Genomic DNA, 72089 nt, shown 5'->3' on the forward strand with positions numbered 1-72089 from the left:
GAAAATCAATTAAAGAAATAATTCCAGCCAAAGGTCATCTCTGTGCTAGATCAATATGTTGATTATGGATGCGATTACAAACTTACTAATCAAATCAATAAATTTGTTACAGTTGTCAAAAATGCTTTTGACAATTTTATCTTTTCGTAAAATTTGATTAAAGAACACAACATGTTATGAATAATCCTTTACTTACAAATAACCCTTGACATGCGTCTAGGATTTAATTTATTGAAAGCATTAGGAATGATAAAAACCGATTCTAACCAATAAACCACAGGTGTAGTTTTTTCAAATTAGATTATTTACCTCCTTAATATAACTTAAAAATATGTTTCTTGTCAAGTTATATCAATTGCTATAAATGTTAACTTCAAACAAACAATTACGGGTTTGATCTAATTAACTAGTCTTTTATTATTTTAATTAACTGAATAACTGGCCATGTTTTCTAGTTAAACAGTATAATAAACATCCACCAAAAGAAATCAATGAGTATAAAAGGTAAATCAATATTGAAGAATTAAAATGAATAAGAAGAAGAATAACAAGGTCTCACAACATTATTGTAGAACTAAGTGTTGGATTTAATTTTCTATTGTGGGCTTAATATGTAAAATTAAATATGTACAGCAGTCTAATTGTAAAGTCAATTTCAAATGTGGTCTTGATTGTGAATAATTGACTATTGAGGTATCAACTAATTATAGATATTAAGTGTAGAGACCATTATATAATTCCTATTTCGTTAAAGGACCGAAATAGGAATTGTACTAACCCTACAGGTATATAAAGGTCGTGGTCCCCAGAGGAGTTGAATACGATTCAGTTTTACGTTCCTTTCGTATTGCTTCCGCTAAATCGATTCTTCAATTCTCTAGAAGGCTGCAAACCTAATTCTATACATCAAGATCGACGAACAACGATGTCAGGTACGCAACCTTTTCTTATTCAATCTATTTTGTTGAATCTAGTGGTTTGCACGATCTAGGTCATTATTGAATCATTTTGAGATTAATTCTTAACAAGTGGTATCAGAGCCTTGTGCATAATTGCTAGATTTTAGATTGATTTTCGTAATGTTTTTTTTTTTTTTTCCCTACTGTTTACGGATAGAGGGTTTTGTTTAATAAAAAAAAAAAAAAAAACAGTATAGGTTTGTGAATTTTGATCGAAATTTTGGCTTGAGTATAATGAAATCTCCATTGTTGAACAAAGATTTGTTTTGGCCTATTTTTCTGGTTTCTTTGGAGAGAGTCGGCGGCTGTGTTTTTTTTTTCCGTCTCTGATAGTTTTGGTTTTAAGGTTAGGGATGGAAAATTACGGTTAGGTCCCTGGAAAATTTCATATTAGTCCTTTAATTTTCTGTAATTTCATATTGGTCCCTTAATTTTCTGTAACTTCATATTAGGTCCCTAAATTTTCTGTAACTTCAGATTAGGTCCCTAAATTTCCTATAACTTCAGATTAGGCCCCTAATCTTCTGTTTTTCGTATTAGGCCCTTAAATTTCTGTTTTCTTTCGTTTAGACCCCAAACTTTATTTATTCAAATTTATTTAGTCCAATTTTATAACTTAGTCTCTAATTTAGTGACTTAAAGACTAGATTATAATTTTTTTTTTTGGACTAAATAATTTTAGATTATTAAATATTTAGACAATCAATTCATTTAATTGCAATTGTTTTGTTTTAATTACAATTAAATGATTTAATTTGTCGACTTGAGATTAAATTTTGGAGTGATTAAGTCCCTATTGTGTTTGATATTTGTTAAAATAAATTGATTTGATCAATAAGTCACCAAAGTGACCTCTATTGCTTGAATTGATTTATTTTAGAATATTAGACAGGTGTATTAGAATTCGTTGCGGATAGTTAATCGGCCCAAAGGAAGGTTGCTATCTGGCTGAGTTTTGAATACATGTTTGGCAATAAATATGTGATAATTGTTTGATTATTTTCCATGACAATGATATATCGGCCCAAAGGAAGATTTATTATTTGTCAGGACTATGTTATCAATATTTGATTGCTGCATTGAGATACTAATTACAAGTTAATGTTTTACATCCAAAGATGAGAATATTAATGTTGTGTCTGTATCTTATTTCCATTTTTTGATCTCTACTTATGTGAATTGTTTCATTTGTGGATTGTGAGCTTATACTTATCTATTTGTTTATTTTCTCTGATGTCAGCTAACATGTCATTTAATCCTGATTGTGTCCCTAAACTTGAGGGATCAAATTTTGAGTCTTGGAAATCAGATATTATGATCTTTCTGGGCTGTATGGATTTGGATCTTGCATTCAGGATGGACGAACCTGCTCCTCTTACTGATACGAGCACTGATGTTCAAAGGGTTCAGTATGAGAAGTGGGAGCGTTCTAATCGCTTAGGTCTAATGATCATGCAGAAAGGAGTCCCAGAACATGTTCGAGACTCTATCTCAGCTGAAAAGAACAATGCTCAAAACTATCTTGCTGAGCTGGAGAGGGCTTATGTCAAGAATGACAAAGCCGAAGTGGGAACACTTTTAGGAAAATTAACCTCCATGAAGTTTGCTGGCAATGGTGGTGTTCGGGAGCATATTCTTAGCATGTCTCAGATTGCAAAGAGACTGAAGGCGCTGGGTATGGCTTTACCAGATGACCTTTTAGTCCATTTGGTTATGAATTCTCTTCCTTCTCAGTATGGACAAATTAGGACTTCCTATAATTGTCAGCCGAATAAATGGACTCTTAACGAGCTCATTTCTCATTGTGTTGATGAGGAGGAAAAGATGAATTCTAACAAAAGAGAGAGTGCACATTTTGTTTCTTCAGCTGGGAAGGGTAAGAACAAGAAAAGAAAGAGGCCTTCTGCAAAGCCTGTTGAAAAGGCTATTGAGAAACCTGCTGCTGCTACTGCTGTAGATCCAGTACAAAAGAAGCCTTATGTGCCAAAATGCTTCTTTTGTGGAAAGACGGATCACTTGAGAAAGGACTGTCCTAAATTTGCTATTTGGCTTGCAAAGAGGGGTAAGTACCTTGTTTTAGTCTGTTGTGAAGTTAATTTAACTTCAGCTCCTAAAAACACTTATTGGATGGATTCTGGTGCTACCGCTCATATAAGTGTTTCATTGCAGGGCTGCCTCAACTACAGAAAGCCAACTGACGGTGAAAGATACGTCTATGTGGGAAATGGCGATCTGGTTGAAGTAGAGGCAATTGGACATTTTAGATTATGTTTAAGTACTGGCTATTTTTTGGATCTTATAGATACTTTTGTTATTCCCTCTTTTAGAAGGAATTTGATTTCTGTTTCCTTTTTGGACAAATCTGGTTTTCATTGTTCTTTTGGAGACAGTGTATTCACTTTATCTATGAATTCAAAAGTTTTGGGTACTGGTTGCTTGAATGAATGTGATAATCTATATATGTTAGACATTGATACTAGTTATCATGAATCCCTGCATGTTACTACAAGAGGTACCAAAAGAAAGTTGAATATTGATAACTCAGCTGTACTTTGGCATAGACGTTTGGGTCATTTATCCAAATCGAGAATTGAGCGTCTTGTTTCTGATGGTATCTTAGATACACTTGATTACACAGGTTTGGATTCTTGTATTGAGTGTATTAAAGGAAAACAGACTAAACAAAAGAGACTAGGTGCCATTCGGTCATCCAATGTTTTAGAACTGATTCATACAGATATTTGCGGTCCATTCCATATTGCAACTAGAAATGGCCAAAGATATTTTATATCATTCATTGATGACTATTCTCGTTATGGTTACTTATATCTCATTCATGAAAAATCTGAGTCTTTGGACGTGTTTAAATCTTATAAAGCCGAAGTTGAAAATCAACTAGGAAAGAAGATTAAATCTGTTCGATCTGACCGTGGTGGTGAATATTATGGTAAATATGACGGTTCAGGCGAACAACGTCCAGGACCTTTTGCGCTTTTCCTACAGGAATGTGGAATTGTCCCTCAATATACAATGCCTGGTACTCCCAGCATGAATGGTGTATCTGAGAGACGTAATAGGACTCTTATGGATATGGTAAGGAGTATGATTAGTCATTCTACTTTACCAGAGTCTCTTGGGGGTGAAGCGTTAAAGACAGCAGCTTATCTTCTCAATAGGATTCCATCTAAAGCAGTTGCTAAAACACCTTATGAACTTTGGACTGGACGTAAGCCTAGTCTAAAGCATCTTCATGTTTGGGGATGTCCAACTGAAGCAAGGCCTTACAAGCCGAATGAAACAAAACTGGACTCCAAAACTATCAGCAGCTACTTTGTTGGATATTCTGAGCGGTCTAGGGGTTACAAGTTTTATAATCCTACTTCCAGAACTTTTTTTGAAACGAGAATTGCAACATTTTTTGAGGATGTTGATTTTGGAGGGAGAAATAAAGAAAGAAACATTGTCTTTGAAGAGGAACCAAGTAAGGATGATTCGGTTCTCATTCCTTTTGTTGTTTCTGATAGCGTACAGACTCCAGTTGCTCCTGTCACTATTCAAGATCCAATTCAAGACAATGCTATTCTTCCTCAAGAACAAATTCAACAACCTCAAGAATTAGAGTCTGTTCAAATGCCTTTGAGGAGATCTACTAGGGAGAGAAGAAGTGCTATTCCAGATGATTATATAGTGTTTCTTCAGGAACATGAGGATACTGTAGACATGATAGATGATGATCCAGTTAGTTTCTATCATGCCATGCAGAGTTCTGACTCTCATAAGTGGATTGAGGCAATGAACGAAGAGTATAAGTCTATGCAAGACAATCAAGTTTGGGATCTTGTTCAATTACCTGAAGGAAAGAAACCCATTGGTTGCAAATGGATATTTAAAACCAAAAGGGATTCTCAAGGTAATGTGGAAAGATATAAAGCACGTCTTGTAGCAAAAGGCTTTACTCAAAAGGAAGGGATTGACTATAAAGAAACCTTCTCTCCAGTTTCTTCGAAGGATTCTTTTAGGACAATCATGGCCTTAGTTGCAAATCTTGATCTTGAGCTTCATCAAATGGATGTTAAGACTGCGTTTCTCAATGGCGACATTGATGAAACAATATATATGGTGCAACCAGAAAGTTTTATAATTGGAGATCCAAAACATCTGGTATGCAAATTAAAGAAATCCATTTATGGACTCAAGCAAGCTTCTCGTCAATGGTACTTTAAATTCAACCAAGTAATTGTCTCGTTTGGCTTTGAGGCAAATACTGTTGAAAATTGTGTGTACCATAAGTTCAGTGGGAGTAGGTTTATCTTTTTGGTCTTATATGTGGATGACATACTTCTTGCTACTAATTGTAAAGTCTTGTTGCATGAAACCAAAGTTTTTCTTTCAAAGCATTTTGAGATGAAAGATTTAGGTGAAGCTTCTTTTGTTTTAGGGATTCAGATACATCGAGACCGTTCTCGAGGTATTCTTGGATTATCACAAAAGAGCTATATTGATAAAGTGCTCAAGAGATTTGGTATGCAGAATTCTAGACCATTGGATACCCCTATTGCAAAAGGTGATAAATTTAGTAATCAACAATGTCCAAAGAGTGAACTTGAAATTCAGGAAATGCAAAAGGTTCCTTATGCGTCAGCTGTAGGAAGTCTTATGTATGTTCAAGTTTGTACTCGTCCAGACATTTCTTTTATAGTTGGCATGTTAGGTAGATATCTCAGCAATCCAGGAATGGATCATTGGAAAGCAGCCAAAAGAGTCATGAGATATCTTCAGAGGACTAAGGGACATATGCTCACATATAGGAGATCAGATCAGCTTGAGATCATTGGGTATACTGATTCTGATTTCGCTGGATGCCAAGACAGTAGAAAATCCACATCTGGCTACGTTTTTCTATTGGCTGGCGGTGCTATTTCTTGGAAGAGTGTGAAACAAACTCTAGTAGCAACCTCCACCATGGAAGCTGAATTTGTAGCATCTTATGAGGCATCCAATCAAGCTATTTGGCTGAGAAACCTTGTCACTGGGCTGCGTGTAGTAGGTGGAATAGAAAGACCACTGAAGTTGTATTGTGACAGCAGGTCAGCCGTTTTATTCTCCAACAACAACAGGAGCTCTTCTCGATCAAAACACATTGAGATTAAGTTCTTGGCTGTGAAGGAGAGGGTACAGAGTGGACAGATATCCTTAGAGCATATTGGAACAAACTCTATGATTGCAGATCCGCTTACAAAGACAGTGATACCGAAAGTTTTCCATGAGCACACCGCTCATATGGGTATCGTTTTGTTTGAGACTGTCTAGTTTTAGTGGGAGTTTGCTCTTTATGTATACATTATGTTTTTGAATGCTCTATTTTGTTTTGGATATGTTTTATTATGAAATTTTGTTGAGTACTCATTTTGGTTGATGGTTACACTCTGTATTACTATTATTGTTTTGCTTGATCTCACTTTTGTTGGTGACCAGTTGGAAACAGACATGATGATCACATTGCATGTAGTTTTCATGCTACACTTCTATAATGAATCTATGTCATTTAGGGATATTGGTAATGTAGTTGATGATGAACTTAGTCATGAGATCTATGGCGGATGTTTCTTCAGCTCTTTATCAATATAACTAATGGACGAGATTGTTTTTGGATACCTTGTATGACTGCGTTTGTTGAGCTCATTTTGGTGTATGTATTTTATTTAACATATGTTCGCCCAAGTGGGAGATTGTTGGATTTAATTTTCTATTGTGGGCTTAATATGTAAAATTAAATATGTACAGCAGTCTAATTGTAAAGTCAATTTCAAATGTGGTCTTGATTGTGAATAATTGACTATTGAGGTATCAACTAATTATAGATATTAAGTGTAGAGACCATTATATAATTCCTATTTCGTTAAAGGACCGAAATAGGAATTGTACTAACCCTACAGGTATATAAAGGTCGTGGTCCCCAGAGGAGTTGAATACGATTCAGTTTTACGTTCCTTTCGTATTGCTTCCGCTAAATCGATTCTTCAATTCTCTGGAAGGCTGCAAACCTAATTCTATACATCAAGATCGACGAACAACGATGTCAGGTACGCAACCTTTTCTTATTCAATCTATTTTGTTGAATCTAGTGGTTTGCACGATCTAGGTCATTATTGAATCATTTTGAGATTAATTCTTAACACTAAGCACTTCGATAAAATCTTAAACTGGAATCAAAAATGAGTTTTTTAGCCATTCATGATTGCTTTTTTAAAATTTTTTACAGGAATTCCAGGAAAATAAAACAATACTGAATAAAACTGAAAAAAACTGCAACTTGCAAAAACTACTTCTTGCTTTCAAGAACTCTATATTGCTTTTAACCTCCCTTTCAAACGAGCCAAAAACATCCCAATAATACAACAAACCTTCCTTAACTGTCAAATTATAAAAACGAAATAAATCTCATAAAAAATCAGATTATCTTGCAAAGTGAATATAATTTCCAACAAATATTTGAAAATATAATGACTTAGCATTGCTCCATAATGAAACTCACCCTTTAATGAATCAAAATTATAGACAACATACATTGCTAATAACAATCAAATCAAGATTAAGAGTAATTAATGTATATCTATTAATGAGCTAGAGAATTTATTATATTAGTTAGTATAAAAATAATTATACTCTACTTGGTCAATGTTCAATACATACAATATGCACCTTAGATTGTGAAAAAACCTTATATCTAATATGAACAAAATGATTTAATCTTCTGTGTATAGAATAAACTCTATACATCAAATCATCCATCGGTATAAGATAAAAGACAACAATTATAAATATATCATAAATGATTTATTAAATGTAAATCTCAGTTTCAACAATGAGAAATAATCGTTATACTATTACAAAGGCATATTTAATAGTATAAACTCTATTAGTTCAAAATATGTTTTAGAAAAATCATTACATCATTTACTTCGACCAAGAGCTAGACATCAGACTAATAAAAAAACTAAATTAAAATCAATCTGGTAGTATTGATTAGAAATTAGAATGATTGCTAATCTACAACTCAGTTTTAATTTTTGTCCTCTTATTGTTGAGATTGGAACCAATTGAAACTATCCAGTTTCAATTTTTTTAAAAGACTCGATTTTAATTTTTGTCCTCTTACTATTGAGATTGGAACCAATCAAAATTATCCAATTTTAATTTTTTTTTAAAGAAAAATGATTTGTCGAGATTTGACCCAAGCGAAAGTAGTGATGAAATTGGAAGTTTGAGTTCGCCTGGGGCTATCAAGTGCTAACTCTAATCACCGTATTACAAAGAAAGGGTAGAGGTGAATTGGGTAAGAGGTTAGAATCCATGAAGTGAAAATATAGATGTAGGCTTACTTGGGCTTGGGCCAACCAATTCTAAAAGGTCAGTATTCACCAATTAGTGATCTAGCTCGCCACCCTTATATGCCTTTTGTATATTGGATATTTAGTTGATGTGGGATTCTTAACACTCCCCCTCAAGTGTTACCGGAACTGGACTTCTAATTTACACTTGACACTTAAAATCCTTCCCAGAAATTGAACGGGCCTCGCTGGAACTAAAACATCCAAATGAGAGCCCAAATTGAAACGCAGAGGCAATACTAGTGAATTGAAGAATAACTAAACCGGGTCGGACCTACTCTAATACTATATTACAAATGAAAGGGTAGAGGTGAATTGGGTAAGAAGTTAGAACCCATGAGAATGTAGATGTGGGCTTACGTGGGCTTGGCAACTGATGCTGAAAGGTTAGTACTAACCAATTAGTTAGCTAGCTTGCCATCCTTATATGTCCTTTGTGTATTGGGTATTTAATCGATTTGAGATTCTTAACACACTGGGTTAAAAAGAAAGACTCAATACATAAATTCATCTCCGTACTTTTCACATAAACTCTGTGACACCATTAATTTTCACTTTGACCTATTGAACACTTCAATTGATAAAATAATACTTACTAAATACTTTAATCGATCTGTGAACACCTCAACTTATAGAATTAGATCAATTAAATACTTATTGGATAGTTAAAAAAAATGAAATTAATGTTTCAAAAGTTGTACAAATACATATCAAATCAATATTTTACATATAAAAATCAATAACCTTAAAAAATATTATAATAATCAACTCAAAAGGTATGAAGATAAGACCAAACATCATGAGAAACTTTTCCCTAGCGTAGATATAATATTCAAAACCCATATCTTTTTTTTTAAAAAGCAAAATAAGACTTTTGCATTATGAATTATTAAATGGTAATAAACAGTGCTCCAATTTCATCATATCTTGTTGTGCTCCAATTTTACCATTAAATGTCCAAGTTTAAGTCTCTTAATACGTATTTAGTTACCAAAAATAAAATTTGCCAGTATTACCCTTAATTTCACTTGCAAAATAAGAATGAAATGTTTAGATATATACATAATAGGATAATGAAATAAAAATGGAAAAAAGTGTATTAAAAAGAAAATTGTATATTTAAATCTCTAAATTTATCGAGTTTTTCTCATTATAAATTGATAGACACCTACTTTACCAGACTCTAGTGAAATATAAGGCAACTGAAGGACTCATAGCAAATTGGAGATACGGGCATGATATTACCTGATATCTCTCCCTATATCACTCCAATAACCAACCCTAACCAATGTCTTATATATATTTCAATACCTGACTGAATACATCATTTGATTGCGTAAAAAAGTCTTGTGGCCCCTTATACTTTAGAAATGACCTTGTGGCCTATTAAATTTGTGTTTTTGTGACAATTGCATGCTTGACTAGAGTGATAAAAAAGTTGTGCGCAACACCCGCGGGTGATGTAGAAAATTAGCATTCAAGTGGCAAATAATTTTTCCACGTTGTATCTTATGCTGGAAAAAAAGAAGACTTCTTTTTTTTCTTTTCATTTGTAGTTTCTTTAAATTTTTTTCATTTGCAGATATTTCATGTGTACCAAAAGAATCCCTTCACCATTCAACTTCTGCAAGCCCCAGCTCCTCCACTTTTCCTACCACCTCCTCCATTTCTCCTGTGATCACTGTGTTTCGAATGAATTATAATCTGATTCGATCACTGCTATCACCTCTTTCTTGTTTCAATCGGTGACCACGAGGAGAGGAGCTCAAATACATCAGTTAGCTTCACTTTCTTCTTTTTCTTATCAACATGTCAATTTTTTTTCTCAATTCTAAGCCACAAAAGATTGTCTATCACACCCATTAAAAGATTTTAGTTTTTGAGAGATTTTATATGATTTTAGTTTCTAGATATTGCAATGGAGTTCAATTTTAGAAGTTCTAATTAATTATTTTGGAAAGTTTTTTTTTTTTTTTTACACTTTGAATTTAAGGAATTGAGGTAATTTTGGCTTTCATGCGTTGCATCAACTAAAATTTTTTGTTCATTTCATCTTCATTTTGTGATGTATGGGTTTATCTTCTAGATTTGAATAAATTTTGATGTATTGGTTTGTTATTTTCCAGTCTGCAAATTCTTGTTTTTTGTTTTTGTTTCTTTTATATATAGTTTTCTTCTATGTGTTAATTCAATATTTTTTATTTTTAGTTTTTTGATTTGTTATATATATTGTTCATGTTTGATTTTTTTTTTACCAAGATCTCCACATTTGGTTATTCATGTTGTTTAATATTCCAAACCTGCAAATACAATGTTTCTGCATTTGAAACCAATTGTTTAGGTAAGAGAGATGGTTTGGTAATAAGATGAAAGGAGAGATGAGTTTGGCTTCGTTTGGAAATATCCAGATCCAATATGAATTTGTGGGAAAGGAAATAGAATGAGAGAGAAAAATTAAGTTTTAATTGTGTGTGAATTAATTTAGCAATATAAATACTTTTTAATGTTTTAAAATGCCAATTAGGAATTTTTTTATAGATTCACGCACAGAGAGAAACTTCAAATTCACACGCATTGCTGACTGGATTGATGAGGGTGTACTGTTAGCAATTTTGAAGGTGCCACAATACCTGGATTGATGAGGTATTGTACAGTTTAAGGTGCCACAATGTTACTTTTGAAAATAGAGGGAGCCATAAGACTTTTTGGTGAAAGTTCAAGGGCCAGTATATGTATTCGACCGTCAATACCTCCTTCATGAAAAAGGTTAATGTCTATTCTGAATATTAGTACAATCTCATCATTCTTATTTTCCTAAAGTTGTCATATTTTGAGACCATCAAACTAGCGCGGTGAGCATGGACTGAATAAAAATACAAGATATTCAGATCACTCGCTCGCCTTTCCCACATTGTCCAATAACTCGATATCCCTTACGACGCCATGGAAAAAGCACCCGCTGCAGGACTCGGGGAAACTGATAGGCAGGGAGCTTGTTTGAGAAATTAGTCCACACACCCCCAGATGTGTTAGCATTGGATCCATAGGCAGCGACATTACTCACTCAAGCCTACAACAACTTCGCCACTTAATTACTGATATAATTTACTATAACCAATTTATAAAATGTATGCATATAGAAGATGTCTTTCTTTTTAAACCTATTTTTAGTATAAATACTTTATAATTGGCGCCGTTGCCGGGGACTGAAAGATTATTATATTTTGTGTTTTTATTTTGTTAAAATAGTGTTCTTACCTTTGTGTAGTGTTGTGGTTTCAGGTTTGTGGTAAAATTTGTAGAATTGAAGGAGAATTGAAGTCATTTGGTTTATGATAAGAAGTTCTCAATCTGGTGAAATTCTTTTTGATCCTGAAGTAGAAAAAACAGCTAAACGTTTTGAGGAAATTAGCTAAACAAGCTAATTTGAGTCAAGCCTCATCTGAACGGACGATTACTAATAGTTCAAACAATTCTCCGAGGGAATCAATTTCATATTCAGATTCTGGAATTGATACCATGGCTGCCAGAACCTTGAAAGAATTGGCTACACTAACCTAAATCAGCAACCTTTGTGTATTGAATTTTCTACTTTAGATGTTGCTTTTAAACTATGGACTAATCCATTTGTTGCCTAAGTTCCATGGTCTTTTAGGTGAAGATCCACATAAGCATTTAAAAGAGTTTCACGTGGTGTGTTCCAGCATGAAACCTCAGGGAGTTTTAGAGGAGCAAATTAAGCTTCAAGCTTTTCCTTTCTCATTGGCAGACAAAGCTAAAGATTGGTTGTATTACCTTCCTTCCGAATCTATCAACTCATGGAATGAGATGAAGCGAATGTTTCTAGAGAAGTATTTTCTTACTTCAAAGGCTGCCAACATAAGAAAAGAAATTTGTGGCATTCGACAATAAATTGAAGAGAGTTTGTATGAGTATTGGGAATGGTTCAAAAAGCTTTGTGCAAGTTGCCCTCATCGTCAAATTAGTGAGCAACTTTTGATCCAATATTTCTATGAAGGACTTCTACCAATGGACCGTAGCATGATAAATGCTACTAATGGAGGGGCTTTAGTTGACAAAGCACCGAAAGATGCAAGGAGGCTGATTGCTAACATGGCAGCAAATTCTCAAGAGTTTGGAATGAGAATGGATCACACACCTAAAAAGGTTAATGAGGTAAGTACATCTAATTTTGAGAGACAAATTTCTGATTTAACTTCTTTAGTGAGACAATTGGCTGTAGGGAATATTCAAACTGTTAAGGCATATAGAATTTGTTCTGCTTCGGGTCATGCTACTGATATGTGTCCTACACTCCAAGAGGATGAATTAGTGCAGCATGCCAATGCAGTAGGTAATTTAGGACAACAACAACACAGGTATGACCCCCTATTCTAACTCTTATAATCCAGGATGGCGAGACCATCCAAATTTGAGCTATGGGAATCAACCGGTACAAAATCGATACCAGCAGCAAAGACCACAAGTAACTCAATTGCCTTCCTCTTCCCAAAATCAAGGTATGTCACTTGATGAAATTGTTAAGGCTTTAGCTAATAATACATAACAATTTCAACAAGAGACTAGGAATAGCATTCAGAACATAGAGAAGCAAATTGGTCAATTAGCTTCATCTGTGGGTAAACTTGAAGCTCAAGGTTTCGGTAAGCTTCCATCACAAACAGTGATAAACCCCAGAGAAAATGCAAGTGCTATACTTTTATGAAGTGGGAAAGAAGTTGATAATCAAGTTGTACACGAGTCAAGGAAAAAGAAGCAGCAGGGTGCAAAGGATTGTGGGGTTCCTGAAGTTGAGGTAAATTCTAAACTTAAAGTTAATGATGCTAATAATTATGTTCCTCCATTTCCTAGTAGGTTGGCCAAGACAAAGAAAGAAGAACAAGAACAAGAGATTTTGGAGACTTTCAGAAAAGTAGAGGTTAATATACTTTTACTTGAGGCGATCAAACAAATCCCTAAGTATGCAAAATTCCTTAAAGAATTGTGTACTACAAGGCGCAAGTTGAGGAATAATGAAAAAGTTAGTGTCGGGGAAAATGTGTCAGCATTTTTTCAATGGAAATTACCCTCTAAGTGTAAGGATCTAGGCACGTTTTTCTTCCCACATAGTTCACCATCTAATTTGAGATTTTGTTTCGTATTCTTTGTTTTAGTGATTGAAAGCCATGAATATGAGTAACTAATTTCTCAGTTCAGTTCAAGGCATTCAATTTCCATATGTATAATTGTGAGACCTATTTTTAATTTAAATAATTGTTCTTTGAATATCTGTTGTTTCTTGCAATTAAGGTGTTAATTCTATTAGGTGATTTGCTAAAAAGGCCTATTAGTTAATTATTTGGTAGGATTAAGTGTTATTTCATCTTCATAATCTGTAATTGTTATGAAAGATTGAGTGTTAGTAGCAATTAGGTTTTACTGATTATGTTCCAAGTTTTCAGTAATAATCTAAAGAAACAATAGGGTGGGTTGAATTAAATAATTTATGCTTTTTAAATTATTGTTCAAATTTAACTGCTTCCTGTCCTTAATGCTTTTATTAGATTGAAAAGGATTGCTTAATACCTGCTCATTTAATAATTAGAGTTAATAAGTGTGCTAGGCTCAAATTAACTGTAATAGGGAAGTCAGGGAATTTATCATGCTTGTTGGTAAGATTTAGTTAAGTATTCAAAGAGTAATTCATTCAAAATTTGTCTGTGATCATTTATACATTAGATTATAAATTGCCTTGAATTGAATGTTTATTAGATTGAGTTCCAATTTAAGTTTAATAGTCAGTTTTATTTTGATTTCTTTAAGTGAATTTTCAAAAGCCAACCCACCTTTTTCTCTTTACAAAATATCACAAAATTTAAGATTTCAGTCTCTAGGGTTCGACCTTTTTCTCTTTACAAAATATCACAACATTTTTCCTTTGGCCAGAGAGGAATACTTTTATTAAAACAGTAAAGGCTCAACAACAATCATAGATGAAATCTAATTTGGAGGGGAATTCCAAACCTGAAGACCCACACTCAAAATAAGTCATTCTTATAACACCATGGACAGCCCTATTTGCTTGTCCGTGAATTCAAATACAGTCGGCATTTAGCCAAAATTTATATAGTCTTTTGGAAGTTAATGTGTAAAAGTTTATTTCCTGCATAGCATATTGAAAATTTAGTGTTACATGATCTTAACATGGTAGATTTACTTTTTTTTTTTTTTTTTTTTTCAATAAGGATTCAACATTTAGAATCAGATTATAAATAAGAATTTCGTTTTATTTATGCTTTTTCTAATCAAATATGAATCAATTGCCTTTCACTGTGGTAATGGGTTTAATATTGTGTATCAAAGCTTACTCGTAATACTACCTAATCTTTAATTTAAATAGAAATAGAAATAGAAAAAGAAAATAAATTAAATGCTACGTGTAATTTTTGAAATTTAAAATATGAGATCTTATTTGCTATTCAAGTGAATTTCATTTGCTTTAGACCCGTTCAAACTTCAACTTTCATAGGTGAGTTTCAAGGTTTGGAAACAATTGGATAAAAGGAAAAACTCGGTGTATGAATTTATTCATATATTTAAATAATTATTAGTCTTTTTATGTGTGCATTGCATGTTGACTATACTTGATACATACTCATTCAATCTTTTATGTCATTACTTACTTTTATTTATTATTTATACTCATTTTTATTTTTAATATTAAATATTGATTATAATTTTTATCTTGTATTATTTAGATTTTTATAATTTTAAAATAAAATTTCATATGAAATTAATATAAATATAGTGATTAATTAATAAAACAGCAATAAGTATATGCACACACTTTAATTCAATATACATCATCATTTATCCAAAATTCATATATGTACAATTTTACAATACCACTTAAAAAATACATTTCAATATATATAGATATAAAAATAAAATATTATATATAATTTAAAATTAAACTGTTTGTCATCCTACACAAACATATTCATTTATTTAAAAATAAATAAAATTTAAAAAGTAAACATTTAAAAATTTTGAAAAGATTAATTATGTATTATTTTATTTGAAAATTTATATTCATTTATTTAAAAATAAATAAAATTTAAAAAGTAAACATTTAAAAATTTTGAAAAGATTAATTATGTATTATTTTATTTGAAAATTTATTTTATTAAGAGACTATCAAAAATCTCATTATTGTCCCTCTATTTCATATTTATATATAATATAAAAAATGATTTTTTGATTAAATGGAAATATTTTTAACAATTCAATAAAAAAAATGGTAATAATCATTTAAAAACCTTTATAGATTGGATTGGTGTTTGAGTATACCCATGACCGAATATAAACAAGTCTTGTCTTAAATAAAATTGAGAAAAACATTTCCAAGCACTCAGTGTGGATAAACATGTGTCAAGCTTATCTAATAAAGACATGCGATGCGATAAATAAGGGACTGACGTCATTTAACTAAAATAATTGAACATCTAATAATAGATGATGACAAAATTTTGAAGTGACAATTAATTATTGACTTGGTAATTGATAGGTACATATACGAGGTGTTGACAAGTAATATACCTAAACCACCATGACTTGAACTTATTTATGTGGTTATAGGTTCAAGTTTCCAGAACAATATTTCTAATACTTAAATGGGTAGATGCAAGCAGGATACCTGTGTGCATCCATGGCTAAATTCATTTAATGTAGTACATAATGGATAACGATATTTAAAAACTCAAACTTATATAAAATTAGTCGACAAACCACGTTTCGCACGTGGATATTTAAATATTTATTTTAATATTTGTTGTAGTTTATTATATTATTATTTTTGAAAAATTATTATAAATTATCAAATTATTAAGAAAAACAATGAAAACTCTATTTAAAATAATTTAATAATGGGTAATATCAAAATAATTTGTGTTAAAGAAAATTATGGCATTTTCTGTAATAGCATGACATAACCAAAGCGATTGTGTCTTTAAACATAACCAAAGCGAAAATTCAAAAAAAAAGTATTTTTTTTTAAATGCAGGAAAATAGGCTAAACCTGAAAATAATCAAATAAATAATATACAGCAATTGTTGAGGGATGAACACAGCCAAAGCTTCTCCAATATCATTCCTCATAGTCATAAAAAAAAGATGCAAAATCTTGATAAAAGAGATGAAGAAAGCAAAGGAAAATTATGATGAGAAAGAAAAACAAAGCAAACCGTGAAGGATAACACATTACCTAAATATCAGATATAGCTAGATTTTAGGTTTATTCAAAAGTTAAGATAGCTGATTATATTGGATAATTAGATTAGATTAGCTTTCATTAATATATATTAAATATTATATTGAAATAAATTAATTAAGTTTGCCAATCAAAATACGGGAAAATAAGAAAAAACTTAAAATTTAAAAAAAAATAGAATGTTGAATGGAGAGAACGCCTTCAAAATTCTTTTTGATTTAACTTTCGTGTGTGTATATATATATATATATATATATATATTTGAACCTGTCATGGATAATTTTACAAACCATAATCATCCCAACCCTATTTCTAATTATTTGAATCGGGAATAAACAAATCAAGTACCGCAAAATACCATTGGAGTTCCTTATTCAAATGCAAATTAAGTATTTTTAATTAAAATATAAAAAATAATAAATCCATTAAGACCACTAACTTCTCAACTTGTTGATGATAGAAAAATCATACAAGGGAAACCACAAAAAACGCATATGCATAATATACAGGTAAAACCATAGAGGTACAAAAGTATAAATCAAAGTTATGGAATCATAAATAACTCTTAAGCAAACGAAATCAACACTTATTTTGATTTTACTTCCACGCAATATTTTCTACACCAACAGCACCTGCTTTATCGAAAACACACTATTTTTCTCTACAATCTTCTATTGTGTGACCTAAACTATTTCTTTAGAACTGTCTGTATGAATAAACGGCTATTAAGAGGGAAAACGAAAATAATAATAAGAGGGAAAACTAAAATAATAAAAAGACTAATGTTTAGGTTTAGTCTAAACGTCTCTTATATATTTTTTCAATTAAAGTTAATATTAATAAAAATAATTTATAAATAAATAAATAAATAAATATATATATATAGTCACGTATTTCAATATTAACATTGCATTTAATTAACCTCTTAATTAGTTTTAAATAATACAGACACAATAAGGATCCACAATCATAAAATTAATAAGGCTACCTCATAATAATAATGTATTTATACAACTAGTAAAGTATTATTATAATAAATTATGAATTATTCCACTAAAAATTCATAATTGAACTCCTTATTAATTTCAAATCTCCTAACATTAAAATATGGGAAAAATTATTATTTCGACCCTATATATTTGAAAATATAACTAATCCATCCCTTTATTTCAAAAAATGCATTTTGTAGTCCCTTAGTTTTGTGTCGGTTAAATTATTCCGTCCTTCCGTCCTAATTTAACCCTTTTCACCGTTTATTCAATAAGAAAAGACCTAAATAACCTTATAGTAAAAGAACAAAGCGAAGACAAAAAAAGGAGAAAACAAAGCCGTTTATTCCTCCCTCCCTCTCTCTCTCTCTCTCTCTCTCTCTTTCAACTGTGTCAAACGAAGATGTTGAAGCCGAACTGATCGAGTCGTAGAAAGGCGTCACAGGAACTCGTTCGTGTCGTCGAGCCAATGGATTGGCGGAGTGGATGTCCGATAGCACGTGACACAGAGGACTGTAGCGTCAGCCTCGCAATCTCCATCTCCATCTTTTTCTTTACTTCTATCGCAGCAATTTTCCAACTCATAATCTGAGTCTATTTCCACTACCGGGCACCTCACGTGTTATATGTACACACTGTCTCTCATTCTTGTTAGCTATTTTTTCATTTCGTTTTGCATATTGATCCTCTACTTCACGTTAATTTTTCAAAAAAAAAAAAAAAAATCTCATATTTTTCAGGTTTGCTTCATATCTGCCAGATCTTTCTTTCAACTATTAAATGAGCTTTCTTCTACTCTAACATATTCACTTTCTTCAAACTTATTCTTCAAATCAAAACCCAAACCTAAAATTGATTCTCTCTCCTCAAACTTGATTCTTCAAATCAAAATCCAAAATTAATTCTTGATTTGTTGAATTGTTATTTACCCAGTAAAAGAGTTGCTCAATTGTTACCCAACAATTTTTTTTTTTTTTTTACTTGAAATCTCAAAAGTGGCATTATCATGAGGGCTCTTGAGCAAAGTGGATGGAGCTTCAATTGAATTTTATCACGGAACAAGATTATCGGTTCCTCTTTACATCGTCAGTATTTGTTGCTTTTTGTGTGTTAGGGGTACTTTTGTCTTTATCTTCTGTTCTCTTTCTTCAGATTGATATTTTCTTATGGAATAAACCGAAAAATGGGCTTAATTAAGATTGAAGGACGGAATAATTTCACGGAAAGAAAATCAAGGACTACAAAATGCATTTCTTGAACAAAAGGATGGATAAGTTGTATTTTAAATCATACAGGGAAGAAATAGTAATTTTTCCTAAAATGTATAAATTTTTCCTGTCAAAATTACAAATACTTGTCAATTAAATTAAATTACCGACTATTTAATTTAATTGAAAATTTAATTCTTCAAAAATTTCACTTAACTTATTTAATACGTCGGATACAAAACTAATAAATTTCTCAAGAGGTATCATCAATTTTTATACCGAGACGCGGACTATTAATAAATTGATATTTCATAATGTAAATTATGATTGACTAATTCAATGAGTTTATTACTTAGGTGTTGAAGCCACCAAATAAATCTCGTACAAAGTTAAAAATTAACTGTAGAAAATGGCGAGCAAGGTCAAATCCACAAAGACTAGACATTGATAATATTCTTTTAAAAACCAAAAAAAATTAATAAAAACAATATAAGGGAGGGGTTTTTAATTGCAAAAGCTGAATTTAAAGTAAATGAAACAAAAAAAAAAAAAAAAGAGAAAATCAATTAAAGAAATAATTCTAGCCAAATGTCATCTCTATGCTAGTTCAATAGTATTAATCATGGATGCGGTTATTAACTCACTAATCAAATCAATAAATCGGTTACAATTATCAAAAATGCTTTTTGAGTAAACAACACAAGTTATGAATAATCCTTTACTAATAAATAACCCTTGGCACGCATCTAGGATTCAATTTATTGAAAGCATTAGAAATGAACAAGACCCAATTCTAACTAATAAATCACAAACATAGTTTATTCAAATTAGATTATTCACCTCCTTAATATAACTTAAAAATCTAGTTCTTGTCAAGTTATATCATTTGCTACAAATGTTAACTTCAAGCAATCAATTACGGGTTTGATCTAATCAACTAGCTTTTTATTTTTCTAATTAACCAGCTTTTTATTTTTCTAATTAACCGAATAACTGGCTATGTTATCTAGTTAAACAGTATAATAAACATCCACCAACAGAAACCAATGAGTAAAGGAAGTAAATCAATATTGAAGAATTAAAATGAACAAGAAAAAGAATAACAAGATCTCACAACACTATTGTAGAACTAAGCACTTGGATGAAATCTTAAACTGGAATCAAAAATGAGTTTTTTATCTGTTCATGGCTGCTTTTTTTTAGTTTTTTTACAGAAATTCCAGGAAAATAAAACAAATACTGAATCAAACTAAAAAAAGACTACAACTCCCAAAAACTACTCTCCGCTTTCAGGAACTCTATATTGCTTTTAACCTCCCTTTCAAATGAGCCAAAAGCGACCCAATAATACAGCAAACCTTCCTTAACTGTCAAATTATAAAAAGGAAATAAATCTCATAAAAAAATCAGATTACCTTGCAAAGTGAACATAATTTCCAACAAATATATGACAATATAATGACTTAACAAATTCTTCCACACTTATCACTTGCTTGTCCTGAAGCATTAGCTCAACACTCAATTCATTAATCAGTTCAAAAGGAAAATCACCCAACTTTTCACAACCTTTAAAACTATTCTTGGAAAAACAAACTTTAATACAAAGCAAAGATAACACAATTAGCATATCTGAAATCCACAAACAATAAAAGAGTTGAATTTAAATTCTTTTAAACAAAAAGAACAAGGCTTGAGCATTCTCATAAAATACATGCAATCAAAGTTTCATATGAATTAAGCCACTGCTTGAAGAATAATTTATCAACTTGCCAAGTCACAAAGCCTTACACAAAAGCATACAATAAACAAGAATAGAGGTGCTAGAATTTTATTATTTTTAGAGCACTTTTTGGCTTGCTTGAAAGTCAATAGCCTTTTGGGGCGAGGGCCAATATTTGTGATACCCACACCCTGCTACTTGGATTCACAAACTCAGTGGCTACTAGCTCTACTCTTATCCATTACCAGACAGTGGAGTAAAAATGTAATTGGCTTGTGCTCTTTATTCAGATAAGAATAGACTGATTCCTTTTTTTTAGCAACCTCAAATTTAGCAGTCAAACACATAATGCCCTTTTTTTTTTTTTTTTTCCTAACAGATTACATAAATATTCTAAGTGCAATGGTTATGTATTTTATCAAGAAAATTTAAGCATTTATCTTCTTTTGATTCAAGCCTCCAAAATTTATGTCAAAAGGAATAACTAAATTCAACAATTTATTCAATGTGGACAAGAGACAACAGCTAACCAAGTTAAATTCACTAAACTAATCAAGAATGTCCGTCAAGATAATTAAAAGATCATTCTAAGTCAAGATAAAAATTCCTAAAAACTGATTCAATTTTTAAACAAGAATTAAAATATGGAATTCATCAAAATCTATCACCAAGCATCAACTCAAGGCAAATATAGACAATACCCAATAAATTTTTAACCAAACAACCAGCAATAATTAGGCAAATCCCAAAATAATTAGAATAAAACATTCAAGTTCTAAATCATTTAAGCTATAAATCCTTTTCCCCCACGCTTAATCTCACATTGTCCCAGTGTGAAATCAAAACAAGCATTTCAATGCAAGGAGAGAAGGAAAAAAAAAAAAAGAAATAAAATAAAAAAAAATTAAGGGCAAGAAAACGTCCCTAAATCATTGGATTTCTTGCGATCTGGAGTTGGATCACAGTTGGATCGGGGCAAGGCATGACTGTCGTTTGGTACAGATTTATTGGACGTCGCTTCATAGTAGCTCTGTTATTAGTGGAGAGAGACTATTCATGGCCGATGATCGAAAAGATGAAGAAAAAATCATTGCTGCGAGAGAGTAAAGGCGAGTTGAGAGGCTGAAGTCTGATGGCGATAACGGGAGGAGAGCAAAGGTTTGTGGTTTTACCCATATGAATAAAATGCTGTCATATTTAGCATAGAGAGTTAAATGAAAATAACCAAATAGTCCCTGCAAATATCTAGACTACTCCTCACGGGGCTCCTCAAAAATTAACCACCATTAAAGTTCAACTCCGTAAATTCACACATCTCTGCTCAAAATTGAATCAAAACACAGAGTGAGGGAAAATTATTGGGAGAAGAAGACTGAAAAAAATTAAAAACTAAAAATAAATAAATAAATAAATAAAATAAAACACAACACAACATAACAATAAAAAATAAATAAAAGAACACAGAAAATAAATTGAAGTGCCATCGTTTTATGTCTTAGGCTAGACCTTCTTCACTCTTAAGCTTCAACAACAGGGGTCTCTAAAGAGATTTCCTCTGTTCCAGGAGACTGAAATCCCTCATAAAATGGCTTCAAATGATGCCCATTAACGTTGAAGATCTTGTTAGTTTCTAAACTCTAAACTTCCACTGTACCATGAAGAAAAATATTAATAACCACAAAAGGTCCAATCCATCTTGACCTTAATTTGCTAGGAATAACTTCAACCCTCAATGATAAAGTAAAACTTTTTGGCCAATAAAAATTGTTTTCTTGAAATTAAAATGTCATGAAAAGCCTTAGTTTTCTCCTTATAAATACGAGAGCTTTCATATGCATCATTTCTAATATCTTCTAGCTTCTGCAATTCCAACTTTCTCTCACCAACAACACTCATCTCCATATTGCATTTTTTTATAGCCCAATAAGCTCGATGCTCTAACTCTACAAGCAAATGACATGGTTTTCCAAATACCATTCGATAAAGGGAGATGCCTATAGTTGTCTTATAGGCCGTGCATACGCCCATAGAGCATCATCCAAATGCAAACTCCAGTCCTTTCGGTTAAGACTCCCTATTTTCTCTAGAATTGACTTAATTTCTCTGTTTGATACTTTGGCTTGCTCGGTTGTCTGAGGATGGTAAGTAATAAAGTTTGATGAGTGACTCCATATCTCTTGAGAAGAGCTTCTATTGTCTTGTTACAAAAATGAGTTCCTCGATCACTGATGATAGCTCTCGGTGTCCAGAACCTAGCAAAAATGTTAGACTTGATAAAATCTGAAACAGTTTTAGCATTATCAATTCATGTAGCTTTAGCTTCCTCCCACTTTGAAACATAATCAGCAACAAGTAATATGTAACCATAACCAAAAGAAGAAGGAAAAGGACCCATGAAATCGATTCCCACACATCAAATATTTCACAAATTAGAATGGGATTAAGAGGCATTTGATCTCTATGTCCTATATTTCCAGTCTATTGAGAATTAACACAAGACTTACAAAAAGTATAGGAATCACAAAACAAAGTTTGCCAATAAAGTTCACATTCGAGAACCTTAGATGTTGTTTGCTTGGGTCCAAAATGACCTCCACAAGCAAATGACAAAATTTAAGAATGGACTTAACCTCTTTATTAGAAACACACCTTCTAATAATCATCAAACTTAGTTAATTCATCAAGTAATGATCCAGTAGCTAAGGAATTGACTATATCAGCAAACCAGGGAATGCTATCATGTAAAGAAAAGAGATACTCGTCGGGAAATTAATCATTCAAAGGTAGTGCTACTTTCAATAATGGTAGTAGGTAGACCCCTTTTTGTCTTTAATTTCCAAATCAAACTCTAGCAACAATAAAATCCATCTTATCAGCCTCGGTTTAGCTTCTTTCTTCTTCAATAAATACCGCTAAGCTGTATGATCAGAAAACACAATAAACTTAGTGCCAAGTAAATAAGAACGAAATTTTTCTAAAGCAAATACAATAGTTAATAGTTCTTTTTCCGTTTTAGAGTAGTTGCATTGAGCACTATCAAGTGTCCTAGAAGCATAGTAGATGAGATGAGGTTCTTTGCCAATTCTTTGCCCAAGGACAACCCCTATGGCGTGATTGTTAGCATCGCAAATTATTTCAAATGGAAAATTCCAGTTTAGAGCTTGAATAATAGGGGCTGAAATTAGCTTTTCTTTGAGTATGTCAAATGCTTGATTGCAAGCTTCATCAAACTCGAAAGTTATATCCTTTTGCAAGAGTCGACATAAGGGTTAAGTGATCTTTGAGAAATTCTTGATAAACAGCCGATAGAAACTTGTATAACCAAGAAAAAATGGACTTCTCGCACATTCACAGGGTAAGGTAAAGACTTTATAACATCTATCTTTGCCTTATCTACCTCAATACCCTCTGCAGACACAATATGTCCCCAAATAAGCCCTTGTTTAACCATAAAATGACATTTTTTATAGTTAGAACTAGTGTAGCCTCTAAGCATCATTTTAAAACTTTTGTAAGATTTTCCAAAAACTCACCAAAAGAATTAACATATACTGTAAAGTCATCCATAACAACTTCTATGATATTCTCTACATAATCTGAAAAGATGCTTACCATACACCTTTAGAATGTGGCGGGGGCATTGCAAAGCCCAAAGGGGCATCTGCCAATAAGTGAAAGTTCCAAACAGATAAATAAATGTTGTCTTCTCTTGGTCTTCCGGTGCAACTGGAATCTGATAGAAACATGAATATCCATCAAGACAACAATAATGAGTTCTACAAGCAAACCTTTCAAGCATTTGGTCGATGAACGAAAGTAGGAAGTGGTCATTTCTAGTTGATGCATTTAATTTTCTGTAATCAATGCAAACCCTTCATCTGTTTTGAACTCGGGCAGGTACCAACTCACCATCAATGTTCTCTACCACGGTGATACCCATTTTCTTAGGTACTACCTGAATCGGACTCACCCACTTGCTATCCAAAATCAGATAAATAACACCAACATCCAAAAGCTTTACTATTTCTTTCTTGACCACCTCCATCATAGGTGGATTAAGACGCCTTTTTGCTTCTCTTCTTGGCTTGTTGTCTTCCTTTAGCAAGATCTTGTGCATACATGTGGATGAGCTTATCCCTTTTATATCCGCAATGGTCCATCCAATTGCACTTTTATATTTTTTTTAGAACCTGAATTAACCTCTCTTCTTCCTCCTTAGTGAGTTTATTAGAAATTATTACTGGAAGGGTGTCTCCTTGGCCCAAAAATACATATTTTAAATGTTGGGGCAACGACTTTAACTCCAATTTTGTTGCTTGCAAAATAGAGGGTAGAAGAGTAGGGTGAGATTTCGGTAAGCTAGAAAGAGGGCCATTGCTCACCTTGGGTCCTTGCATCTCCAATGCAAATACTACTTCCCACAACTCATCTTCAATCACAAACTTCTTTTCAAGTTTACAAAGTTTGTCCGGGTATAAATCATTACATAGCACAACTTTAAGCTTGTCATCATTACTTAAACAAATGTTTTTTCAGTAAATGGTTCAATAACATCTATGCTGAAAACAGAAGAAATATCATTTGGAGATTTCATGACATCATAAACATTAAATTTAATCACCTCACCATCAAATTCCATGGTCAATGTTCCATTATACACATCTATCTTTGTTCTAATGGTGCTAAGGAAAGGCCTTCCAAGTAAAATATTAGATGAAGTGAAGGATTTATCATCTTCCATATCCAAAACATAAAAATTAGCTGGAAAAATTAAACCATTAACTTGTGCTAAAACATCTTCCAACACTCACTTGGGGTATACTACTGATCTATAAGTAAGTATAATAACGACCTCGGTTTCTTTTAAAGGACCAGTGTTTAATGATAAATAAATTGAAAAAGACATTACATTTGTTGATGCTCCTAAATCACACATAAGACTTCTATCCCTACATTTTCTATTTTGCAAGATATGGCAAACATGCCTTTGTCTTTGCACTTTTAAGGTAAATTACTTTGAAGGATAGCGGAAATATTTTCTCCCATATTTATTTTCTCATATCCATTTAATTTCTTTTTATTAGTGCACAATTCTTTAAGAAATTTTGCATACCTAGGTATTTGCTTGATTGAATCAAGTAGGGAAACATTCATCTTCACTTTTCGAAATATGTCAAGAAATTCATTCTCTACTTTTTCCTTTTTAGACTTGGCAAGTCTTTGAGCAAAAGGAGGTTGAAATTTTAGAATTTTTGGCTTTTCAGGTGCAACGTCACTAAGTGGCTCGATTATCTCCACTTCCTCCTCCGGTACCAAGCTATGCTTGCATTTCTTTTCGGCTAAAATTTTTAGCTCTTTACCACTTCTCAAAGTAATTGCACTTGCATTTTGTTTTGGGTTCATAATGGTTTGAGATGGCAATTTTCGTTGAGACTCTAACTGGCCCAATGAAGTGGCTAATTGGCTAACTTAGTTCTCCAAATTTTGGATGCTTATTCTTGTCTCTTGTTGGAATTGGACGGTGTTTGTTGCAAGTGTTTTCACAATTTCTTCAAGACACATACCTGAAGAGCCTTATTCATTTTGAGTTGGTCTATTTTGAAATTTGAAGGTCTAGGTCCACAGCTGAAATTTGGATGGTCTCGCCAGCTTGAATTATAAGTATTTGAATACGGATCATATTTCCGCTGAGATGGACCTGGAAAATTTCCAGGAGCATTGGCTTGTTCTTGACCATCTTCTTGTAAAGTTGGACACATGTTTGTAGGATGTCCAGTATAGGCACCAATTCGGCTTATTTTCACCCGTGGTACGTCAACTATAGGTCATATCACTCTATCGTTCCTAAACTTCAATCTGTCACTTAAAAATCCCTCAATTATTATTTGAATAACATAAAAATATTTTTTCCTATGGTCAGCAAGTTAAAACTGATGTAGAGGGACCTTAAAATGTGTATTTCACAAATCCCAACCAGTGACACTCCTCTTTTTCTTTTTTTCTCATTCTTTCACAGCTTCTTTTATCATTTAATTCTCTTTATTTTTAATTAGGAAACAATTTTATTATTAAAGAATTATAAATTTATGATTTAATTATGTGATTAATTTTATTGTGAGATAAATACTTTAAAATTAAGAATAAGCATTAAAAATTAAAAATTTAAATTTTACTAATCCTTCTTTCCATTTTATTTTTTATTTTTACAAGTATCCTTGCACTAATATTGGCTACTTTTCTTTTTTAGAAATATAATTAATTTCTTAACACTCTAATATATTAATATTTAATTAACTTATTATTAATAATTTTTTATTCAATTCTTTATAGAAGTGACATCTATTATTAATATAATTATTCAAATTATATTAATTAATTTTTCTTAATTTTTATGGAAACAGAAACATGCATATTTTGTGGAATGGAGGGAATAAATAACAAAATATTTTTAATTTCTTTTAGCAAATGTATTAATATTCTAAAATGAAGATTGTGTGGATAAAAAAATATTATATGTTGAACTTAATTAATTGAAGTTTGTTCTAAATTTTGACATTATATAATAGAAAAGGATAAATTAAGTAAAAAACATGTCAACTTATGTTAGCTTTTTTATTCAATTATAATTGTTTAGTTAATGTAGAATTTTTTGTTCAGTTGTTTAATCTGTTTATGTCAGCTTTTGACTGACTTATGACTAGAAACCGGTGAAATATATTTTTATGTTACCCCAATAATAGTTGAGGAATTTTTAAGTGATAAATTGAAGTTGAGAGATAGGAAAGTGATAGGGCTATAGTTCGGGACGACAAGTGAAAATAAGCCGCATAAATCCCACAAGTTTTAACTTGTTGCCCATTACCTACAACCAAATTCTGAACCAAAGATGTCAGTTGGTTAATTCTGAAACATTTACCTCATTAACAAGTCTTGTAGGTTCTTGACGAGACCCGAATTGTTGAGAATTGGCAGCCGTAGTAAAAATTAATTCTCTTGTGACTTGAATTGCTCCACCACTGGCTGCATCCATCACTTGCCTCTCCCAGTACTCATATAAAGTTTCATTATCCTTTTGTCTACTCCCACAGATATCCCTCCTTATACTGGCAGCTCGTGAAGTAATGGATCCGGAAGACAAATAAAATAGAAATTTCTTGGCTGCATCAGGTAAAGACAATGGAAAAGCTCTCGATTTAATTTGATCTTTAGATATTCCTTCAGGTTTCATTGTAGGCAAACTATATGAAACTCCTTCAAATGTTTACGAGGGTCTTCGTTTGGCAATACTTTAAAAGTGGGTAATAAATGAATTAAACCCGACTTGAGTTCAAACACTGCCTCCGAAGCTGGATATGTGATGCAAAGAGGCGGTTGATTAACAAGAGGTGTTGCTAATTCCCTCAAAGTCATCTCTTTCACCATCTCTACTTCTGGTTCAGATTTACTTGAAGTTTCAGAAGTTTCAGAAACAATGGCTTCTCCAGGTGTTGAGGTATTTGGTAGAGAAGATTTTTTTTTTTTCTTGTTTCGCTTCTTTTCTCCATCATTTGGCGGTCTTCTTTATCTCATCTCAGCGTCATATTGGAGTGAGTTCACTTGTACGATCAGATATAGTCATGAAAAAATATAAATAATTAGCGGCGGTCCCCACGGCGCCAAAATTTGATAGGTGTTGAAGCCATCAAATAAATCTTGCTACCAAGTTATAAATTAACTGTAGAAAATGGTGAGCAAGGTCGATTCCATAGATACTAGAGATTAATAATATTCTTTTAAGAACCAGAAAAATTAATAAAAACAATTTAGGGGAGTTTTTAATTGCAAAAGCTGAATTTAAAGAAAATAAAACAACAATAATAAAAAAAGAGAAAATCAATTAAAGAAATAATTCCAGCCAAAGGTCATCTCTGTGCTAGATCAATATGTTGATTATGGATGCGATTACAAACTTACTAATCAAATCAATAAATTTGTTACAGTTGTCAAAAATGCTTTTGACAATTTTATCTTTTCGTAAAATTTGATTAAAGAACACAACATGTTATGAATAATCCTTTACTTACAAATAACCCTTGACATGCGTCTAGGATTTAATTTATTGAAAGCATTAGGAATGATAAAAACCGATTCTAACCAATAAACCACAGGTGTAGTTTTTTCAAATTAGATTATTTACCTCCTTAATATAACTTAAAAATATGTTTCTTGTCAAGTTATATCAATTGCTATAAATTTTAACTTCAAACAAACAATTACGGGTTTGATCTAATTAACTAGTCTTTTATTATTTTAATTAACTGAATAACTGGCCATGTTTTCTAGTTAAACAGTATAATAAACATCCACCAAAAGAAATCAATGAGTATAAAAGGTAAATCAATATTGAAGAATTAAAATGAATAAGAAGAAGAATAACAAGGTCTCACAACATTATTGTAGAACTAAGCACTTCGATAAAATCTTAAACTGGAATCAAAAATGAGTTTTTTAGCCATTCATGATTGCTTTTTTAAAATTTTTTACAGGAATTCCAGGAAAATAAAACAATACTGAATAAAACTGAAAAAAACTGCAACTTGCAAAAACTACTTCTTGCTTTCAAGAACTCTATATTGCTTTTAACCTCCCTTTCAAACGAGCCAAAAACATCCCAATAATACAACAAACCTTCCTTAATTGTCAAATTATAAAAACGAAATAAATCTCATAAAAAATCAGATTATCTTGCAAAGTGAATATAATTTCCAACAAATATTTGAAAATATAATGACTTAGCATTGCTCCATAATGAAACTCACCTTTTAATGAATCAAAATTATAGACAACATACATTGCTAATAACAATCAAATCAAGATTAAGAGTAATTAATGTATATCTATTAATGAGCTAGAGAATTTATTATATTAGTTAGTATAAAAATAATTATACTCTACTTGGTCAATGTTCAATACATACAATATGCACATTAGATTGTGAAAAAACCTTATATCTAATATGAACAAAATGATTTAATCTTCTGTGTATAGAATAAACTCTATACATCAAATCATCCACCGGTATAAGATAAAAGACAACAATTATAAATATATCATAAATGATTTATTAAATGTAAATCTCAGTTTCAACAATGAGAAATAATCGTTATACTATTACAAAGGCATATTTAATAGTATAAACTCTATTAGTTCAAAATATGTTTTAGAAAAATCATTACATCATTTACTTCGACCAAGAGCTAGACATCAGACTAATAAAAAAACTAAATTAAAATCAATCTGGTAGTATTGATTAGAAATTAGAATGATTGCTAATCTACAACTCAGTTTTAATTTTTGTCCTCTTATTGTTGAGATTGGAACCAATTGAAACTATCCAGTTTCAATTTTTTTAAAAGACTCGATTTTAATTTTTGTCCTCTTACTATTGAGATTGGAACCAATCAAAATTATCCAATTTTAATTTTTTTTTAAAGAAAAATGATTTGTCGAGATTTGACCCAAGCGAAAGTAGTGATGAAATTGGAAGTTTGAGTTGGCTATCAAGTGCTAACTCTAATCACCGTTTTACAAAGAAAGGATAGAGGTGAATTGGATAAGAGGTTAGAATCCATAAAGTGAAAATATAGATGTAGGCTTACTTGGGCTTGGGCCAACCAATTCTAAAAGGTCAGTATTCACCAATTAGTTATCTAGCTTGCCACCCTTATATGCCTTTTGTATATTGGGTATTTAGTTGATGTGGGATTCTTAACACTCCCCCTCAAGTGTTACCGGAACTGGACTTCTAATTTACACTTGACACTTAAAATCCTTCCCAGAAATTGAACGGGCCTCGCTGGAACTAAAACATCCAAATGAGAGCCCAAATTGAAACACAGAGGCAATACTAGTGAATTGAAGAATAACTAAACCGGGTCGGACCTACTCTAATACTATATTACAAATGAAAGGGTAGAGGTGAATTGGGTAAGAAGTTAGAACCCATGAGAATGTAGATGTGGGCTTACGTGGGCTTGGCAACTGATGCTGAAAGGTTAGTACTAACCAATTAGTTAGCTAGCTTGCCATCCTTATATGTCCTTTGTGTATTGGGTATTTAATCGATGTGAGATTCTTAACACACTGGGTTAAAAAGAAAGACTCAATACATAAATTCATCTCCGTACTTTTCACATAAACTCTGTGACACCATTAATTTTCACTTTGACCTATTGAACACTTCAATTGATAAAATAATACTTACTAAATACTTTAATCGATCTGTGAACACCTCAACTTATAGAATTAGATCAATTAAATACTTATTGGATAGTTAAAAAAAATGAAATTAATGTTTCAAAAGTTGTACAAATACATATCAAATCAATATTTTACATATAAAAATCAATAACCTTAAAAAATATTATAATAATCAACTCAAAAGGTATGAAGATAAGACCAAACATCATGAGAAACTTTTCCCTAGCGTAGATATAATATTCAAAACCCATATCTTTTTTTTTAAAAAGCAAAATAAGACTTTTGCATTATGAATTATTAAATGGTAATAAACAGTGCTCCAATTTCATCATATCTTGTTGTGCTCCAATTTTACCATTAAATGTCCAAGTTTAAGTCTCTTAATACGTATTTAGTTACCAAAAATAAAATTTGCCAGTATTACCCTTAATTTCACTTGCAAAATAAGAATGAAATGTTTAGATATATACATAATAGGATAATGAAATAAAAATGGAAAAAAGTGTATTAAAAAGAAAATTGTATATTTAAATCTCTAAATTTATCGAGTTTTTCTCATTATAAATTGATAGACACCTACTTTACCAGACTCTAGTGAAATATAAGGCAACTGAAGGACTCATAGCAAATTGGAGATACGGGCATGATATTACCTGATATCTCTCCCTATATCACTCCAATAACCAACCCTAACCAATGTCTTATATATATTTCAATACCTGACTGAATACATCATTTAATTGCGTAAAAAAGTCTTGTGGCCCCTTATACTTTAGAAATGACCTTGTGGCCTATTAAATTTGTGTTTTTGTGACAATTGCATGCTTGACTAGAGTGATAAAAGTGCGCAACACCCGTGGGTGATGTAGAAAATTAGCATTCAAGTGGCAAATAATTTTTCCACGTTGTATCTTATGCTGGAAAAAAAGAAGACTTCTTTTTTTTCTTTTCATTTGTAGTTTCTTTAAATTTTTTTCATTTGCAGATATTTCATGTGTACCAAAAGAATCCCTTCACCATTCAACTTCTGCAAGCCCCAGCTCCTCCACTTTTCCTACCACCTCCTCCATTTCTCCTGTGATCACTGTGTTTCGAATGAATTATAATCTGATTCGATCACTGCTATCACCTCTTTCTTGTTTCAATCGGTGACCACGAGGAGAGGAGCTCAAATACATCAGTTAGCTTCACTTTCTTCTTTTTCTTATCAACATGTCAATTTTTTTTCTCAATTCTAAGCCACAAAAGATTGTCTATCACACCCATTAAAAGATTTTAGTTTTTGAGAGATTTTATATGATTTTAGTTTCTAGATATTGCAATGGAGTTCAATTTTAGAAATTCTAATTAATTATTTTGGAAAGTTTTTTTTTTTTTTACACTTTGAATTTAAGGAATTGAGGTAATTTTGGCTTTCATGCGTTGCATCAACTAAAATTTTTTGTTCATTTCATCTTCATTTTGTGATGTATGGGTTTATCTTCTAGATTTGAATAAATTTTGATGTATTGGTTTGTTATTTTCCAGTCTGCAAATTCTTGTTTTTTGTTTTTGTTTCTTTTATATATAGTTTTCTTCTATGTGTTAATTCAATATTTTTTATTTTTAGTTTTTTGATTTGTTATATATATTGTTCATGTTTGATTTTTTTTTTACCAAGATCTCCACATTTGGTTATTCATGTTGTTTAATATTCCAAACCTGCAAATACAATGTTTCTGCATTTGAAACCAATTGTTTAGGTAAGAGAGATGGTTTGGTAATAAGATGAAAGGAGAGATGAGTTTGGCTTCGTTTGGAAATATCCAGATCCAATATGAATTTGTGGGAAAGGAAATAGAATGAGAGAGAAAAATTAAGTTTTAATTGTGTGTGAATTAATTTAGCAATATAAATACTTTTTAATGTTTTAAAATGCCAATTAGGAATTTTTTTATAGATTCACGCACAGAGAGAAACTTCAAATTCACAGGCATTGCTGACTGGATTGATGAGGGTGTACTGTTAGCAATTTTGAAGGTGCCACAATACCTGGATTGATGAGGTATTGTACAGTTTAAGGTGCCACAATGTTACTTTTGAAAATAGAGGGAGCCATAAGACTTTTTGGTGAAAGTTCAAGGGCCAGTATATGTATTCGACCGTCAATACCTCCTTCATGAAAAAGGTTAATGTCTATTCTGAATATTAGTACAATCTCATCATTCTTATTTTCCTAAAGTTGTCATATTTTGAGACCATCAAACTAGCGCGGTGAGCGTGGACTGAATAAAAATACAAGATATTCAGATCACTCGCTCGCCTTTCCCACATTGTCCAATAACTCGATATCCCTTACGACGCCATGGAAAAAGCACCCGCTGCAGGACTCGGGGAAATTGATAGGCAGGGAGCTTGTTTGAGAAATTAGTCCACACACCCCCAGATGTGTTAGCACTGGATCCATAGGCAGCGACATTACTCACTCAAGCCTACAACAACTTCGCCACTTAATTACTGATATAATTTACTATAACCAATTTATAAAATGTATGCATATAGAAGATGTCTTTCTTTTTAAACCTATTTTTAGTATAAATACTTTATAATTGGCGCCGTTGCCGGGGACTGAAAGATTATTATATTTTGTGTTTTTATTTTGTTAAAATAGTGTTCTTACCTTTGTGTAGTGTTGTGGTTTCAGGTTTGTGGTAAAATTTGTAGAATTGAAGGAGAATTGAAGTCATTTGGTTTATGATAAGAAGTTCTCAATCTGGTGAAATTCTTTTTGATCCTGAAGTAGAAAAAACAGCTAAACGTTTGAGGAAATTAGCTAAACAAGCTAATTTGAGTCAAGCCTCATCTGAACGGACGATTACTAATAGTTCAAACAATTCTCCGAGGGAATCAATTTCATATTCAGATTCTGGAATTGATACCATGGTTGCCAGAACCTTGAAAGAATTGGCTACACTAACCTAAATCAGCAACCTTTGTGTATTGAATTTTCTACTTTAGATGTTGCTTTTAAACTATGGACTAATCCATTTGTTGCCTAAGTTCCATGGTCTTTTAGGTGAAGATCCACATAAGCATTTAAAAGAGTTTCACGTGGTGTGTTCCAGCATGAAACCTCAGGGAGTTTTAGAGGAGCAAATTAAGCTTCAAGCTTTTCCTTTCTCATTGGCAGACAAAGCTAAAGATTGGTTGTATTACCTTCCTTCCGAATCTATCAACTCATGGAATGAGATGAAGCGAATGTTTCTAGAGAAGTATTTTCTTACTTCAAAGGCTGCCAACATAAGAAAAGAAATTTGTGGCATTCGACAATAAATTGAAGAGAGTTTGTATGAGTATTGGGAATGGTTCAAAAAGCTTTGTGCAAGTTGCCCTCATCGTCAAATTAGTGAGCAACTTTTGATCCAATATTTCTATGAAGGACTTCTACCAATGGACCGTAGCATGATAAATGCTACTAATGGAGGGGCTTTAGTTGACAAAGCACCGAAAGATGCAAGGAGGCTGATTGCTAACATGGCAGCAAATTCTCAAGAGTTTGGAATGAGAATGGATCACACACCTAAAAAGGTTAATGAGGTAAGTACATCTAATTTTGAGAGACAAATTTCTGATTTAACTTCTTTAGTGAGACAATTGGCTGTAGGGAATATTCAAACTGTTAAGGCATATAGAATTTGTTCTGCTTCGGGTCATGCTACTGATATGTGTCCTACACTCCAAGAGGATGAATTAGTGCAGCATGCCAATGCAGTAGGTAATTTAGGACAACAACAACACAGGTATGACCCCCTATTCTAACTCTTATAATCCAGGATGGCGAGACCATCCAAATTTGAGCTATGGGAATCAACCGGTACAAAATCGATACCAGCAGCAAAGACCACAAGTAACTCAATTGCCTTCCTCTTCCCAAAATCAAGGTATGTCACTTGATGAAATTGTTAAGGCTTTAGCTAATACTACATAACAATTTCAACAAGAGACTAGGAATAGCATTCAGAACATAGAGAAGCAAATTGGTCAATTAGCTTCATCTGTGGGTAAACTTGAAGCTCAAGGTTTCGGTAAGCTTCCATCACAAACAGTGATAAACCCCAGAGAAAATGCAAGTGCTATACTTTTACGAAGTGGGAAAGAAGTTGATAATCAAGTTGTACACGAGTCAAGGAAAAAGAAGCAGCAGGGTGCAAAGGATTGTGGGGTTCCTGAAGTTGAGGTAAATTCTAAACTTAAAGTTAATGATGCTAATAATTATGTTCCTCCATTTCCTAGTAGGTTGGCCAAGACAAAGAAAGAAGAACAAGAACAAGAGATTTTGGAGACTTTCAGAAAAGTAGAGGTTAATATACTTTTACTTGAGGCGATCAAACAAATCCCTAAGTATGCAAAATTCCTTAAAGAATTGTGTACTACAAGGCGCAAGTTGAGGAATAATGAAAAAGTTAGTGTCGGGGATAATGTGTCAGCATTTTTTCAACGGAAATTACCCTCTAAGTGTAAGGATCTAGGCACGTTTTTCTTCCCACATAGTTCACCATCTAATTTGAGATTTTGTTTCGTATTCTTTGTTTTAGTGATTGAAAGCCATGAATATGAGTATCTCAGTTCAGTTCAAGGCATTCAATTTCCATATGTATAATTGTGAGACCTATTTTTAATTTAAATAATTGTTCTTTGAATATCTGTTGTTTCTTGCAATTAAGGTGTTAATTCTATTGGGTGATTTGCTAAAAAGGCCTATTAGTTAATTATTTGGTAGGATTAAGTGTTATTTCATCTTCATAATCTGTAATTGTTATGAAAGATTGAGTGTTAGTAGTAGCAATTAGGATTAAGTGTTAACCTATGATTTCTAATTTATTTTAGTTAGAAAAGCCAAATTATTTATTTACTTAAACCCAACCCAAATAAATCGGACCGAGTTCCTATTTAGAAAATTGTTTAATCGTCCCAAACAAATCTAATTATCACATAGCAATTATTCAAATTAAAGCAATTAAATCAAAGCAATTAAACCAAATAAATAAAAGACCCGCTCTTGCCTTATGGTTCAAGGCGGGCGACAAACCGAATCAAAGATATTAAATGAAATAAATAAATGACCCGCTCTTGCCTTATGGTTAAAGGCGGGTAACAAACCGGATCCAAAAAATATATATACAGATCGAATGAAAAATTAAATCCATAAACCAATAAAAATTCATACAAATAATAAAATAATAAAATTCATACAAATAAATATTTTAAGCTCAATTAAATTATAATCTGTTCATAGTTGGGCATTCTCAGATTTATTGAAGAAATTAAACTTTATTTTTGTACAAAATTTATATTTTTTTTATTATTATTTCTGGAAAATTTGATGAATAGTACTGTTCATCGATGAACAAAACAGTTACTGTTCATCGATCATTTCTGGGAAAAATAATGAATAGTACGTGTATAGTGCATGAATAGTGTGTGAACAGTATTACATTCACTGTTCATCGATGAACAAACAGTTACTGTTCATCGATCGATTATGGAAAAATTAAAAAATAGATACTGTTCATTGAACAAACAGTTACTGTTCATCGATTATTTCTGGGAATATTGATGAACAGTTACTGTTCATCGATGAACATTTATGTGATTTTTGCCCAGAATCCATTTTTAAGTATTTTTTTTACATTATTTCTTGTTCAAATGTAATTTAAGGACACATAAAATGGCCAAATATGAACAGAATATAATTTAAAGAAGCTTAAAATATTAAAATCACAAGAATAAGTAAAAACACAAAAATATGTAAAGAAAAAATACAAAAATGTTAAGAAAATTACCTGAGAGGATTGTAAATGGATCAAGATCTCCAGAAGCTTTTTTCCAAGGATTGATATATTTTTTATCTTTTGATTTTTTTTCTTTTTATGATTTAAATCACCTAAAATTAATATCTAACACCAATTTCTCTTCAAATCAATTCATAAGAATTTTTTGGAGAGAAATTGAGCAACACAGTATATTGTTTAGGGTTTTTTTGCCGTTTGTGGAGTTGTGAAAAATTGTGTGTCTTGTGTAGAGAAAGAGATGAATTTATACTGCTACTGTAGCACACGTAAGCTACTGTAGCACACGTCTTTCTTTTTTTTTTTTTTTTTTTTAATTTTATTTTATTTAAATCCTTGGATTAAAAGGCTTCCAAATAGCATTAATCCATTTATCCTTGTGTCCTCATCGGATCAGGCGGGGCATAAAAAACACGCGTCAACAGTTTGCCCCCACACTTTATCATTAATTGTATAAACGATTAATGCTAAAGTGGTCCATTGACGCGCCTTGCAATCATCCTCAAAGCTCGGTTTTATCGGTTTGAAAGATGTCGGGTTGATTTGATCACCTGGTCACCTTCTCAGCTCAGTTTGATCGGCTTTGTCGGCTCCCGTTGAACCTGTGAATGACTCCAAAGCTCGGTTTGATTGGCTTTGAAGACACCTCCGAGGCTCGGTTTAATCGGCCTGAAGGATTTGAATTTAAAAATCTGGTCACATCCTCAGCTCGGTTTGATCGGCTTTGTCGGCTCCCGTTGAATCTATGAATGACTCCAAAACTCGGTTTGATTGGTTTTGAAGACACCTCCTTAGCTCAGTTTGATTGGCTTTAGAGGATTTTGTCGAATTTGTGATCTCTCCAAAGCTCGGTTTGATTGGCTTTGAAGACACCTCCGAGGCTCGGTTTGATCGGCCTGAAGGCTCTAGTTTCAAGGTTCTGTTGAATTGACCTGAAAACATTTTCAAAAGAAAGAGCAATCTCTTCAGCTCAGCATAGTCGGCTTCAGAGAATGTTTGAAAAGAGACCAAAGCACGACGTAGTCGGCTTGGTTGTTTACTTCCTCAGCTCGGCGTAGTCGGCTTCAGAGAGTTTGAAAAGAGACCAAAGCAAAGCACGGTGTAGTCGGCTTGGTTGTTTACTTCCTCCGCTCGGCGTAGTCGGCTTCAGAGAGTTTGAAAAGAGACCAAAGCACAGCATATTCGGCTTGGTTGTTTACTTCCTCAGCTCGGCGTAGTCGGCTTCAGAGAGTTTGAAAACAGACCAAAGCACGGCATAGTCGGCTTTGTTGTTCACCTCTTTAGCTCGGTGTAGTCGGCTTCAGGGGATTTTGAAAAGAATCCAAAGCACGGTTTGATCGGCTTTGTTGTCCACCTCCTCAGCTCAGTTTGATCAGCTAGGGAGGATTTTGTTGTTGAAAAGACCTAAAGGCTCCAGTCGGACTACTTTAGCGTTCTAAGCATTGGCAGTCATCTAGCCACGTTCAAGGGTTCTGTCGAGAAGAGCAATTTCTCCTCAGCTCAGTTTAATCGGCTTCGGAGTTTTTAGTATGGAGAATGTCTTGATCAGCTTCGCAATACACCATCACTGATCAAGAAAGGGACCCAGCTTCGCAATACATCATCACTGCTTGGTGGGACCTAACGGCTTTGAGAGACCATCACTGGTTGGTCATTGAGATTGTCCTGATCAGCTTCGCAATACATCATCACTAATCAGGAAAGGGATTGACTCGATCAACTTCGCAATACATCATCATTGACCGGGAGGAGAAAACCCAAACAGCTTCGCAATACATCATCACTGTTCGGAGGTTGAAATTGTTCTGATTAGCTTCGCAACACAACATCATCAGGAAAGGGATTAACTCGATCAACTTCGCAATACATCATCATTGATCGGGATGAGAAAATCCAAACAGTTTCGCAATACATCATCACTGTTCGGTGGGACCTAACGGCTTTGAGAGACCATCACTGGTTGGTCATTGAGATTGTCCTGATTAGCTTCGCAATACATCATCACTAATCAGGAAAAGGATTGACTCGATCAGCTTCGCAATACATCATCACTAATCGAGAAAAGAACCCAAACAGCTTCGCAATACATCATCACTGCTTGGTGGGACCTAACGGCTTCGAGAAATCATCACCGGTTGGTCATTGAGATTGTCCTGATTAGCTTCGCAATACATCATCACTAATCAGGAAAAGGATTGACTCGATCAGCTTCGCAATACATCATCATTGACCGAGAGGAGAAAACCCAAACAGCTTCGCAATACATCATCACTGCTTGGTGGGACCTAACGGCTTCGAGAAATCATCACCGGTTGGTCATTGAGATTGTCCTGATTAGCTTCGCAATACATCATCACTAATCAGGAAAGGTATTGACTCGATCAGCTTCGCAATACATCATCACTAATCGAGATTTTGGTTGCCCTGGTCAACTTCGCAATACACCATCATTGACCGGGAAGAGAGTCCAAACAGCTTCGCAATACATCATCACTGTTCGGTCACTGAAATTGTCCTGATTAGCTTCGCAATACACCATCACTAATCAGGATTTGAGTCAACTTCGAAATACACCATCATTGACTCGATCAAGGATTGACTCGATCCGCTTCGCAATACATCATCACGAACCGAGAAAAGGATCCAAACTCCATCACTGCTTGACCTGAAAACATTTTCAAAAGAAAAGAGCAATTTCTGTGTACAAATAGATCTTGCCTTTGTTAAATGTTGGAGCATCACATGCCCCATGCATTAGAAATCATAAACTTTGAAATTTGAAATTTTGCATCAGGACAAAAGATTTTATTTTTGCTTTATTTTTGCCCACCGAGACCAAAAATATTATCTTTTAAGTAAACCTTGAAAATTTTATTATTTTTTTATCCATTGCAAAGAAATTTTGAATTTTAGCAAAAATCGCCAAATTTTTCTAGTCACAAATTTTCAGGTATACTTTCCCTGATGCAGTGTTGGAAGAAAACTTACCTGCTAGAGGGTAATTTGGTAGATTTGGTGATTTTGCCCCTTGTGTGGCGAGCCGCACACACACCGACTCCAAATTGATTGATGATGATTTTTTTTTTTTTTTTTTTTAGGACTTTGCTTTATTCCGCTTTGTTAGGATGCCACTTGTCCATGTGCTGCTTTTTTTCTTTTTTTTTTTTGATTTTTTTTTATTTGCTTTGTTCCTACACAGAGAAAACAAAACCACAGAGACAAAAAGAGGCGTCCCACTCATTTGCAAGAATGGTCCACCTTGTTAATGCGAACATAAATGCACACCTACTTTATTCCAAAACGAATAAAAGGCAATAAAAATGAAAGCTAACCAAAGCCATAGAAATAAAGAGGAGGCATCCAACTCAACTGCGAGAGTGGTCCAGTTAATGCGGCCATAAATGCCCATCTACTGCAAGAGTGGTCCACCGCTTTATCCGGACGTCATTTGTCTATCTCTTTTTCTCCAGATGCGTCCACCGTTTTTCTCCCTTTTTTTTTAAATTTTTTATTACTTGACGCCTTGTGATGGCGAATCCGCATCTTATCACCACCGAAAGCATATGCCAGTCAGCTGGTAATGGGTATCCTTTTCAACCTAGTGGGGCCTTTTCCCTTCTATAACAAGGAGTTTCGTACTTCATTGTCTTCATTCCACAGCATTTGAAACAACTTTCTTCCATGGCTTTCAGAAATCAAGTTTCATCTTTTGTTCAATCCCTTCCGGATATCTTGTGGGAGATCTATCCCCTGAATCAATTGGCTTGGCTGAGGTACTTCAAAGATTTGAAGCCTGATACCAGTTTCTTATCCTGGCTCGTAGGGCATTTCAATCCCAATGCTATGGTTTTCCGTTTTGATGATTCTGAAGTGACGCCGACCTACGAGGAGATGTGGAGATGTGCGTCATAATGGGTCACCACCCTGTACAAGATGAAACTCCAGCTTTGCCCCCAGGTCCCAGATATGATCCGGCTGAGATTGCGGCTCTATGCCCGATTTACCTTCCTGACGGAATAGATCCGAATCGAGGCCTTCCCTTAGAGCCTTTTCTGAATAGAGTGTTGTCCATGGATGCGGATGTTGTTGAATGTGTATGCCATGAAGAATCGCCAACCCGGAATTGGAGACTTTCGACTGCTGACTGTTGTCCATGACATGCAGGTGTACCGTCGCACCGTCTTCGTGATGATCATGGGAGAGACCATGTGCTGGGTCAGGGATATTGCCCTTCACGTTACTAATTTCAACATTCACCATCGGGGTTGCCCGATGTTACTGCAAGCCTGGGCCTTAGATAAACTAAGCCTGATTCCTCCAGTCCCGGCACGTTCCATTCCAACATATGGTCCTGCTAATTTTCGGCCTCGTTCCCGAGGACAGTTTGACTTTGGAGATAACCCCGTGATTCGGTGGACTTGTCCTTGGTGGAGGATTAGACTGGTCACTGCTGGGAGCATGAACCTCCGTTATGTGCTGTATGCCAGTCTCGACCGTTCCATGGCCTACTTCCCAGATAGGATCAACCGCCAGTATGGTGTCGTTCAGCGTGTTCCTCGAGCCCATAACTTCGAAAGTGGTCCCATGACGCCAAGTCTGTTGACCAATTTAGCTGACCGTTGGCGGAGCCGAAACACATGGTACATGGGTCAAGGGGTGATGCAGGACACTGTGACACCCCGAGTATGTTGACTGGTTTCATTCTTAGCGATGGAACTAAGTCTTGGAGGGGTCAATGTTTGATGATCCAACCGCTGTGGTGACTGCTGCTGCTGCTCTTTTTTTTTGTATTTCGGAGGGACGTGAACTCCCAATTATTGTATCTCTCTTTTTTTTTTGTGTTTCAATAAATCCGCTGGTCCTCTCTTGATTGAATCCTATTTTCTGCATATAAGACAACAAAGAACAACAAAAAATCGTTTCTTTTCGAAACTATTTGTTGGATTAGCACCTGCCCTCGGATTCAAGAAATGAAAGCACATTAAAATGGATTAATTAACTAAGGACAAAAATTTACATTTTTTATTACTTGCAATATTCACAAAGAGAGAAAATATGCAACTCCCTCATGTATAAAAACATTTTATTTTTTTTTTGTTTTGGAATTGTATTCCTATAATCACTTTAAAACAAAGACAACATGAGCAAACGTAAAATGTATAAAACAACATGCAATAATGCAAATCATATGAAAATAACAGAATAACATTTGCCAGTTTTGCGAGGCCATCAATTTCTCCACACTTAGCTCTTTGCTTGTCCTTAAGCAAAAATATTTTTTTTTTCTGAATCCATGTTGATCATGTTTATTTTTTTACTCGTTGATTTAGACTTCTTAGGTAATCTACCAAAGATAAGAGATTGAAGTGTTTATGAACCAAGTAGTATAAATGAATGACATTCAAAATTGTCAATATGGCTATACAAAATCTAGTCATTCAAAATGTGAGATAAGCAATCCTCCTACCTTAAAATGCAAAATAGGAAGTACTTAGGACAATTCTAGCACAGATGTATTGTTTCTTATCTCAAGGTATTTTTAGATAACCTATTTCTTTTTCACAAAGTGGTTGCATTTTATGCTCTATACCACATTTTCCCTTTTTTTTTTTTTTCTTCTCTTTTTTTTTTTTTTTTTTTTTTTTTTTAGAGAGATGTGGGAATGTAAATAATAAGTGGTCGCATTTTATGCTCCGTACCACTTTGTTTTAGAACCGATTTCCATTATTCCCTCTATCGTTTTTTTTTGTTTTTCTCTTAAAATACCCTCATCCTTTATTGACTCGAAACATACAAGTATTATGGCTTTAGTTTCCCTTTCCTTCCTATTCTTTATTTAAGTTAGGATTCATGCTTCTCTAAAGTCAAAGATAAATTAAAGATTAATATTTGTAAAGAAATATTTTATATGTTATATCTTAATAACTAAGTTCATAAAAGCATTTAAATCTCTTAATCATGGTATATTATTCAAGACTTCTATCTCAACAAGCAAAATACGAACCAATCAACATGTAGAGACTAAAACATTGAACTAAGGCAAAGAAATTGACCCTTTTTTTTTCGTCAAAGTTTTTTTTTTTTTATTATTATTTTTTGTTAATCGATTTTTTTTATAAGTGAAATGAAATGAAAATATAGTTCTCTTCCACACTTGAAAGACACAATGTCTTCATCGTGGGAGAATACACGCATAAAATACAAAATGCACATGCATAAAACACACAAGAAATTAAAAAGAAATGAAAAACAAAGGACAGAAAATCCCTAGGCCTCCCGAACCTGAAGGTGACAGAGTAAAAAAGATTTTTTTTTTTTATTTTTTTTTATTATTATTTTTTTGAAAATATCTCATCCACTTCCATTCCATGCATGCTTGGTTTGCCTGGATCGTGTGCAGTTGTTGTCCCATGTCAAAAACTGTGATCTGCAAATTCTCATGTGTTTGCTGTAAGGCATCTACTTCTCTTGTTTCAGAAGACAATGTGAATGGTGCTTTGCCTTTTTTCTGTCTTTGCACTTATATGCATGAAGAATATAGGCACATGGATGAGAAATGCAAATCTAATGTGCTAATGATCAGTATGGAAATAAGATCTTGTTTTATTATGATTGGACCTAAAATTCAGCATGAATAACATAGCAATTATTTACTTTGCACTAAAACATTTCTGGCATTATCTGTCGTCGACCATTCCTTTTGGATTTTACAGTCGGCTATTTTCTCTCAAGTCCCTAATTTTTGCCTTGGAATGAAAGAATTTCCAAGCGGAAAAATTTTTTTTTTTTTTGTGTCCTTACTTTTTGCCTTGGAACAAATGGTCCCAAGCAGGATCTTATTTTGATTAATTACAATTTTTTTTGCAATCTCACGCTTATTTTCAAATAATGCGGGATATGTGAAAATTCAAAGGAATCTCAACCCCCCTTATAGCTCTCTTTTTTTTTTGGGTATCAATTCACTATAAACGATTGCATTATGTTATTCAAAACGAATTTGAGGTCCCGTCTCAAAATCAAGATCAAACGTCCGTACCAAAAATTGGCTCTTATTAATGTATGGCTGAAACAAAAAAATATTAAATGACGCATGAATGACACAACATATGTACAGTTTATATCATACAGGGGAACGGGAGTTGGGAAATGCATGCCTTCCAACCTTATTTCTCCCACACACGAATTCTGTTGGTATAAATTCCGACATCTGTTTCCTAGGAATTGGTCTAATCTCGACAACCAACAGGGGGTTTTGAAATTGACGATATAAACTCTCGGAAATGAATGTGGCATAACAACAGCAAATAGAATCGGGTACACCTTAGGGGAAGTAACTAATGTTTTTTCAACTATATGCATTGGCTTTAGTCTTATTGGGCTTAACAAAGTCTAGGTTCCGCAAACAGGATTCGGGCTTTGTTGGGCCTACTCCTTTTGACGCACCTTTAAGGTACTAGGCTTGCGGTTGGTAGTAATGTTAATTCTCGGATGGATGCACCTAAATCGCATGGTTTAGGCTAGATCCACCGTCAAACTTAACACCAGTACCGAAGGGTAGCATGGGTAGAATGAGGTGAGAAGAGAGAAATGCGAATGAATGCAAAAATCCTAGAAAGAAAAGGAAAGCAATTAAACATATTCGGACGATTAAATAATTTTCCAACGGCTTTCTAACCAATTTTATTATTTTTTTTTTTTTAGAAAACATAGGTTTTTAGAGTTAATTCCTAATCACAACCATCTAATTAAAAAATAATCGGGGACTAGTGGTTGTATCCCCAGCAGAGTCGCCAATCTGTTTTCGCCGAAAATTCCCCCGCAGGACCCGAAAACATCCTTTTTGTGATTTTTGATGAAATGTGTTTATTTTTGATGCGGTGCCGATAAATCGGTCTTATAAACAATTTTGAGTCGCCACCCATTGTTTAGGCAATGGGACCATTTTTATAAAAATGACTTCTTTTTAAACCCAATTTTGTTTTAAGGCCAAATTATTTTAAAAAGACTGGTCAGACGCACCAATGCGATTCTGGGTAAGGGAATTGGGTACGCCGGCCCGTTGGAAGCCGACGCCCGGAAAACCGGCCTCTATTATTAAACTATGATTTCTAATTTATTTTAGTTAGAAAAGCCAAATTATTTATTTACTTAAATCCAACCCAAATAAATCAGACCGAGTTCCTATTTAGAAAATTATTTAATCGTCCCAAACAAATCTAATTATCACATAGCAATTATTCAAATTAAAGCAATTAAATCAAAGCAATTAAACCAAATAAATAAAAGACCCGCTCTTGCCTTATGGTTCAAGGCGGGCGACAAACCGAATCAAAGATATTAAATGAAATAAATAAATGACCCGCTCTTGCCTTATGGTTAAAGGCGGGTAACAAACCGGATCCAAAATATATATATACAGATCGAATGAAAAATTAAATCCATAAACCAATAAAAATTCATACAAATAATAAAATAATAAAATTCATACAAATAAATATTTTAAGCTCAATTAAATTATAATCTGTTCATAGTTGGGCATTCTCAGATTTATTGAAGAAATTAAACTTTATTTTTGTACAAAATTTATATTTTTTTTATTATTATTTCTGGAAAATTTGATGAATAGTACTGTTCATCGATGAATCATTTCTGGGAAAAATAATGAATAGTACGTGTATAGTGCATGAATAGTGTGTGAACAGTATTAATTTCTGGAAAAATTAAGAACATTCACTGTTCATCGATGAACAAACAGTTACTGTTCATCGATCGATTATGGAAAAATTAAAAAATAGATACTGTTCATTGAACAAACAGTTACTGTTCATCGATTATTTCTGGGAATATTGATGAACAGTTACTGTTCATCGATGAACATTTATGTGATTTTTGCCCAGAATCCATTTTTAAGTATTTTTTTTTACATTATTTCTTGTTCAAATGTAATTTAAGGACACATAAAATGGCCAAATATGAACAGAATATAATTTAAAGAAGCTTAAAATATTAAAATCACAAGAATATGTAAAAACACAAAAATATGTAAAGAAAAAATACAAAAATGTTAAGAAAATTACCTGATCCTCAGATTGAGGATTGTAAATGGATTAAGATTTCCAGAAGCTTTTTTCCAAGGATTGATATATTTTTTATCTTTTGATTTTTTTTCTTTTTATGATTTAAATCACCTAAAATTAATATCTAACACCAATTTCTCTTCAAATCAATTCATATGAATTTTTTGGAGAGAAATTGAGCAACACAGTATATTGTTTAGGGTTTTTTGCCGTTTGTGGAGTTGTGAAAAATTGTGTGTCTTGTGTAGAGAAAGAGATGAATTTATACTACTACTGTAGCACACGTAAGCTACTGTAGCACACGTCTTTCTCTTTTTTTTTTTTTTTTTTTTTTAATTTTATTTTATTTAAATCCTTGGATTACAAGGCTTCCAAATAGCATTAATCCATTTATCCTTGTGTCCTCATCGGATCAGGCGGGGCATAAAAAACACGCGTCAACAATAGGGAAGTCAGGGAATTTATCATGCTTGTTGGTAAGATTTAGTTAAGTATTCAAAGAGTAATTCATTCAAAATTTGTCTGTGATCATTTATACATTAGATTATAAATTGCCTTGAATTGAATGTTTATTAGATTGAGTTCCAATTTAAGTTTAATAGTCAGTTTTATTTTGATTTCTTTAAGTGAATTTTCAAAAGCCAACCCACCTTTTTCTCTTTACAAAATATCACAAAATTTAAGATTTCAGTCTCTAGGGTTCGACCTGAATTCACCACTTCCACAATTAAAATTCAGTAATTAATCTTCGGTGGAATCGACAACCATCAAAATTTTGGCACCGTTGCCGGTGGAATCGGCAACCATCAAGATTTTTATTGACCTGAAATGTTGCAGGTGCATTACAAAGTCCGAATGGCAATGCAAAAATTCCAAAAGGACAAGTGAATGTAGTCTTCTCTTGGTCCTCTGGTGCTATCACAACTTGATTATATCCCGAAAAGCCACCAAGAAAACAAAAATAAAACTTACATGCTAACCGCTCAAGCATTTGATCAATGAATGGTAATGGAAAGTGTCCTTCCTTGTTAAAGAATTTAATTTGCGGTAATTTATGCACATATGCCATCCACTTTGAATCCTTGTTGGAACAAGCTCATTATCTTGATTTGCTACAACAGTGACACTGACTTTTTTGACACAACTTGAACCGGACTTACCCATTTACTGTCTGAAATTGGGTAAATCACCCCAGCATCCAATAGCTTCAAGATTTCCTTCTTCACAACTTCCATCATTTGTGGGTTCAACCTCCTTTGAGCCTCTCTACTTAGTTTAGCATCATCTTGTAACAAAATCCTATGCATACACATCGATTGACTTATGCCTTTGATGTCAGCTAATGTCCAACCAATAGCTTCTTTGTGCATCCTTAAAACTCTTATCAATCTTTCTTCTTGAATCTTTGTTAACTTACTTGAAATGATAACCGGAAGTGTCACTTTATCACCCAAGTAAATAGACTTCAAATGGTTAGGCAACGGTTTGAGTTCAAGAACTGGTGCATCTAAAATAGAAGGTAATAGTTTTGTGTGATGAGGTAAATCAATCTTAGAAACTCCATACCTTTTTGGAACTAATGGTAATGACTGTAACGCCATTACTGCATCTTGAACCTCTACACTTAGTGGCTGATTGGTACTATCTTCTTGAATTCCTTGACTAATCACCACTTCTAACTCATCCTCATTGCTTAACTCAAAGACATCCTGCACAAATGTATCAATTACTTCAATAGAAAAAATAGAATGATCATCAGTAGGATGCTTCATAGCATCAAAAATATTAAATTTAACAACTTCTCCATCAAACTTCATGGTTAAAGTGCCACCATCCACATCAATCTTTGTCTTGGCAGTTTTTAGGAAAGGTCTTCCGAATAAAATCAAAGCAGAATTTGATGTGGAAATAGCATCCCCCATATCCAAAATGTAAAAATTTGCTGGAAAAATTAATTGTCCAACCTGCACCAAAATATCCTCAACTACTCCCATAGGGTAAGCATTAGAACGATCAGTTAATTGAATAATAACACTGGTTTCCTTCAAAGTGTTCAAATTCAAAGTTTGAAAGACTGAATATGACATAACATTAATAGATGCTCCTAAATCTACCATTGCTCGTTCAAATTTAGAATAACCTATTCTACATGGGATAAAAAATGAACTTCCCTGCTGCTCCAGAATCGCAACTATATATAGCCTCTCAAAAGACCTAAAGAATCTCTAATCACTTGGGAACTTTAAAAATAGTCAACAGAAATCTTTATTGTTCTGATTTCTCTCCCATTTTTCAGCAACTTCCTTTTCGAATCTGATTCTGACTTCTTCAACAAACTTGTAGATCTCCTTCTCACCTTTCTAATGAACTAAGGCTTGCCCAAATGGACACTCACAGCAGAAGATATGACCTAAAAACCAAATTAGGTTGAAGCAGATATTTCTGCTCAAATGTAATCTTTTATGGCATTTTTGACAATCAAAACGACCTCACTTCATTTAGTTGTCTTCACAGCAACTGTAGGACCATCTTCTAAGATTCAAATGGGCCTAGGCTGAGCTGATTTTGACTCTTGTAGCACTAGATATGTCTTAAACAATAAAACCCCTTCATGCATGTTCATTCATGACATTTGTTCTAGATTCAGAGCTCTTTTTTTTTTTATGAATTTCAAGGCTGAATTGAATCTTGCCTCCTCTTAGAAATTTGTAGAGCTCCTTTCTATCTTTCCAACGAATCACAAATCAATCAATTTGAACATCTATACATTCAGTTATGCCTGAAGAAGCAAACAATCAAACAATGGTCAAAATATTAACAATGCTGAAAATTCCTCAATTAAATGGTATTATTCAAAAAAATAACTTAGATCATGTCTAATTGATAAAAATTGTTCAACCAACTGATTTAAGTTTGAAAACAACTCAAAAATACCAAAAATATTAAAAATAAAAGTGACAATTTATGCACATATCAATAACCTTGTTAAAATTAATGGTTTTATTGAGTTAAATTCAATCATAATTCCAATATTGACAAGATTGAAAATATTTTACATGTAAATCTTTATTCTTTATATATTCTATTCACAATGAGCTTTAGCACCACATTATGGCCTTGTACTACCTCTTAGATTCATTAAACACTTACAAAATCTTAATTTACTAAATTTTAATTGAAGTGGAATCAATTCTTGTGTTTATATAGGTGAGACTTATAAACAATCACTAACTAGACTTCATGGTTTATATACCATAAATTCATTATCTTCATTAAGAATAATAAATAATTAGTTTCTTTTCATTAAGCACTATATAAATTTACTTGTGCTTGTATATTGTCATAAACTATAGTTTGTTATTATCTTTTATTACATATGAAAGGGTAGAGATGAATTGGATTAGAGATTAGAATCCATGATGAGAAAATGTGTGATGTGGGCTTACTTGAGTTTTGGCCAACCAATGTTAAAAGGTTACTACTAACCAATTAACTAGTTAGCTTGCGTGGATTAGGTAATTAATCGATGTGGGATTATGAACACTCCCTCTCAAGTACAACCGGGATTGGACTTCCAGTTGACACTTGACACTTGAAATCCTCCCCCTGAAATCGAACTAGATTTTTTACCCTTAAAATTGAATGGGCCTCGCTGGGACTGCACATTTAGACAAGAGCCTGAATTGAAACGCAGTGGCAACATCGAGAATAATTGAAACTAGGCCAGACTTGATTTGATACCATATTACAAATGAAAGGGTGGAGGTGAATTGAGTTAGAGGTTAGAATCCATGATGAGAAAATGTGTGATGTGGGCTTACTTAGCTTGGGCTTAAGCCAATCAATGCTAAAGGTTAGTACTAACCAATTAGCTAACTAGCTTGCGTGGATTGGGTATTTAATCGATGTAGGATTCTTAACATCTTTTAAACCTTTAAAATTACTATACAATAAGAAAGGTAAGATTCCATTACTAGTAACAATCCATAAATCAAAAGGGTTTCAGATCCATTACACTTATAATGCTTTTACCGTATCCCTTGAAAGAATTTAGTTATTGATCTTTAATCTAACGTAGAGAACTATTATAACTCTTTCATTAATAAGTTGTCTAACATACTCATGTCTTGAATCAATATGTATAGATTTACCATTATCAATCTTACTAAAAGCCTTAAAGATAGTTGTTTCACTATTGCAGTATACAAAGATAGATGATATTAGTTATGGCCACAACTCTATATCCAATGATAAATTCTCGACCATTTTACCTCTTTGTTACTGTTACTAATGTTATAAACTTGGACTCTATTGGAGAATGACTGAATACATAAATTGAGCCTTGAATTTTCACTAAAAAATCTTGTAGCCCCTTCTACTTTTAAAGTGATCTTATAACCCCTTCGACTTCACTTTTTGTAACAATCACACGCCTTGTAGAGGAAAAATTAATTTGTGAATTCCTCGCATTGTGCAGTAGACAAATCAGTTACAGTTGGCAAGTTATTTAACACATCAGCTTTAATTTTTTTTTTTTTGGAAAAAAAAAAAGAAAAGAAAAACGATGTTCTTTGCTCAGCATCCCATTTTGTTTCATCTCCTCCTCCTCCTTTGCTTCTCTCTCTATCAGGCTTTTATTTATTTTATTTTATTAATCATTTTTTAGATTATTCCATAAAATATAAGAATTCATCTTTCTTTTTGTTAATTTTCTTGTTTCAGATTTTATATTTTTATTTAACCCATATATAAAATCATAGCATGTATATGATTAACTCAATTCTCTTTATTTTTTTTTTTTTTTTTTTTTTTTTTGCAAGAACAATATTAGATAGATGCAAGTTTCATCAAAAATCAACTAGGGAGAGAAAGCAGAGACCCACATACCAAAACCTGTAGATTTCATAACCCTTTCAGTTTTTTTCTAATACCAAGAAATATTGTTTTTTTTTTTTTTTTTTAAATATTTTGGTTTGCTATGAAGATTGAGTTAAAAAATATAGAAGATGAAGAAGAGAGAGGAATGAGAATTAGTAAAGTTTAAAAAAATATTTTAATTAATTTAACATTAAAAATATAAATTCAAAAATGGGGTAGAATTTAAAGTTGAAAAGAAAAGCTAAAAAAAAAAAAAAAATTCCATGTTGGATACTTAAACGTATTTTATTCTCTCTTCTCGTGCAAGCATTTTTAATTTGATTTTTCAACATGGTAAGGTGTGTAATTGATAAGCAAAGTGAAATTTAAAATGTGTGATTGATGAAAAAAATGGAAGTTTAAGCGGTCAAAAGGCTAAACCTTAAGTATAGGGTGCCACAAAACTCTTTGATGAAAATTCAAGGGCAATTTATGTGATCGATCATTGTAAAATGAGTTATACAAGTTTATTTCTTAGAAATCTACGAGACAAGCCCTCCTCCTCCTAAAGTAAATATCAAACCAGACATAGACAATTGTCGTTGACACTAGCTAATTATCCAATTTGCATCACTATAGCCCTCAAGCACTAAAGGAAACCTATGATAGTATAAGGCTAAAGTCTTTGTTCTTTTAAGATAATCAAGAACCTTCTTATAGCCTTCCAATGATCAATGCTAGTATTATGTGTATATCTTAAAATTTTTACAAACAACAAAAATTATATCAATGCATAGCATTGAAACAACCCGAATTTTTATTTTCAAAGATTTTTCATTTAAATTTAATAAACTGACAGCGTGGAAAATATATTTAAATATTCAAATGTGAATTAATAATTTGTACAGCGATAAACCGAATCGAAAAATCAAACAAAAAATCAAGATTTGGGCTGAATCGAACCAGAATTGAATCGAACCAGCCCAAACCTTCTAGAAACCCTCTTTCTTTTTATCTCCACGCTCATCCCATTCCCTCTCCCTCACCATTTCTGCAACACCTCCAGCAGCACCATCGTGCCATCACTGCCACCTCCTCTCCTCTCTTCTTCTTCTTCTTCTTCTTCTTCCTTCTTTCTTTTCTTTTCTTTTCTTTTCTTTCCTGCACCTGCGTTTGCATCACTGCCCAGGAACTCCAGCCGCTCCAGCAGAGGCGATCGACCACCGTGAGCCACCGCACGCAGCTCGTCGCGCCATCGCCGCCGCTCCAGCACGCCTCCGACCACCAACAGCCACTGCTCTCCGATCCGACACGAGCAAATTTCCGATCTAGCAAAAATTCGACAAAAAAAAATATATTTGGGGTATAAATTAATTTAACTACATTTTCGTTAATTAATTTAATTTCATTAATGATTTTAGTTAGTTTAATTCTAATAATTTTAGTTGATTAATTTGATTTTAGTAATTGATTTTAGTAATCTTGAGTAATTAATTTAATTTAGCAATTTTGATTAGTTAAATTAATTTAATTTGGCTAGATCTACTGATTAGTTTAATTACTTGAGTAATTAAATTAATTTAAATAGTATTAATTTATTGATAAATAAAATATTTAGTTAGTAATTTTAGTTATTTAGTTAGTTTAAAATGAATTCAAAATAGTTATTGATTAATTAATATGAAGTAATTATTGATTAATAAAAATAATAGTTAGCTAAAATTAAATTCAGTATTGAATAATTTATTAGGAAATTTTGGTAATAATAAAATTTATGGAATTTAAGTGTAGATTGAAGGTAGATTATATTGTATGTAATTTTAATTTATAAATTATGGATGTAGGGGGTGATGTTAAGGTTGAATGTAGTGTTGATATTGTTATTCGGATGGAGGATGAGAAAAATTGAATTGATTGATTGCCCGATGGATGGGCCGTGTGGTTTGGAATTATTAATATATTGTTGATATTTTAACAGGTAAATAGTTCAATTTTTAGGGGAGATGTTGCCGAAATTTCGGTAGAAAATAAAATAAATTTCAGTAGAAAATAAAAATAAATTTCGGTAGAAAAATAAAATAAATTTCGGTAGACAACAAAATAAATTTCGGTAGGAAATAAAATAGATTTCAGAAGAAAATAAATGAAATAAAGTTAGATAGAGAAATAAAAATTTATTACAGAAAAGAAATTAAATATCGAGATTAAATTATGTAGAAAAATTTAGAATATAAAATAAAAATATTAGAAGGGTAAAGGAATATTTTGTCTGATAGAGTTATTTCTTTTTGTATCATTCTTACATTTCATAGATCGCCCGAGTCCATCTAGTGCTCCTCTCGGACAGAATCAAAGCTAGAGCTTCGTTCTCCACCACTGTGAGTAATAATAAATAATACATATCAACACTGCATTTGCATATCATTTATTTATAAACATTATATTTTTTATTTACATATTTACAATATATTATAAGTATTTTATCATATATATTATGTTACGATCACTATAATTATATTTATATATTGTGCATTTGGATGGAATTGGTGTATTATGATGAATGAAATGTCTGATTATTTGTGCTGTGATTATACTGTGATTTGTTTGTGTGGAATTGGGATGAAGTGGGTCACCATGGGTTTGTGAGAATGGTATATGTGATATGGATCCTGAATATGATATGAAATTTGGCCGGGTAAATGGGAGATCGGCGCCCCCGTGTGCACCTACTGCTATGATCTGTGTGATATGGAAAACCACAGGTTGGTTTCTTTATTGGGCGCACCTGATAATCTAGATTTGATCGCAGCCCGCAGGGTGGCCTCCTGTTGTGAGCGCCTGATGATCTAGATTTGATGGAGACGACCGGGTTACCTCTTGTTGGTATGGAAAAGAATAGAGAGAATGGAAAAATAATGAGAGGGCTGGTCAAGTGAGGATTAGACCGGTCGGCCAGTATGGGGGATCGGCTCCCTGGTGCACATGTGAGAGGATGAGCCATGTGGGAGGACGGCTCATCGGGGGTTTCGGTGACTCCACTGACTAATTTCCACGTGATGTGATTATTTGAAGGTGATATTGTTTGTGGGTGCTGATGTAATGTCATATGATTGACTGTTGTGTGTTCATTCAGTATACTAGGGTGCATTTTGCTTGACTGTATGTGGTGTGTATTATTTATTATTATTCATTGAGTTGCAAAACTCACCCCCCAACAAACCTCCCAGGTACTAGGAAGCAGCTGATTCGACTGAAGCTCTGCAATCTTCTCCGCAGAGTTATAAATGTAAACTTTATATTTTTGTTATTAAATTTTGGATGTATAAATTACTCTATTATCAAATTATTATTGAACTCCGCAGTTATAGGGTTGTGTATTTAAATTGGGTCTTATTGTTAGTACTACGCTATAAATTAATTATTGTGTAATTAGCTGCAGGTGAATCAGTAAGTCCATATTATGATTATGATTTATTATGAACAGGCCCTGGTTAAATTCTATGTATTATTTGAGATTGGGTCAAATGTTTGAAAATTTTTATCAACCTGTATCTTTAAGTCATATGGGCTTACTGTTCTGATGAAATTGGGACAGATAGGTAGATAGATTGGATAATTTAGGCTTACTACGGGCCTCGGGGGCCTTAAGCTTGTCTGGGCTCTAGTGCCGGTCCGGCCCACGGAATCGGGTCGTGACAAGCATACATTAAATTATTTTTATTATTGATTTTTAGATGAAATTTTCATTTTTTAAAATTATTTTTAAATAATTTTTCCTTTTAATTGAATTGAATTGTTTTGATTCTTAAGGATCTGTGTGATTTCTTGGAATGATAGAATGATAGTCATCAAATTAAGATGTGTGACGTAAAAGTTGAGGCAGATCTTTCGGACATTATCCAAATCATAAGAAGATAATATATATATATATATTAGAACACTTTAGGTTTTTTTTTTCCTTCGAATATATAACGATGGTCTCAAAAAAGTGTTAAAAGAATTTATAAAATTTATTTAGAATTTTAAAATATTAAAATAAAATAAATTTTATTTTAAACAATATCATTGATTCAATTAAATTAAATAAAAATAATATAAACAACTAAATAAAAATATTTTAATATCATAATTATTATAAATAAATATTATTTTCAAATTTAAATATGTATATATCATGGCTTCATATATTTAAATTTAAAATTCTTTACACAATTAAAAAATTTTCTAAAAATATATAATAGGTTGCGCAGGGGCCTTCATGTATATTTATTAAAATAACAAATCTAAAAATGAAATAATTAGTCTAGAATTTTTCTCTTATCCTATAACTAGAACAATAATCAATAATCTCATCCCTAAATTCTTGCTCGTCTAAGCTGTTTTCAAAATTGCTTCTCCCTCGCATTTGTTATATCTTTGCTGGAAAACATCTCGCTCACTCCTTATGTATTCACTTTCTACTTCAGATATGGAGAGAAAGTCGCACTTGATTTGAAATGGATGCTAAAGGAGAGAGAGACGCAAATGGAGCAGAGGATAAAGTTAATGAAATAGAAGCTGGAAATAAAACGGAGACGAGGAGAGACGGATGCATACTGAGCAGAGGAGAGAGAAAAAGATAGTAAAAGAAGAAAGAGAAATCCAAATTGGAGGAGAGAGATATGAGTTCAATTTATTTTTATAAAAAAATTAATTAAATTAAAAATAGGTCATTTGTTGTTCATACAGTATTTTAGTGAACAGAATTTAAATAAATCAAGCAAAGTGATTTTTGTATTGTATGAGTAAAAATTGAAATATTTTTAAGTGGTAATATTTTAAAGTGATGAATTGAAATTTACGCCCAATAAAATACATATAGACAACCAGTAAAATTAACTCAAACGTGTTGATTCTTCTATTCGTTTTCCATTTTGTATAATAATCTGATCCATTTTTGACCCTTTTGAGTCTAGAATATTTTCAAAAAATTATAAATTTATCCATATATTTCATCAAAATTAATTAATCTATCTCTACTTTTTTTAAAATACACTATTTTGTTCATACATATTGATTTCATCTAATTATTTTCACATCTTTTTTCTTTTGATCTTGTGTATGGAAAGTTAAAAATCAAAATTTATTTTTTAAAAATTTATTTAATTTTTACAGAAAAACAAATTTTAAGAGAATTTAAAGGTAATTGTATTTTTTATAAGGCACCTAATGAAAAGAGTTGATTAATTGTAAAGAATATTTGGGCAAAATATTGTGTTTTAAAAATAAAGGGGCATAATATTAATTTTGACAAAATAGAGGGGCGATATTATAAGTTTTCCCGTATGATTTTGGTCCGACAATCACAAATCTGTTAGTCCCATCACAGCTGTCACCCTTACGTAACCCCAAACCGACCATTCAATTTATCTAACTCTAAATTGCCGTGCTCGGTTCGCCATTCCAACAGTGCGGCAATTAACCACCCGGCCTTCTCTCTCCCCTTCCTCTCTTCAATGTCAAATACTCTTCTTCACATGACTATTTCTTCTTCTTTTCTCTTTGGCTTCCTTAAAAACACTAGCTTCTTCATCATCTTTTTGATTCCCCAAAATGCCCCCTCATATTCTCTCTAATTCCCCTTCTACCCCCTCTACTTCCTCCTCCGATATTCCCACCGACGCTGTTTCGCTTCCCTCTACCTCCGCCTCCTCCTCTGGGTCTGGAATTCCAGATATGTGGAATTACTTGTGGATTCCTATACTCATTTCTCTTTCCAAAGAACTTAGCTTGGCCAAAGCAGCTCACTCGAATATTCTTCTTCCAAGTCAAATCGACGATGAGTCATCGTCTCCAGTGCCAAGATGTCCTGCGCCGGACCCCAAGCTGAATTACAGGCCGGTGATCGGAATTCTGAGCCATCCTGGCGATGGTGCGTCCCGAAGGCTAAATAATGCCACAAACGCGTCGTATATTGCGGCGTCTTATGTGAAATTTGTTGAATCGGCTGGTGCTCGCGTGATTCCTCTTATATATAACGAGCCCCCGGAGGTTCTTTTCGAGGTAGTCCAAAATTTTCAAGCGGATTGAACTGTAGAGAAAAAGAGAATGATCGCTTGAACTTTGGGACATTTTAGGGTTAATTGAGTTGATAAAAACTGACCAAATAGTTAATCAATTTGAGAATATACACAAGAATTTACAACCAGGAATAAAAAATTTCAAGAAAATTCGAATGCTTGGTTACCGATTTTTCTTTAATTTCATATTTGTTGGCATATTGGGAACTTAAGCTAAATTTGTTTGTTCTTAGTTCAGTAGGAGTATGATTTCATCTAATTTTAGTGAAGTTAAATTATAACTCATGCTTGATTTATGGGCACTTCTAAAATGCACTGTTTTCCATCCTGATCACTTTTTTTTTGGTTACATACACAGAGAGAAAATGTATATAAGCATTTGTAATTGTGATTGTAAGAGTTCCAATGGCCTGTCCACTTATATGTACCAAACAGATGTCTAATTTGTTACTCGGATTAGCTTTTTAGCTAAGTGTTGTGTTACTGGTCTGAAATTCACATTATGACATTATGTTCATCACATGGTATGAACATTGTATACAAAGAGCTAAAAGTGCTTCTTTATTGATAATGGGATGAACTTGGGCTTAATGCATTATGTTAATAAATAGGTTACGCCACGTTTCAACTGCTAAGATGAACTCCTGTAAAATTTCTTCATGATCCCTGAAGCTGTTGCATGTTTTGGTGACAACAGTGATATCAGTGGCTTACTTGTGTATATATATATATATATATATATATATATATTTTGTCCTTGTTATCAAATGAAGTGCCATGTTTACGTGTCATTTGATTTGCTAGAATAGTCCTTATGAACGAAATTCTGGGGATTAGATGTAAAATACTTTTCCTTAAAGAGAGTCAGAAAATAATTTGGAGGTTTTGGAGATTACTTTTGCGTTAAAATTCTGCAATTCTATCTCTAGGAAGGATGTTTAGGTTTTTGAGACTCCTAAAAGAATGTTGGAGAAGAGCATACATGGAAAACCTCCTTAATGCAGTATAAAATGGATATTGGTAGCATTTTCATTGTCAGTGGGTGAGTTTTTCTTTTGTGGCTCCAGTATCTATTTATTATCCTTGTTGATGCTAGATTTTACAACTGGTTTAATGCATGATGTGCCAGAATTATTTTTGTTTCTTCTGTATCTGCATAAACAACTTTTTTTTAGGTGTTAGTGGTAGGTTATACATGACTAGGAACCTTATACTAGTTTTGCCTATTTGCCATGATGAGCAATTTATGGTATGATGTTACTATTGACTATTTTAGTATTGTTTTATATTTATGGTTCTCATTAACTTTTTTTTTTTTACATTCTGTTGTGTTGCAGAAGCTCAATCTGGTCAACGGTGTTCTCTTTACTGGGGGTCGGGTTAAAACTGGTTTATACTATGACATCGTAAAGGCTATTTTTAAGGTAGGTTACAGCTTTCTACTCTTGTTAAAAAATGCAATGTAATTTTTAGTGCCAATAGTCTGTGATCAATTGTGCACTTGCCCAAGCTGTTTTGGCAGCCATTAGCAGCCTAAAGTGATTTGGGTTTCTACTTGGTGGTGGAACAAGTGCACTATCCCATAGGGTAAGCACATTGCACTTGACTCTGAAAACTATGGGACTTCTATTGGAGAAATTTTGATATCCATACTGATTTGAAGATGGTCATCTTGTGATAGCATTCGGCCTGTTTTTGTGATGTGTCTCTTGTTCCTATTGGATCAAGTCAGGGGTTTCTTTGAGCTTGGCACATTCCTTTATCGAGCTTCTGGCCCTGTGGATGCCTGATAAAATGGGCTTGAGCATGTTTGAGATGAAATTAGACAAGCTGAAGTCCAGCTGCTTACGCAGTTGATTCTTTAAAAAGTAAAATAATTTATTTGCTTTCAATTAATTGTGTTTATCTAGCTGCAATTTCATTTCCAGTCAAATCACTTCGACTTTTTTTTTTTTTCATTTAATATGAATGATGATTTTATGTGTGAGATCTTCACGTGGAAACACAGTTAGCAGAGCTTTGACAGGTCAAACTTATGTACTCTTTGATTCCAGTTGTACTGTGAACTCTTTTCTAGTTAATTTTTGCCTTTTGCTTTAAACAGGTGCACAATAGTAGATGAATCTGAGAAGGCAATTTGTTGAACTAATTTGAGGTTTCTAGGTGGTTCAGTATTTTGTTTCAACATCTTACATGACATATTCTCTTTTTTTTTTTTTTTTTTTTTTTTTTTGGTGGCAATTTCTTAAGTATTTTCCTATATAGAATTATTGTCAATTAGAAATCTGCTTTGCATGACAACTATCTGATGTATGCATCTGCATATTTGAAACATATTAAGGAAATCATAGTAAGCTGTACTTGGGTTTTTTGTCCTAACTGATAGCAGTAGATATGCTACACATGACGACTATATGATATATGCATCTACAGATGTGAAACACATTAAGGAAATCATATTAAACCTGTCTCTGTTTTTTTATCCTAACTGTAAGAAATCTTATTATTTGTTATTTGCAGAGAGTTTTAGCCAAGAATGATGCAGGATACCATTTTCCATTATATGCCATCTGCTTAGGTTTTGAACTTTTGACAATGATCATTAGTAAGGTATTGACCTTCCTTTCATTACTTATGGTTTTTCATCTATAGTCATTCAGATTTTTGGTACCTGTGTTCCTTTAACTAACTTATCAAAAAGAAAATGGGTTTCTCTGTCTTCATACTTCAAATGATTTATGTGTTGAGAGGAGGTAAACTTTTTAGGCTGTGATGTTATTTTGATGTTCTCTGCATAAAGTTACACATGGTGTTTACAGGACTAGATGATGGTGAAGGTATGTTAGTGCTATGATCACTCCTTAAATTATTTGGCTTTTTGGTATACAACTCGATTACTCGAGAAAACTGTACTTTCCTATTATCAGAGTTAATGCATTATGAACTTGTGCAGCAGTATTTGCAATCTCCTACTTATTCTTCATCCCAGAATTCTCAGTAATCCTTTAATTATATGAGCAAATTCCTTTTGGCGGGTTTCATTATAAAATTCGTTCATTCTTAAAATCCTTTATTATTAGACCTTCCACTGGATTGTTTTGATGTTATAAACCTGAAAATTTTTTGTTCTCTTTGACAATAGGACAATAACATTCTGGAATCATTTAATGCAACGGATCAAGCATCTACACTCCAATTTATGAAAAACATAAATATAGAGGGAACTGTGTTTCAGAGGTAAATATGTTATTGTACTTATTATTTTCTTCCTTCAATCTCACTGTCTCGTTTTTACTTTAGCTTAACAGAATTCAAATAATATTCTCTCACAAAACCATAAGCATATTCAAAATCAAAATTTTACCAAACATGTTGTACTTTCATCCTGTTTTTTGGACGTTTGATGCTATAGATAAATAAATAAATAAAAGCATGCTAATGAATTTGTTAGAGTCACGTATAAATAGCAATTAGCTAGTGATGATGTTGCAACTGGATTTAGTCTGTTGGAAATCTGAGTGTGATTGGCCAATGAAAGTGCTGCCGCATAAATGATTGGGAATTCACGTTCTCATCATCTTTGGTAAAATCAAGTTCACCGCGAAGACATTCATAAACCGCTCTACCATAATTCTTAACGAATAGCCCCAATTTAGGTTTAATAGTACAACCCAATAGGGGGCGACCATACTTGTTCTATTTATCTCTGTAAAGAATATCATGAGGTGGCCCTTAGAAAGTTTTAGAATAAGCAGGAGAGATTCGCAAATCCTCTAGACGGAGGACACATAGGGCTTTGAACCCAAATACATTACCCACAATGGAAGTAAAATTTATGAAATGGATGTGGCATCCAGAAAATGTATTTTTTTTACCCCCGGCTGGTTGGGGGGGGTGGGGTGGGGGTTGTGAGAACCACTGGAGAGGAGTGACTTAAAATAAGAATGGAAACTTATTCCCAAGCATTTGGTTTTTGGTTACTTATAATAAAGGAATGTGACAGAATTTAAATAACGACAAAGGTTTAGGTAGTCGAAGCAAAGTAAGGAGTCTCAATCTCCAGTTCTATTCCCTATAATCAAATATGGCCTGACTAGCTTGAGGATTTTGATCTCCTCCTTCAGTTATGCTCACTGGTCTCTGATTTTCTATTGAATTGTTTTGTGCACCTTATATTTTTTCACTTTTATGCTGGATCTAAATGTTAATTTCACTTTACCCTACATCAATGGGGATGAAGCTGTATTCTACTGACTGTATTTACTATTGTAATCTCCATTCGTTTTGTTTGTTGCATTTAGCTTTTACAGATGCCCAATTTCCATATTACTATTATTTATATTATTTCAAAAGCTTTCTGAGCATTGAATATTTCATGTCCTTTATTGTATCAGCTTTCATTTATGACTGCTTTTTATATTGTTGGAATAAATAACCCAAGTTGCTGTTAAAGTAACTTTTGAGCTAAAAATGTATACATATTCTCATGTATTCTTTGAATAATACTTTTTGATTGCCATGTGGGACAATGTTTCTGAATGTCCGTGTGATGGCCTGTGCCTGGCATTTGGTTCATGAAGTTTAACATTGTACAGAAGCTTGCATCTTGATTCATTTTCAGCAAAAATCATGATTCATGCTATCTGATTCTTCCAATTAAAAATAGTAAATAATATTTGTTCTCTTTTGCAGATTTCCGCCAGACTTGCTTAAAAAGCTGAGTACTGATTGCCTTGTCATGCAGAACCATCATGTGAGTACAGTGACTTTGTTAGTACATTAGATGAGCATGGTAAAATTCATTGTTACATGATTCTGCGCATCTTTCAGTGATTTTTAGTATATTGGATGATCATGGTAAATTCATTGTCATCCTCTTTACAGAAGAGTTTGATGGTTGAAGTCATTTCCCTCTCTGTTTCAAAGGGGCTTGCCATTTTTATTTTGGTTGAATGGCTTGACAGCCTCGTATCATTTCCCCCTTTATTCATTTTATGCTTTCTATCATGATCACCTATTGGATGGTTCTTTATTACTTCATCTTGCATTTTTTATACTCTTCTGTGTATGAATTACATAAATTAGGACTTGGCAAGTGCCTAAAATATGATTAACATCATATCATTATATTTCTGCAAGTATGGATATAAATATCTCAAAGTCCCTGTTTCGTGGTGAGAGCTTAATGCAATTTATTTTCTGATTTTTAAGATGACTTACCTTGCCTTAAACCTTAAAGTGATTGCCGTGGTTGAGAATTTATCAGAACACAAAGGTGTTTGTGGAAGTGCCTTCATCATTAAGGCTTTTCTAATGATACTAGAGTTTTTGTTTCCCTTGTTCTTGAACCAGTTCTGTATCATCATTGCCCTTCTTTTTTTTCTTTTTTTTCTTTTTTTTTTTTTTTTTCCGTGTCAAATTGCATGCCCTACTTGTTTATCTCATTTGTTTTATTTTTTACGTAACAGTATGGAATCTCACCGCAACGGCTCCAAGAGAACCACGATCTATCTAGTTTCTTCAAGATCTTGACTACTAGTGCAGATACCGATAACAAAGTAAAAGAGCATTATTTTTTATTTAGTTGTCAATCTACCAAATAAAAGAATTCTAATTTCCACTTCTAATATTTCTATCAGGTTTATGTTTCCACAGTACAAGCACATAGATACCCTGTGTCAGCCTTCCAATGGCATCCAGAGGTATAAAAGTTTGATTTTTGAATGCACATAATTGTTCCCATATTTCAGTTTTTCTGATTTCAATTTTTATATCTTATTCCAGTCATCATCGTGTAGAAATGTACATTCAAGTGTCATAGAGTTTGGGAAAAGTTTACAAGTAGGATATACCTTAATATTTATGTTTGGGGGAACTGGGTTTGAGGATTGGACCCTGTTAGTGTTTGCAGATTTTCTAGCATATGGGTCCAATTCTTCCTATAAGCAAAATTTGCTTATCCTAAAAACGAATTAATTAGTCCTTGAGTCGTTACTTCCACAGCACTTTAAATTTATCCTTTAAACTATCATATACTTTAGTTCCTGAGATTTTACTTTGAAACAACATTCTATCTTTTGGGTTTCCAGAAAGAAAAACAGCTCTTAATCTCAAAGAAGTTGAAAAGATAAAGGTCTAACATGTTTCATTGAAAGGGACTAAAATAGTATTTTTATTTTCATAGTAGACAAAGTGGAAGGATTAGAAGTATGTTTTTTTTTTCCCAAAAGTCGAGTACTATTTTATTCACTTTTAAAAAGCAAGCATACAGATGTGAATTTTGTTTCATGATCTTGGGGGGAGAGGGGGGTTGAATGGGCATTTTGTAGGCTATTTTTTATAAATCCATTTTGTAAGCGCATGCTGTTTATCGTATGCTGACGCATGTATGCATGTGACAGAAAACAGAGGGAGAGAGAAAATAAGTGCATGTGTTATCTCTGGAGTTATCATATGGATGAATTGAAGATCAAATCAGATGCCTTAACCCAGTTACCACCTATTTAAGGAGAAATTGATTAGTAAAATCATCTTGTAACATCAGTATCATTTTACTGCACCCAGATTTAGAAGGTTTTGAGAGAGAGACAAAAGTGAACAATGAAGTAAGATCATTACTTTGATGCTGGTGTTTTCAACAAAACATAAAATGCAATGTAGGGAAGTTTGAGGAAACCAAGGGAAATCAGGTGGATCAGTGGATGTAGAGCATTCACCAGGAAAAAAAAAAGTGAATGCTCAAATATATAACAGATTCACTTTGCTGTACAAAGCTGAAGATCAGTTCATAGATGTCAAGGATTTTGTAGCTTTGGTTTTATGTTTCAACTTGTTTTAATTGTTTTGGAAAAGTGGAAAGATGGGCTTATATAGTTAGGTGATTCGAGTTGAAGTCAAACTTCAGGCTTATGCATTGCTTAAAAAAATGAAAATTATAGCTTTGGTTTCATGTTTCAACTTGTTTTAATTGTTTTGGAAAAGTGGAAAGGTGGACTTATATATTTAGGCGACTTTGAGTTAAATCAATCTTCATGCTCAGGCATTGCTATAAAAAAATGAAAATTATGCTTAGGCAGGTGGGGACAAAACAGGGCTAGCATGATGAACTTTTATCACTATTGAATTTTAACCATGTTGAAATATTGTCTACACGGTTTCTGTAGATGTGGCCATTCTTTTTCTTCTCTATTTCTAATCATTATAAAATTTGCTTGAGATAGTGGGTTTAACCATTGTCACCATCTGAAAACTATTGCAGAAAAATGCTTTTGAATGGGGCTTATCTATGATTCCGCACTCAGAGGATGCCATTCAAGTTACTCAACATGTTGCAAACTTTTTCGTCAGGTGAGGACTTGATCGTTACTGAGAAGTTATGAAATAATCTATACTGCAGATTTTATTCTTTGATTTTTTCACGGGAGACAGGTTATATGGCATTTTAACATTTTTACATATTTGTTATCAATTGAGGCTGAATGATTTCCTATATATTTTATGCTGTTGAAGGATGTAATTGTTCAAAAATAAAGGCAAAGAAAGCACAGGCTCCAGTTTTGGAACACAGCAGACCACTTCATAATTAGATGATGCTGGGAAAATACTTTTTTTTCTATATTATTTAGATATAGTGAATTTTTGAACATATAACTTTTAGTTTTGAGAAATTAAGAAGGCTTATGTATTTAACTTCTGAAATTCAAGCAAATAATATCAGATTGGTAATATCTAGGGGTGTCCAAGGGCTGGTTCTGAATTGGATCAGAATTGGTTTGATCAGTTCTGGGCCCTTATACTCCACAAGAACCAGCTGGAGCTCTGGAAGCCAGAAACCAGCAAGCTGCCCTGAACCATCTGATTCTAAACTGGATCTTTAAGGGAAAACATTGCTGAAACTAGCTTTGGTCATGCATAGAATTGGTATCATAGGCAGAAATAGAACTGATTTCTTCTTTTGTATTTCCGTTGCAGTGAAGCTAGAAAGTCTTTGAACAGGCCACCTGCTCGTAAAGTGCTTGACAATCTCATTTATAATTTCAGTCCCACATATTGTGGAAAGGCTGGGTAAGCCCAGTGCTCTTTGATTGGATTGCCATCTATGTTGGCTCTCGAACTTTTACTGACTGGAACTGTTTTTTTTGGGCTAACTGCAGGAGGGGATATGACGAAGTATATATATTCACAGAGTCATGAGTATGAACACCGGATTTTATTCAGGTGTAAGCATTGTAAATTGCAGTACTTGAAAATGAAATGTAAACTGTAAGGTTGTTGATAATAAAAACATGTCTTCATGAGTTGCGAGTATGCTGGACCAAAAAGCTAGTTATTGATTTTTGGTCTTTTTTGTGATTTGGTGCATTTATAATATATTATTGCCTTTCATTTGCTGATGTGCTTAATTTTGGTTCTAACATTAGCATGGAGGAGGTGATAAGAATAGGCATACATATGTGCTGTATGGAAGTTTAGGGCGACTATTAAACGGTTTAAACTGCAAAATCAAATAAAATTGGACAAAACTGCCAGTTTTAAATGGTTTACCTTTTACATGGTTTGGTTTGATTTAGAATTTGATAAACAGCTTTCAAAACAATTCCATTTAGTTTATATTTAATTAAAATATTTAAAATCGAATCAAACATCTTTAATAATGAATTCCAAATTTTGATAAGATAGAAAAAGCAGAGCATGATAATTTTTTTTTTCTGGGTTGTTATCTTACGCATTATGCATGGATTCATTAAAATGTTGAATTATGATTAACTTGATTTATTATTATCATTATTATTATTATTTTGCAAATGTTTCAAAATCTTTTGAAGGATCTATTATTGATATTCTATTATATCATAGTGTTGTTAAATTAGTTGTTATATTATACATCTAATTTGAAACTCTGGAAATACATTTTGTAAATGTGATAATTTCTTTTTAGAGTTATTTTTTATGCTCTTGATGTTGTAATATTGAAAGAAATTTATTTATTTTTTGATTAAATTTTTATTGTTAGGATTACACTTGAGTGGATTATGAATGTTGTTTGCATAGTAACATTATTGTTGTAGAAATTGATATTTTCTGGGTTATATTTCTTTGTTATCAAAAACTAAGCATTTGTTAGTTATAAATTTTTTTGCTTATGTTATATAATGTATATTGTATATAAATTCATTACATTAGATTATTTTAACGATATCAAACTGTAAATCGAACCACATCAAATTGTTTTATTGTGGTTTAGTTTGATTTGGTGTTATTAATTAAATAGTTTGCTTTTGGTCACCAACTAAACCAAACCATTCTCACCACTAATAGTTACACATAGCTTCAAGAATCAAACTTTACACATGAGCGAGTCTCAAGATTACCCGAAATCCACAATACAACGAATAAGAACAAAAATATGTATAATACCTAATCAAATTAAAAATGAGGTTTAGATTCCACTTTCTTGATGTCTTCAATGTCCAATTTCCACAATCACTTTCGCCTTTACTTCATAGTGATAAATACATTAATTGAATGAAAATTTTCAATTTTATTTAAAAACTTGGTCATTTCACTTTTATCATTTAAATTCCATTATAAGCTTAACTTATAATTCTCCACTCAACATTAATTTCAATAATATTAATTAAACTTAACTAAAATTTGGGTTTGATAGCCTACCTCTCTCCACTAGCCAATTGATGCTCAAACTTTCACAAACCACCTTTTCTCTAGCACCTTATTCCTCTCTTAGTTCATCATTTATATACATAATTCAATTTCAACACCATCAACTATAAAGTTATGTTTGGTCGGATGTAATGCAATATAATATAATCAAAAATGTAATGCAATGAAAAATATAATTGAATGGAATGTAATTAAGATTCTATTATTATGTTTGGTAATATAATTGATAAAATTTATGGAATGTAATCACCATTCCATTTTTGTATTTGTTTGTAAATAGGTAATATAACGTAATTAAAACACTACCACCACTAATCACAGCGCCACTACCACCAACACCACCACTCTACCACCAGCATCACACCATTATTAATACAAAAAAAAAATCTGAACTAAAAACTATTCATTATATTAAGCTATTAAATGTCATTTAGATTTATAAATTTATTTCAACTAAAAAATTAAGAGGTAAGCCAAAGAAAATGTAATTTAGGGATGATCATTTGACCAGTTCGATCAATTTAAATAAAATTTTTAATCGAAATAAATTATTCAAAATTTTTTTTACTTAACCGAATTAATTTTTTAACCGAACCGTTTTGGCCAAAATAATTTTGATTCCTAATTGAACCAAAGTTAAAGAAGATAAAAACTTAATTAACCAACGAAACTTAACTGAAATTTATGATTAACCGACTTTAATCGAAATAAAAATGAACCAAAGTTATTAATTACTACTTAATCAAAATAAAAACTGAAATATTTTTAATTTTTAATTTTATTATTTACTTAATTAAAATAATATAGTTTTGAGAGTCAATTAATTTGATTGATTCAATTAAATTAATTTTTAACCGATCACCGAAATTTTAATTTTCTTTAATCGAACTTTTAACGAAAAATTTATTCACCGAACCAAATTGGCCGAACCGAATGCTCGTTCCTAATGCAATATAACAAAATAAAAGTGAATTAAGTCATTAGAAATTAAATTTTTTTCATAAATTTTCATTGAATAAATTAAATTACAACATAAAATTATGGATATTTTGATCTTTTTATTGATTTTTCATTCTATTCTTCCCGTTTCTATAATAAAATATAATTTTTATTCCGTGTTGCATATTAAACACCAAAATATAATTTTTATTATATGGTGGTGGTAGGGTGGTGTTGTGGTAGAGTGATTGAGGTAGTGGTAGGGTGGTGGCTATGGTGGTCGTGGTAGAGTGATTGAGGTGGTGGTGCTGGCAGCAACGAAGAGTGATAATTGTGGTCGTGATGATGGTAGTAGAGCGCTGGTGTTGATGATGGTGGTTGAGGTGAAGGCGGTGGAGCAGTGGTGATGGTGGTGAAGCGATAATGGTGGTAGTTGAGGTGATGGTGGTTAAGGTGGTGGTGATGTGTTGGAGCAGTGGTGGTGGTTGAGGTGGAGGAGTGATGGAGCAGTGGTGGTGGTGGAGTGGTGATGGTGTTATGATTGGTGGTTGAGGTGGCGGTGGAGCAGTGGTGATGGTGGTGAAGCGATAATGGTGGTAGTTGAGGTGATGGTGGTTAAGGTGGTGGTGATGTGTTGGAGCAGTGGTGGTGGTTGAGGTGGAGGAGTGATGGAGCAGTGGTGGTGGTGGAGTGGTGATGGTGTTATGATTGGTGGTTGAGGTGGTGGTGGTAATTGAGATGGAGGTGATGGAGCAGTGGTGATGGTAGTGGAGCGATGGTAAGGTGGTGGTGATGTGGTGAAGCAGCGGTGGTGGTGGTTAAGGTGGAGGAGCGATGGTGGTTGAGGTGGTGGAGTAATGGCGGTAGTTGAGGTGGTGATGGTGGTTGAGGAGGTGGTGGTGGTGGGAGTGCTGGAGTGATGGCGGTTGAGGTGATGGTGATGGTGATTGAGGTGGTGGTAGGGGTGGTGGAGTAGTGGTTAAGCAGTGGTGGTGGTTGTGGTGGAGAGGTAGCATTGTTAAATAGCCTTAAATGGTAAAGCTTTTATGAAAGTAACTTGATGTAATTGGTATTACATGTCCTTGATGCAGACAATACATGTTTTTTTGATATAATGAATATTACATCAATATAAGTAATGAAGATTACACATGTAATCTTCTTTTTTTTTTTTTAAATTCAAAACTGGCTTTATTAATTAATTAATTAAATCAAAAGCCAATACATTAGAAATAAAAGATGGATGGTTAAACTCCCAATCCACTAAATAGACAAAGAAACAGATGCTCGAGCTAACAAATGAGCTACCTGATTCGCTGGTTTTTTAACAAAAGACACAGAAAATGATGAAAACTCATTTAAGAGAGTTTTACAATCATGAAGAATGGAACTAAAATAAGAAATGTCATGAGAAACACTTCGAAAAGCTTGGACCAATAGTTGAGAATCGAACTCAATATCAATTTCTACTATCCAACCCTTCCTTTTTAACCAACTTAATGCTTCTCTAAAATCCAAAGTTTTTGCAATCAACGCATTAGCCATAGAACCAAGGGCCATCACTCCACCTCCCACACAAGCACTTGCATGATCTCTTAAGATCCAACCACACCTAGCAGACCTTGACTCTAACAGGAAAGCTACATCAACATTTAACTTGAGTCTAGTAGCGATAGGAGGGGACCATTTCTAATATAGCAGGTTGATGAAGATGACAACGCAATTGCAAAACCCGACCAGCCTAAGTTTGTATTCACTCATGCCTAAATTGCATTGCCCTTTTGAAAACCACTGCTTCACTAGGTGAACTTTGATGCCAAATCCTTTGGTTTTCTGCTGCCACCATAACTCCCAAGCAATGTGAAAGATTATAGCTTGATCATCCAAAGAGCTTCTTTGAAACACCATTAAAAACTAGTTAGCCACATTCTCCATTACACCCCACCATCCAATAAATTTTCTCCTCCATATTGATTGAGCATAATCATAGAGCTATATAAAGAATGAATAATAGATTCTGTCTCACAACCACAGGTGGGGCAAATGACATCAACCTCCATATGGCGGGCAGCCAGATTTGAATAAATAGGAGGGACATTTGACATGGCATGCCAGACAAAATTAGAGATTTTTTTTTGGAACATCCACTTTCCATAATTTACGCCAAATATCCCGATTATTTTGAGCAGTAGCTAGTTGAGTGGACTTGAACAAATAGTAACCGCTCTTAACAGTGTATATCTCTTTAGATTCAAAAGACCATAGCCAAGAGTCATTATGGACCGAAACTGATAAAGGAATTTTTAGAATGGTAGCACCTCCTTAGAAACAACAAACCCAAGGCTTTAGAATCCCATGCTTTCCTGCCATGCAAAAACAAGTTAGAGACTTTAATACCCTTAATTCCAAAATTGTTACCTGATGAGACTTTAAACTGAGAAAGATTTGGAACCCATGGGTCAGAAAAAACTGATATATCTTTCCTATCACCAATATGATGAAGAAGAACCATTTTCAGCAGTGCTTGAGTAGCTCGAATACTGGACCAAATAAAGCTTGGATTATTTCCCTTTTCTGTTTCTAAGAAAGAAGTATCTCTAAAGTATTAAGTTTTATAAACCTTAGAAATACGAGCGGAGGGATCATTAATAAAACACCAACTTTGCTTTGCTAGTAAAGCTAAGTTAAATTCTCGTATAGTTCGAAAACCAAGACCCCCTTCTAATTTTGACTTGCATAAAGCCTTCCAAGCAAGCCAATGAACCCAGAACTGGAATCTGTATCTCCTTGCCATCAGAACATGTTCATAGCCTTTTCTATTATATCACAGATACCTATAGGTAATAGAAAAATCGACATAAGATAGTTCGGGATAGCTTGAATAACTGTCTTGATTAGCACCTCTTTCCATGCCTGACTTAGCGACTTTCTCTTCCACTTATTTAAACAAGTCCAAATTTTATCAAGAACAAAATTAAATACCTCTCTCTTGTTATGACCTACTACTGGCGGCAAACTGAGGTATTTAGTAAAAGAATGAACCTGTACCACTCCCAGTAATTGGCAAATATTGCACTGATCTTCTTGAGCTGTGTTGGGGCTAAAATGAATTTTTGATTTACTGTAATTTACCTGCTGTCTTGAAGCTTGTTGTTACAACGTTAAACAGTGCTTGATCACATAAGCTTCAGCAGTGTTGGCTTTAAAGAAAAATAGGGAGTCGTCAGCAAAAAACAGATGTGAGACTGTAGGAGCCCCACGACCTACCCTATAGCCATGTAGCTGCCCCTTAACTAAAATGAGGATAGAAGGGCCGAAAGAGCCTCAGCACACAAAATGAAAAGGTATGGTGACATAGGTCACCTTGCCGCAGTTCGCGCTCTGGCAACACTAGACAAAAACTACGACCATCATGGTAAAAACCATAGGAAACTGAAGTAATTACAACCATTATTTTTTCCACCCAAGCCTGATAAAAACCCATCTTTAACATCAAATCTTTCAAAAAACCCTACTCAACTCGATCATATGCCTTGGTCATGTCCATTTTTAGCGCTACAAATCTCTTCTTTCCACTATTCTTCCTTTTGAGCGAGTGCATTACTTCAAAAGCGATCATTATATTATCTGTGATAAAACGACCTGGCACAAAGGCACTTTTGCAATTCGGAGATCACCATTGAGAAACAAGCCTTTATACGGTTAGTTAATGCTTTACAAACAAACTTGTCAATAACATTACATAAAGAAATTGGCCTTAAATCAAATACAAGTTCAGGGTCCTTCTTTTTTGGAATTAAAAAAATAGTAGTCTGATTATTCCCTGGTAGAGACTGACCTAAATTCAAACAAGCAAGGGAAGCAGAACTAACCTCATCTTTAACAGTATCCTAGAAATGTTGATAGAAAGCCGGATTAAACCCATCAGGCCCAAGGGCTTTATCCGGATGCATATTGAAGATAGCCTCTCGAATCTCGTCTATGGTAAAATCCTGTTGAAGCCAATTATTTTGATCTTCAGTCACGCGACACTCCACACAGTCCAGAATCGTATTACTATCACCTGAATCAAAGGTAAATAACTCCATAAAATAAGAAATAATAAGATCTTGCAAACCTGAATCCCACCCAACGGGACCCATTGGAGTCTCGCAGGAAAGAAAAGTTGTTCTTCTTTTTGCGATAAGAGGCGATTTGATGGAAGTACTTCGTATTCGATTCCCCATAAAAGAAGCCAATACTGTTTAGGTGCTGGCGCCAATAGTCATCTTATTGCTTAAGGAGTTGTTGCTTTTGCTGCTCGATATAGCTGAATTGAATTAGCATCCATTTTCAATTTATAACGAGATATTTGTTGACGGTAATTTTGCACCTTATCTTTAAAACTCTCGCTGCTTCTTCCTACCCCCTATTCTTCTAAAAAGGCTCCACATCATGCACTCTGATCCTTGATACTAAGACCCACTCCTGACCTCCATGCCTCATGGACAGTCTCCTTAAAATTCAGCTCACGAAGCTAGGAGTTTTCAAAGCGGAACGGTCGGGCAGAATACTGAATAACAGTAATGCCAATATTTAAGAAAATGGTCCAGTGATCACTATTAATAGTATCGATATTATAAAGAGTAGCATCAAGAAAAGTTTACCGCCAGCCCGTTGAAGTCAGCGCTTGGTCTAGTCTTTCACAAACCCACTCGCTAGAAACCCTTCCTCTCTCCAATGTAAAATGATTACCTTGGTATATCAACGAGCCCATATCTTTTCGCAGTAGACCGAAAGCCATTGATGAGCTAATAAGGTTGAGGGATACGACCTTGTTTCTCCCTATGCAAAAGCATGTCATTAAAGTCTCCAGCCATTATCCAAGGGAGGG

General features: G+C 33.2%; 4 protein-coding genes, 2 long non-coding RNA genes and 2 other non-coding genes across 8 annotated transcripts; 4 read left to right on the forward strand and 4 right to left on the reverse strand.

The window, feature by feature from the left end:
* Positions 1 to 12226: 12226 nt before the first annotated feature.
* Positions 12227 to 12333, reverse strand: LOC149494833 (small nucleolar RNA R71). The gene has a single exon (XR_016321913.1). It is a non-coding gene; the product is annotated as a small nucleolar RNA R71 (small nucleolar RNA).
* A 46-nt stretch (positions 12334 to 12379) lies between these two features.
* LOC149494834 (uncharacterized) lies at positions 12380 to 13550 on the forward strand. Its single transcript, XM_089724436.1, has 2 exons — positions 12380 to 12729; positions 13079 to 13550. Exons 1-2 carry the CDS (start codon positions 12380 to 12382, stop codon positions 13548 to 13550), a joined length of 822 nt encoding a protein of 273 aa, XP_089580562.1.
* Positions 13551 to 19867: 6317 nt separating this feature from the next.
* On the reverse strand, positions 19868 to 26552 carry LOC149494835 (uncharacterized). The gene is made up of 2 exons (XR_016321843.1): positions 24149 to 26552; positions 19868 to 23453 (listed from the first exon to the last, which is right to left on the reverse strand). It is a non-coding gene; the product is annotated as an uncharacterized LOC149494835 (long non-coding RNA).
* A 7499-nt stretch (positions 26553 to 34051) lies between these two features.
* Positions 34052 to 34158, reverse strand: LOC119369219 (small nucleolar RNA R71). Its single transcript, XR_005176885.2, has one exon. It is a non-coding gene; the product is annotated as a small nucleolar RNA R71 (small nucleolar RNA).
* Positions 34159 to 34204: 46 nt separating this feature from the next.
* On the forward strand, positions 34205 to 35414 carry LOC149494836 (uncharacterized). Its single transcript, XM_089724437.1, has 3 exons — positions 34205 to 34529; positions 34588 to 34695; positions 34756 to 35414. The coding sequence occupies exons 1-3, from the start codon at positions 34205 to 34207 to the stop codon at positions 35412 to 35414; spliced, it is 1092 nt and encodes a 363-aa protein (XP_089580563.1).
* A 16145-nt stretch (positions 35415 to 51559) lies between these two features.
* LOC149494837 (uncharacterized) lies at positions 51560 to 54014 on the forward strand. The gene is made up of 3 exons (XR_016321581.1): positions 51560 to 51900; positions 52850 to 52915; positions 53765 to 54014. It is a non-coding gene; the product is annotated as an uncharacterized LOC149494837 (long non-coding RNA).
* A 1926-nt stretch (positions 54015 to 55940) lies between these two features.
* Positions 55941 to 64903, forward strand: LOC149494838 (gamma-glutamyl hydrolase 2-like). Its single transcript, XM_089724032.1, has 10 exons — positions 55941 to 56579; positions 57934 to 58020; positions 59117 to 59206; positions 59739 to 59833; positions 61289 to 61349; positions 62065 to 62154; positions 62236 to 62298; positions 63855 to 63943; positions 64568 to 64660; positions 64750 to 64903. The coding sequence occupies exons 1-10, from the start codon at positions 56130 to 56132 to the stop codon at positions 64787 to 64789; spliced, it is 1158 nt and encodes a 385-aa protein (XP_089580158.1). The 5' UTR covers positions 55941 to 56129; the 3' UTR covers positions 64790 to 64903.
* A 3576-nt stretch (positions 64904 to 68479) lies between these two features.
* LOC149494839 (uncharacterized) lies at positions 68480 to 69728 on the reverse strand. The gene is made up of 3 exons (XM_089724439.1): positions 69635 to 69728; positions 69554 to 69579; positions 68480 to 68905 (listed from the first exon to the last, which is right to left on the reverse strand). The coding sequence occupies exons 1-3, from the start codon at positions 69726 to 69728 to the stop codon at positions 68480 to 68482; spliced, it is 546 nt and encodes a 181-aa protein (XP_089580565.1).
* Between the last annotated feature and the right edge of the window lie 2361 nt (positions 69729 to 72089).

This window comes from Jatropha curcas, chromosome 7 (genome assembly GCF_041381405.1).
Source record: "Jatropha curcas cultivar XTBG-Jc1 chromosome 7, XTBG_Jcur_1.0, whole genome shotgun sequence".
Taxonomy (NCBI): Eukaryota; Viridiplantae; Streptophyta; class Magnoliopsida; order Malpighiales; family Euphorbiaceae; genus Jatropha; species Jatropha curcas.

Excerpts from the sequence above, each read along its gene's own strand:
- LOC149494834 (XM_089724436.1), top strand. The coding sequence starts at position 12,380 with ATGGACCGTAGCATGATAAATGCTACTAATGGAGGGGCTTTAGTTGAC. Across the intron at positions 12,730-13,078 it reads TTAGGACAACAACAACACAG|TGGGAAAGAAGTTGATAATC; the intron begins GTATGACCCCCT and ends ACTTTTATGAAG.
- LOC149494836 (XM_089724437.1), top strand. The coding sequence starts at position 34,205 with ATGGACCGTAGCATGATAAATGCTACTAATGGAGGGGCTTTAGTTGAC. Across the intron at positions 34,530-34,587 it reads GCAGCATGCCAATGCAGTAG|GATGGCGAGACCATCCAAAT; the intron begins GTAATTTAGGAC and ends CTTATAATCCAG. Across the intron at positions 34,696-34,755 it reads TTCCTCTTCCCAAAATCAAG|AGACTAGGAATAGCATTCAG; the intron begins GTATGTCACTTG and ends AATTTCAACAAG.
- LOC149494838 (XM_089724032.1), top strand. The coding sequence starts at position 56,130 with ATGCCCCCTCATATTCTCTCTAATTCCCCTTCTACCCCCTCTACTTCC. Across the intron at positions 56,580-57,933 it reads CCCCGGAGGTTCTTTTCGAG|AAGCTCAATCTGGTCAACGG; the intron begins GTAGTCCAAAAT and ends GTTGTGTTGCAG. Across the intron at positions 63,944-64,567 it reads GTTGCAAACTTTTTCGTCAG|TGAAGCTAGAAAGTCTTTGA; the intron begins GTGAGGACTTGA and ends TTTCCGTTGCAG.
- LOC149494839 (XM_089724439.1), bottom strand. The coding sequence starts at position 69,728 with ATGGTTCTTCTTCATCATATTGGTGATAGGAAAGATATATCAGTTTTT. Across the intron at positions 69,580-69,634 it reads TCAGTTTAAAGTCTCATCAG|GAAAGCATGGGATTCTAAAG; the intron begins GTAACAATTTTG and ends TTTGCATGGCAG. Across the intron at positions 68,906-69,553 it reads ATGGGATTCTAAAGCCTTGG|AAATGGTCCCCTCCTATCGC; the intron begins GTTTGTTGTTTC and ends CTGCTATATTAG.